General features: G+C 31.2%; 5 protein-coding genes and 1 long non-coding RNA gene across 15 annotated transcripts; 3 read left to right on the top strand and 3 right to left on the bottom strand.

Annotated features, from left to right (window-relative positions):
• The first annotated feature begins 5,544 nt into the window (after window positions 1–5,544).
• LOC103501215 (uncharacterized) lies at window positions 5,545–8,672 on the top strand. The gene is made up of 2 exons (XR_540253.3): window positions 5,545–5,833; window positions 8,203–8,672. It is a non-coding gene; the product is annotated as an uncharacterized LOC103501215 (long non-coding RNA).
• Window positions 8,673–13,808: 5,136 nt separating this feature from the next.
• Window positions 13,809–16,806, top strand: LOC103501211 (uncharacterized protein C1450.15). Its single transcript, XM_051083768.1, has 8 exons — window positions 13,809–14,148; window positions 14,239–14,304; window positions 14,406–14,448; window positions 14,769–14,823; window positions 15,263–15,311; window positions 15,677–15,744; window positions 15,917–16,025; window positions 16,453–16,806. Exons 1-8 carry the CDS (start codon window positions 13,972–13,974, stop codon window positions 16,561–16,563), a joined length of 678 nt encoding a protein of 225 aa, XP_050939725.1. The 5' UTR covers window positions 13,809–13,971; the 3' UTR covers window positions 16,564–16,806.
• Window positions 16,807–17,193: 387 nt separating this feature from the next.
• On the bottom strand, window positions 17,194–20,715 carry LOC103501212 (uncharacterized). Its single transcript, XM_008464729.3, has 6 exons — window positions 19,866–20,715; window positions 19,249–19,506; window positions 18,992–19,165; window positions 18,743–18,849; window positions 18,236–18,537; window positions 17,194–18,054 (listed from the first exon to the last, which is right to left on the bottom strand). The coding sequence occupies exons 1-6, from the start codon at window positions 19,995–19,997 to the stop codon at window positions 17,477–17,479; spliced, it is 1,551 nt and encodes a 516-aa protein (XP_008462951.2). The 5' UTR covers window positions 19,998–20,715; the 3' UTR covers window positions 17,194–17,476.
• Window positions 20,716–28,294: 7,579 nt separating this feature from the next.
• On the bottom strand, window positions 28,295–29,983 carry LOC103501213 (uncharacterized). 3 transcript variants are annotated; one of them, XM_051083770.1, is made up of 2 exons: window positions 29,821–29,983; window positions 28,295–28,828 (listed from the first exon to the last, which is right to left on the bottom strand). In XM_051083770.1, the coding sequence occupies exon 2, from the start codon at window positions 28,771–28,773 to the stop codon at window positions 28,486–28,488; it is 288 nt and encodes a 95-aa protein (XP_050939727.1). In that variant the 5' UTR covers window positions 28,774–28,828; window positions 29,821–29,983; the 3' UTR covers window positions 28,295–28,485. The 3 variants fall into 3 exon arrangements, with proteins under 3 accessions (XP_050939727.1, XP_050939726.1, XP_050939728.1); XM_051083769.1 differs by having other exon boundaries at window positions 28,295–28,831; window positions 29,821–29,982; XM_051083771.1 differs by lacking the exon at window positions 29,821–29,983 and adding an exon at window positions 29,782–29,797 and having other exon boundaries at window positions 28,295–28,831.
• A 1,771-nt stretch (window positions 29,984–31,754) lies between these two features.
• LOC103501214 (ubiquitin receptor RAD23b) lies at window positions 31,755–36,278 on the bottom strand. 3 transcript variants are annotated; one of them, XM_008464732.3, is made up of 13 exons: window positions 36,002–36,222; window positions 35,645–35,837; window positions 34,977–35,138; window positions 34,808–34,846; window positions 34,621–34,730; window positions 34,484–34,528; window positions 34,043–34,220; window positions 33,830–33,964; window positions 33,679–33,753; window positions 33,477–33,524; window positions 33,283–33,392; window positions 32,119–32,197; window positions 31,755–32,020 (listed from the first exon to the last, which is right to left on the bottom strand). In XM_008464732.3, exons 3-13 carry the CDS (start codon window positions 35,133–35,135, stop codon window positions 31,904–31,906), a joined length of 1,095 nt encoding a protein of 364 aa, XP_008462954.2. In that variant the 5' UTR covers window positions 35,136–35,138; window positions 35,645–35,837; window positions 36,002–36,222; the 3' UTR covers window positions 31,755–31,903. The 3 variants fall into 3 exon arrangements, with proteins under 3 accessions (XP_008462954.2, XP_008462953.2, XP_050939729.1); XM_008464731.3 differs by lacking the exon at window positions 35,645–35,837 and having other exon boundaries at window positions 36,002–36,278; XM_051083772.1 differs by lacking the exon at window positions 35,645–35,837 and having other exon boundaries at window positions 32,119–32,181; window positions 36,002–36,227.
• An 8,123-nt stretch (window positions 36,279–44,401) lies between these two features.
• Window positions 44,402–53,267, top strand: LOC103501209 (uncharacterized). 6 transcript variants are annotated; one of them, XM_051083774.1, is made up of 21 exons: window positions 44,402–44,636; window positions 44,763–44,944; window positions 45,384–45,638; window positions 46,166–46,290; window positions 46,516–46,560; window positions 46,683–46,764; window positions 46,849–46,917; window positions 47,000–47,170; window positions 47,264–47,329; window positions 47,491–47,559; window positions 47,657–47,779; window positions 47,858–47,910; window positions 48,095–48,325; window positions 50,059–50,168; window positions 50,266–50,372; window positions 50,443–50,499; window positions 51,344–51,508; window positions 51,584–51,632; window positions 51,787–51,818; window positions 52,741–52,802; window positions 52,890–53,267. In XM_051083774.1, the coding sequence occupies exons 2-21, from the start codon at window positions 44,786–44,788 to the stop codon at window positions 52,942–52,944; spliced, it is 2,085 nt and encodes a 694-aa protein (XP_050939731.1). In that variant the 5' UTR covers window positions 44,402–44,636; window positions 44,763–44,785; the 3' UTR covers window positions 52,945–53,267. The 6 variants fall into 6 exon arrangements, 4 of the variants coding, with proteins under 4 accessions (XP_050939731.1, XP_008462947.2, XP_008462946.2 ...); XM_008464725.3 differs by having other exon boundaries at window positions 44,408–44,636; window positions 44,751–44,944; window positions 51,763–51,818; XM_008464724.3 differs by having other exon boundaries at window positions 44,408–44,636; window positions 51,763–51,818.
• Window positions 53,268–71,317: the final 18,050 nt, after the last annotated feature.

Consider the following 71,317-nt stretch of genomic DNA (forward strand, 5'->3'; position numbering starts at 1 on the left):
TTTTCCTTCATACTATGCAACATTTATTCGACATTTTTTATTACTCAATCAATCCTTATTTGAAGTAACTATTCATTTAGCAATATAAACTAATTAGTTGATTAACGTTGATCGTTTGTCACTTAATTGAGCATATTTCATCTTTTGTATTTTTCATTAATTTGTTGAACTTTACTTTTAACAACGTGATTGGAATCACAATTCTCATGATTTGTGTGAAGTCTCCTTGACATGAAATTCTATTTTAATTTCCAAGGATCAATTAGAAAAACTCAAATTTGGTTGGTTGTATTGCAATGATACTAAGAATTGAAGCGGCTAGACCAAGAGGGTCACTAATGTAGCAACACACATATATAGTACATGTGTTTGTACATATGTAGCTAGGCAGCTAAGACATTGGCTATAGTATGCCTACTAATGTACTCAACTAGAGTCATGTGCATTTTTCAATACCAAAAAGTACCTAAAACATAGTCCAATCATTCCCAACAGTGTCATTAGCACAGTTCTTTTGTCACGAGCATATAATAATTATCCAACCTGTTATTAAAAGTACTATAATAATTACGATTGTGATTCCTTTATAAACTTAGCTACGATACAATCTATCACTAGTAGTACTATTCATTCTTAACCTAAAGATTTAAGAGATATTTGAAACAAGAAGTTGATTGTTATCCTAAGTACAAATTATTATAACTAAATTATAAAAATTTAGGACTATAATAACCAACTTCTAGCTACAGTAAATATTATTTAAAAATCTTTAATTAGCTATAGTAAACAATATTTCAAAACTCTTTATTTGCTACTGTATTTAGTATTTGCTATAGTATTTACTATTTTGTATTCATCATTTTCTTATTCTTCGCTGCAGTGTTTACTATTTCTTTCTGAAACAAAAATAATATACACCATAAGCACAAACTATTATAACTCAAACTAAAATAATCCACACCTCAAACTATTATAGCTCCACTATAATAGTCTAGGACTATAATAACCCACTATTTACCCCAAACACCCCTATGTGTTTGATGGGTAAACTATTTTAACTTGAGAAGAAAATAGTAAACATTGTAGTGAAAAATAAAAATAGATGAACGTAAAATGGTAAAAATTCTAGCAATTAATAAATATTGTAGCAAATTGAGGGTTTTGAAATATGGGTGTGCGCCAGAGTGGAGGAAAATTATGGATCAACCCAAAGTATCAGAATTGGCAAAAAAATGAACCATTCTAGCTAACTTTGATCGACCAACTATCGAGACAGTTGTTTGTCAGAGATCGTCGTGGACTAACTTTTGTCAGAGATTATTGTGGACTAACTTTTGTCAATTATTGTTCGATGACTATTATCGATTAACTTTTATTGATTGTTGTTCGTTAACTTTCATAGACCATTTCTGGATGATTGTTGGCAGTAAAGTTTTGTTAACCATTTTTTTTTGTGATCGTTGTTGGTCAACTTTGATCAACCATTTACCGATGATAATTGCTAGCCAACTATCGACGACCATTTTTCGGTGACTTTTGTCGACCAACTTGGGTCACTTGTTGTTCGATGACTATTATCGACCAACTTTCTTTGACCGTTTTTCGGTGATTGTTACCGGTCAACTTTCGTCAAATAATTAATTGTTTTTCCACAACTATTATCGACCAACTGCCAACAACTATTTGGTGATTGTTTTCAATTGACTTTCAATGAAAGTTGTTGTCAACCTCTGATTATCATTTGACTGCCCTCAACTATACCTCCAACCACCATCGTCAATGATCGTTATTTGAACTTCTGCCAAAATCTCCACAAACAAACTCAAACAATTGCTAAAATGCTTTTAGTATATAACAAATTAAATAAGTTTTTACCTAAAAATACTCTTGAAAAAAAATTATCAAATACATATGTATTTTTCTTCACACAAGTTTTTAGAAAAATGTTTAAATGAAATTCATTTTCTTGAAAAACATTTCTTTCTTAAACAATTCGTTATTGATTTGTAAAATAATTAATAAAAGTTGTAAGTTTAAAATATCAACTATAAGAAGTAAAATAATGTTGGATAGATTTTAATTTTAAACTGGAAGAAACTAAGTACGGTAATTGGTAAATTAATACTAACTTTGTGCAATTTCGTAATACCCAACTCAGGTAGATTCTTAATTCATTATTTTTCTGTTGTTATTTAACGTATGATTTATTATATTATAACTACTTCAAAGACAGGTTTTACTAAAGATATTGAATGTTTGGAGAAACTTTCTAAAAGTTTGATGTCGTAATGTAATTTTTTAACTTTAGGATAGTAAATTAAAAGGTGATTTAACGTAAATTAACGAATAATTTGTTTCACATCAATATTTCCCTACGATCACTTTTTACAAACACATAAACTTGAATATCTCTAGATCATACGAAATTAAGAGAAGAAAAAAAAAATGGAAAAGAAAAGATGAAAGGGTAAACAAACACCAACGTGATTATTTCATATGGATAGCAATTTTCTTGAATCAATCACACTAATCAACAACAACCCGAGGAGCTTTAATTACCAACCAAATCATAACTAAAATAGGGAAATTTTCAGGGTTTTAGATGCGATTGTTGCTTTACCTACAGAAATTCAAGTTTAGGTTCCTTCTAAATCTAGGTATGTGACACTTTATTATTCTTGTATTCCTAAAGTCAAAGCCTAGTCTAATTTAGCCACCATTTTGTCCTCACAATATTTAGATTAATTAATTCACCAGTACCTTTAAGTCATGGCTTTAATTATGAACAAATTAAAAGGAGAGATAGAGGAATTGGAAACTACATAAAATTTTAGATTAATTGAATTTTTTAGGTTTAGCTATATTATTATTAGTATTGAGATCCACACACATACATATAATATTGAGATCCACACATAACCCTATATGTAATTCGTCTCACCTATTTATATCACATAATTATAATATTCTTTCAAGCAAAATTGTCGAAACAACAATAATTTGTTTATCAATTCCAAATATTTTATGGTTGCAAAAAATATCTTTTTAACTTTTCAAATTCATAATTCTAATATGTATTACTTAATATATATATATATATATAAGTTATAGGGTATGTTTACTCTTATATTTAATAAAATAATAAATAAGAGATATACTCATCCTCTTTAGCAATCCTTTTTTTTTAATATAAGTATATATTTTGACAAAGTGGAATATGTATTGTCATTTATTTAACAACGTTAAATTTCTAATTTGTACAAATTAAAGAAGAGATGATCGTGAATTTGATTATACCTAACTTAATTAGAAAACTAAATAATAAAGTAGAGATCATAAGGTTCAAACTACCTCTAAATGAGTCTTAATGGTGTATTTATAGTTGTAGTTAACCAAAAAACTCTTCCATTAGAATTTTCGAGTTGGTTTAGGTTTATCCCTTGACTTATTGGATTTGAGTGTGCGAAGGGTGCACTCTATTTGCCATTTCGCTAAAGTCGGCCTTATCGAGCACCCCACTTTAACTATATTTTGGGCCTACAAACAATCACTTGAATTGTGATATGGTGAGACATATCTTGTTCAATATTTGATGAGACTGAGAGATTAAGCACGCTAGCTTGGGTCAAGGCACAAGCCATCCTTTTCCTCTAGACTATTTTAGTCTCTATTTGGTTCGAATCATGCTATCTTCGACTTTATTGTTTACATTCTGTGAGAATGTTGTTTATGTGATTTGATCCAAAATCTAATAAAAATTGAAATCAAACCCTATTGATGTTAAAATATATTTTAAAATTAGTTTACATTAATTTCTTTTAATATTGTTTATAATTTAATAAAATTTGTGGCTATTTTAATTGTAAAAAAAATTGTGTAGTTAGAAAAGAAGTTTATTATAGAATTGATACAAAATAATTTTAATTATTTAGTGTAATCCGAGTAATAATTCACAGTTAAAAATATGAATAAAATGAAAATATCACGTGCATGTGCCTGAGATTTATTATAGGCAAGTAAAGGTTTGAATTGAAAACCCACCTAAGATTCATAAACTTTTTTTCATATGTATATATATGTATAAGTTTATATTTGACAAATTTTCTTTATATAATTTTTTAATATTTATTCTTGTATTAAAAAAGCAAAATAATATTTTAAAAAAACAACTCTAAAAAAATATTCTTTTAATCCGAATAATACGAAGCATTAATTAGTCAAAAATAAACTTTTTATTTTCCCAATAATTTTGTTTAATTAAGAAATTATTTGAATTGGGCACTTGATGGAGTATAAAGTGAATTAAGTTTTGCTTAACATTTAATGTAAAGTAAAACCTACTTTTATGGCTTATGCTCATGGTAACCGTTTATGCTTTTAATTTCTTTAATATAAAGGAATTTAAACAAAGTTGGAAAAACTTTTCAAATTTTCGATGAACGTCCAAGAGATTAATTAATCCAAACCTTTTCTTTTTCTACTAACTTCAAATTGGGTATTGATGCTCAGTTTCCCAATGTTTTCTATTTTTAACATTAATAGTATAATCAAATCAAAGTATTATCGAACTCGTAAATTGTAGAACACTCAATTGAAACATATTTGATTGGATCTTAAATGGTATATATTTTATGTTTTTTTTTACATGTTTGATTTGTGGTTTGATTTTTTAAGAATCTTTTCAAAATCTCAGTCCTTGAAAATTTATAATTTTAGTTTTGAAGAAGTATTAATTTTTCTTTTTATTTGGGAATAAAGTTCAATTTAATGAGATTAAAACAAGCTTGTTTGATTAAAGCCGAATAACTATTCAAATATTTCATCTAAAATCATATTGGAAAATGATTTTGAAATTTAAAATCACTTTCACCATCCAAATCGTTTCAAAAGGTGATTTTTTAAACCAAAACATGATTTGAATATTAAAAAAGAAAAAGTTAATATGAATTTTACACTAGTAAATGATACAAAAGTGATTTTAACATTTTTTTTTTATTTAGTTGTGTATGATCATTTTTTAATATTTGGGTCTAGCTATCAAATCTATCATTGATAAAAAAAAAAAATTTGATATATTTATAAATAAGTTTGCTTATTTTGCATTCTTCTAACAATATATATAGATGTTTTTTCTATTGAGCAGTGCTTAACCCTTTTGTTTTCCTAATAGTTTTAATTAATGTATGTGTTAAATACCTTTCGGATATATACACAACTAACTAAAACAAATGAAAGTGGATGTGGAATATAAAACTTAGGTCTAACTTGACTTATGTAGATTAGTATTCTAAACAGAAATTATTATAATAAGCTGAGAAATCAATAATGGAAGTCTTGATCATAAAAAGAAAAGTACTGTATTAAAAATAAAATTTTATTCCCCTTCAATTAGTACACATATATTAAGAAATACAAAAATAATAGATTAATTAGATTTAATTAAAAACTTTGAACAAAAATTAAACTAAAATTTTATTTTTTGGTCACGTGTCGGTGGACATCTTTCATACTATATAACAACCTCTAATAATTGTTAACATTTCCATTCCTTTCTTCTCTCTCTCTAAAAAAATCATCTCGTGGTTTTTGTGTGTCTAATACTCACAAATTAATCTTCAATTTCTTTTTTTTTTTTTTTTTTTTTCTTTTTTTTTTGTGGGCGGTGGTCGGCCGGTGAGTCTGGCTGAGTTAGGTGTTGGACTCGGCGGTGGAGGTGGCGGCGGCGAAAGATTGAAATTTAAAGGTTGTATTATGGGTTTTTGGCATCAGATGATTTTTCCGGTACGGCGGGTTTGGCTCGCCGTTTATGGCCGTCTAAAAGCTCGAAGAAATGGTCAGTTTTTTTCGTCCGTACACTATGTTTGTTTTTCTTTTTAATTTTAATTTGTTTGTTAGATTTAAGAACTTTAAAGGTAGTGTCAAATAAGTTGTTGAATTTTATTTTTTATTAAATAGGATTTTGACTTATTTGATATTCATTGAGAAATGAAAAATAAAAAAGTATTAGATATAAAGTCAGAAGTGTAGAGTGTAGGATCTAATTTTCAAATGTGAATACGCTCTACTACTCTAGGCGTAAGGATATTAGATACAAAATGAGCCTAATTAAATCAATTTCGAAATTAGAGATTTAATAATTCTCAACCCTACGTATTGTAAAAATAAAAAAACAAATTAAAATTTTAATGGTTGAGCATTGAAGTCCAGCGTTTGATTCTCATTGGTCGACTCTATGTTACTGTTAAAGTAATAATGAAAAACACTTTAAAAAGTTCATATACTCTAGAATTAGAATTAGAATTAGAATTAGAATTAGGGTATGGTCTACACTCATTTTGCAGTTTTTTTTTTTTTTTTTTTTTTAATTTGAGGTTGGTATTTTTTTCACCATTTTATTAAAAAAAGAATTAAATATGCTTAGAAGGTATAAGAAAACGAACTGCTTAAAAAAAAAAAGTTAAAAACTTTCATTGCTTTCTCTCGTTGATATTTTATACAAAAGAAAAAAACCTCATATGAAATATTACGTCATTAATCTCATTAAATTTTGTTATTTTATTCCAACTTCTATGGAAATTATAAATCTAGGGCGATATATAATTAAATTCTAGATACAACAATTAAAAACGGACATTTTTGAATGAAATCATAAAGCAATTCAATTTCAACAAAAAGAAGTTAATATATATATGTGTTTTTTAATATTGTAAGAAATAACCATTAGTTTAATTTCTTCTTTAAATTTATATATTTTTTTATAAAAAGAATAAATTATCTAAAAAGGTACAAGACACGTCAGCGATTTAATGGGTTTATAGTTGAAATTCCTTTAAGTCGGTAGAAGATTAAGCTCTAATCATAATTTAATTGAGTTTAAGGACATTCTAAAGAAATAATTATATTCATAAATAATAATAATAAAATTCAAGCGTGGGAAAAGATCCACTAAACCAACTTTCACTTTAGAAGGGAAAAAAAGTAGCTACTAAGAAATTCCTATAAAGAGATTTATAAATTCTTTTATTTTTCTTATTTCTATATATTGTTAGTTATTATTTTCATTATTTTAATTTCTTGAACCAATTTTCTATAATCATGCGGATGAAATGCCATTTAAATGAAAATTTTCAATATTTTCTCAAAGCAAAAAAATATAAAAAATTGAAAGAATTAGATTAGATGGATAAAAAAATCCTACCAATTAAATAAGGTTTATTAACTCATCATTTATGTCGACTCACATTTTCCACTTTTTAGAAATATCCAATAATAATTATTAGCTCAACTCTATGCTTGTATCGTCGACCAAACGTAGGTAGAATTATGTAGAACTAAATTTTACGAATTTGATTTTTTATCCTAAATAAAGATTCTTAATATTAGTTAATTTTAAAAAAAAAAATTGACCTAAAAATTTGCACATGGTGAGAATTTAGATTAATGAATGGAAGTAAGTTTATTAGAGGTGGATTGGATAAACATCTCTTTCACACAAAGCAAAAAATTTTATGCCTCCAAGTCACAAAGCATTGTCAATGGCATAGAAAAGAGAGATTTAACGTCAAAAAATCACCCTCTTTGATTTCTTTTTGTGTTTCCAAATCAGGAGATTAGATGCTTCCATCATGGAATCAGGTTCATATGGCTGACCCTTTTGGACCACTTCCCCTTGTTGGCCATCAAATTTAGGTGTTTGTTTATTTATTATTATTAGATAACATATAAATATTTCTGAATTTATATTTTAGAGTTTGATATAAATTAAATTTTAATTTTTAATTAAATTTCCATCTATGTTTGTTTTGTTTGAATTAGATAACACTTGGATAAGATTCTTAAAATAGGACTTTCGCATTAAGTTATAGACTAATGGATGTTGCGAGAAGAAGTGATGATGTCATACATAGAAAGGAAGATAGACTCATAAAATAACATAGATAAATAGAGCTTTTGCATATTTTTTGTTACTCCCTCAACATGGTCTATATAGACACATAGCTAGGTTCATGAATCCGATGCATTTCGATTGGAAAAGAATTAAGGTAGAAAACAAAAGAATTGGACTAAGGACTTGAACGAAAAACTTGCAATGTTACCCTAAAGAAAAACAATTTATATTACTAATTATTGTATATATGCATGCTTGAATTAATATTTCATATATTCTTCTAATATAATTCTTATGAAACTTTGGTTCAACAGATGAAGGATTGCTGAAGCTTCATGATGATGTAGAAACTTGTGGGTATCAAGATGTAAAGGTTATGTGGGAAATACTAAGGAGATCAGAAGCTGAATTAATAAATCATGATCCACAAATGAGGCGCAAACACAAGCCATTTTGGAAGGCTTTGGTGTGGTCTAACCCTAACTCTAACTCATCCACTAATATACCTAAAATGACAAATTTTCCAACTTTTGGCCCTATTTCATAGGGAAGACAAAGTTCAAGTACTACTCTCCCCTTTCATAAAATGCATCAAACAAATAAATGTAAAAATGATCTCGATGTTGTTGTATCTTTAATTTGGCACTTTTAGGTCAAATTGTGTCGAGAGAGTGAATTGTTGTAAATAGAAATAATAATAATTGCTTCTAAAAGGTTTCCAAGATAAAAATTAAAAAAAAAAAAAAAAAAAGCTCAAATTAATGTTTGGGAGTCGCGTGAAAAACAATCCTCTTCTTTCACTTTTGTTAAAAGGTGTGTGCATGAATTGTACCATTTACAATGTCTTTGGGAGCAATCCCATCCCAATTTTTTTTTTCTTTCTATTGGAGTACTCGATATTTATAATCTAAAAAATCATGATCATATCTTTAATGGGCCTTTTTGTTGTTAAGATAGTGAAATATTGAAACTTTAGAGAAGATATAAATTTGGATAGAATAATAGAATCAAGAAGCTTTAACGACTTTAAGATGTATCGTTTTTTTTACGATATATATATAAGATTGAAGGAAAATGAGTGGTTTGACCTAAAAGTAATTGTTAACGCAAATCTAGGTAAGACATACTCACATATCTTCTACATACCTAGGCGTATATTTGTTGATTCAATGAAAAAAGTCATATGCAAAAAAGTAATCTCACTAATTTAGGTTGAAAGTGGTCAATATAAGGGCCTATGTTGCCTTAGCCTTAGTCTTAACCTAAATTCACTCTCAATGCTACCTATTTAGTTTATAATATGCATAAGTTGAACACTCAAATTCAAATTATGTTGTGAGTATATAAATTAAACTCTACCAAGGAAAACTATCCTCAAATTTGCTTCCATCTTCTGCCCATGGGGTGATGGGGGCAATGTTGGATATTGGGCATGGGAAATTCTTCAAATAAATTAAGAATAAAAGGTCAAGAAAATAATAAGGTTTGGACAAAAAATAACACCATAGACTCGATGGAAGAGAATTAGTTCAAATCAAAGTTCAAATGAACCTAATCAGTCTCCACCTTGACCAAGGCCAAGGTCGAAGTCGAACATCAATAACTCCTAGCAAAATAGCTAACTCAAAGCACCACACGCTAAGAACACAATGGGATTGCAAAAAGATGTTTGGTTTTGACCATGGCCTCAACCAAACATGAAATTAAGCAACCCCTTTGACTCGATAGGTTAGATATGATTATCTTAAAGCAGTTATGAAATCTGATTTTCATAACAAGTTAGGTCATTCATATCTATATATATCATAGCTAGCTTCAAATGAGGTGATTCGAATAATACTTTCAAACCATCTAGGTTTTCACGCTCTTTCACTCTCTTACTTAAGTATTGAAGTGGATGTGACAAACACCACATCAATGTACATGTTTTACAAATAACCTCATTTACTACAAGAAATATGACTTTTAGTGACTAATCCGAAAACGTTACAAAGTTAGTAACAATGAAGCATTTTCGCTCTAAAACTTGCGACGACTGAATGTAAATCCTGATGAAATTGGTGGATGCACATAGAATTAATTGCCCTAATAAATAAACATTTGGGAATAATTTTTCCACCACTCCATGGCATCTATGGATCTTTTGATTCATCAGTTTGGCCCTTATGGTTGACTCTATCGGTTAGATTTTATAGTTAGACAAAATAAGCTACTTTTATTAGAATGACTCAGGATAATTCCTTTCTAACTAAATTTGTAGCCACATTTTTACCTGAACCAGCACTCTAGATTCTTCTATCTACTTAAAAGGTCTTACATGCACATGTAAATGATACTAATAACAAACACAAACTATACATCACACCTTATATTGGGCCATGGCATGATTAAAACATATTTGCAGCTAGAGTGTGTTACTTGTTCTAGCAAATGGAAAAAATGGGTAAGGGAAGTGAGCACCAAAAAAGAGGGAGACTTAAGCTCCTAAAGGTCCAAACTACATCCTTAAATTTAAATTTGAATCTTATGGAGGATATAATAGATATTAATAATAATAAAAAAAAAAACATTGTAATTAAGTATGGAGATTAGTGTGTGAACCAAAAAGGGTAAGTGTGATTATTTTTTTTGGTTAGAACCACACATATGTGAATTTTCGTGAAGAATAAAAAAGATCGAGTTAATTAGTGTTGAACTAAACTCACTTTAATAATCTAATTAGTAGAGTTTTGAGGTTTTTACCAAATATTTTAAACATAAAATATACATTTTGATGAATAGGATGTTTCCTTTTCCTACGTGACATGAGAAGTTTTAGAAAATACTCTCCTACTCGATAGTTAAGCTATTCAATGCATATATACTTAAATTCACGTACAAGATATTAAAAAATGAAAAAAATTTGTGAAGTGATTCATATATCTTATTATATTCTCAAATCGCGGGTAGTTCAATTGACATGTATGAACAAGTGTGTCAGTAGTATGAGGTTTGTGGTTTGAATTTCCTACTTCCAATTACAGTGTGTAAAAGCAAAATCACTCGTTCATAATATTAAGTCATAAATGTGAACTTTTTTTTTTGTATGATTGCCCGGCTCAAATCAACTGATAATTGAATTTGAATGTAGCATTAGAATTAGACAACTGTGGATTCAAATAAAAATTATCAAGATTTGTTAATTAGTTTGATAAAGGACTCGAAACAAAAGATTTAATAAGACATTATCATTTCTTCCTTCAATTTCAGTAGGAGGCCGACGACTTTAGATTTTTCAAATTTAATCATCACTTAGGAACTCCATAGACTCTAATGGTTTCAACTTAACTATGTTTAATTTGAAAAATTATTTATTTTATTGAAATTGTAAGGTTATTTCAAAATTAATAAAAAAATAGAAAAATTAACACTTCACACCTGAAAGAAAGCATGAGTGAAAAATTCAAAATTCAGGAGTGTAAGTTTTGAAATATGGACAATCCATCCCTTTCTTTTACCGAAATGACAATACACAATAACATATGTTTTCAAATATGACAAATTGACTCATTTATTTAAAAGTATAACTAAATTTTAATTGGAAAATTATCAAAAATAGGATAAAATTTTGGGCTCAAAGACTTTTGGGATGGTTTTTGAAAATGAAGAGTTTTAAAACAAATATGGTAGTGAAATATCCAAATTGCCCCTAATTAATTTCCCCTTCCCTTCTCTTCAACGTAAATAAAAAAAAAAAAAAAAAAAAACTCATTTTCACGTTCGTTCTCTTCGCACAGTGAAAGAAAAATTGAACTTTCTCGCTTCATTTCTTCTCTTCTACTCTGGTGCCATCTTCTCCTTTGCTCCGGTGAGGCCATAGGGTACGTTGCATTTCTTCTACTCTACTCTTGTGTAGGTTGCCTTTCCGTATTCTTTTCGTTGGGATATTGGAGTATGCTTTCTTGTGGCATTGAACAATGTAAATCTCTCCTCGTGGCTTTTTCTTTGCAACTAGTAAAAATCTCTCTTCCTGTGCACGTAGGTGAGGCAACGGTGAACAACGGAGCATGCATTTCCATAAAGTGTCTAAAGTGTATGGATCTGAAGCTTTCCCGTTTGGGTGCTGCTTTCTGGTTTGTGGTCACAACCAACTACTTCTAGATCAAAATGTTTCTTGGATATTACTTATTATAAGTTAAATCAATCAAGCATGTCAACCTTTTATTCTATGGTTTTTCTTAAAAATATGTTGATAAGCATGTAATATGAATGAAGTTGATTGAAGAAACCATTAGTGGAAGCTTATATGTTTACATCATGTGAGTTTAAGAACTTGTTATTTAGTAGTCTGACATATATCTTGACGTACATTAGAACTTGGACATGTAATTGTATAACAATATTGAAACCTTAAACCTAAATTTTTTAATACGTTAAGTAACCATTTCAATCCCAACCTCTTAAAAAGTGCTACATACCAACTCAAAAAACCACATAGATAAATTCCTAAAAAGTCACATTTTAAATCTCAAAACAACCTAAAAAATTCCTAAGTATCAATTTAACTTTTAAACCAACTTAAAAATATGTACAAAAACAAAATTGACATTGTATCACTTACTTTTTTGAATGATCAGCTTGATATTTTTCCTAGCGTGAACTTGAGATTTTATGACCAATAATTTTCTCTAAATCCTAAAAAAGAGACAAAAAAGACAAAAAGAATCAAGTCATGAAAAGGAACAACGTGTACTAGTTACATTAGGGTGAGACTAAATAATCCTAATGCATGCTACATAAAAAGTTGAAGTAGATGTAGACTGGAAAATCTTTAAACCTCACTGTTGTTAGAATCCTATCGTAGAAAAATGGACATTGTTTACTACAATTTACCAGACTTTAGATTGAAGATTTCATGGTATAATTCTTGAAGTTAATTTCAGCTAATAAAGCAAAACCAATTGTATTTATCATAGTTCACCATTATATGTGGCATGAATCTCACACTTGTCATTTTTTTAAGCCGACTAAATTGCAGATGTTTGATACTAGGAGGTAAGAGATCAATGTTCCCATTAATCTCCAAAAAAGAATAAGTGCAATTAGATATCTACAAAATAAAAAATAAACGCAAGAACAATAGGAAGAAAAATCTCGATATGTTGTGTAATTTAATCAACATATAAATAAATTTTATGCGATATAACATGCGTAATGACCGCACCACTAACACCTAAACGAAATACGAATATGAATATTAGATTTAGAATAATGTTTGTTGCATCTCGCTACTGAAACAAAACAAGGGGGAAATTATGAACATAGGTAGTTCAAAGGTTCCAAAAGAAAAAGCAGTTTAGAAAATTCATTATAGTTTAGAAAACCCATTCACTTTTTGCTTGTTGTTTTATGTCCTCAAATCCCTAGATGCATATAGAATGGAAAAATGTCTCTCAAAGTAAAATAGAAAGAAAAAAACCCACAAGATATGTGAAAATCTTTATAAACCTCGCTATCATCGTCGTCGTCTAAAGCCTTGTTGTCACCATCCAAAGCCTACCATCATCGTTCGTCAAAGTTACCTAAGCGTGAGAGATTTTGAGAATGGAAAACGTGAGGATGGAGAAAGTGGGAGGAAAATGACCTATTTTAGCATTCTTTTTATTGAAGGTAATTTGGATATTGGTATCTTATTTGTCCTAAAACTTTTCATTTTCAAAAACCATCCCAAAAGTTGTTGAGTTCCAAAATTTTATCTTATTTTTAGCAATTTTCCGTTATTATAATAGATTGCATCTATGTATGTCATTAGTGTTAGATGATGAATTTTTGTTTGACAAGGTAAGTAGACTCAAAAAGCATTTTTTTCCCCTTAAAATATATTACCAAAATGAATTTAAACAAGTCTAGAGACGAAATGAAAACTAACTAAAAAGAAATGGTAAAACTAAAAAGAGACTAAAAGATAAAATCACTTCCCAAGAGAAAAATGAATTTTGGTATTTACGAACAATCCTTCAAGCACTCCAATTCCCTCTCTCCGGTCTGCTTCATCGAGATTTTGCATTGGGCGTTTCCCGTTTGAGCTTCAAGAAACTTCAGTAATGGAGATGGAGAAGAAAGAGATGGCTTCTAAATCCTCTACTCCCATATCTATTCCAGAGGCGTTCTTTCTCCACCTAATCTCCACCCTAGGCCTAGCCCTAGCTTTCTGGATTGCTCATTACATCTTCTCCACCGATCTCATCTCCGATCCTTCTCGTACTCTCTTCTTCATTTTGGTACTTCTCTCAATTCCCTTCATTTTCATCCTTCTTTTCCAATCTACTCCCTGCAATTTTTTTTTATCTTTCTTCTTTCTCCCTCTTCAGGTCGTTCAATCTCCCATTGTGATTCTTCTTTACAGCCGGTATCGTACGGACCGACACCAATGCTCGGTATAATTCTTAACTCTCTTACATAATATATCCGTTTATGAGAAAATGAAACCTAATAATTGGTTATGAAAGCTTGGACTGTGTTCTTCGTGAATTTGCAGTACTTGAAAGCTGTGGCACGAGGATTGCTTGGGCTCCCTACTGGTTAGTTGGAGAAAACTCATTCCACTTCCCTGCTTTTGATTTTCATTCGTTTAGTTACTGTTTGATGTTGTTCATGTAATTAAGTATTTTGAGGACTGAAATTCTGAATGCGAGATCATATACATTTAATTTTCTTAAGTACTTCTCACAATGTGTATAGCTCATTTCAAATAGGTGTCGTGAGACTTATTGGACAGGAGGAAATATTCTAATTGTGGCTATAGACTTTTTTGTTTTTGTTTATTCATATTGATGTATGGTGGTTTGGTTTTTCTTACTGAGCTTGTAATAATTGGATCTATCTGCCATTTATTATGCAGGTGCTATTATTAATGCCTTTGGAGCGATAGTTCTAGGCGCTCCTATTGGTGCTCAGTACGTGAATTAGTGTCTCAAAAGCTATATTTTTCATCTCCCATGGATTACAAGTTTTGAATATTATGGTTTGAATGGAAAAATTAATCCAGAATTTGTCCTACAAATAAATCAAGATCTGCTCTCTGTTATAGCTGCTATTTTATCACCAACCATTTTATGGGAACACTACTTTTCCTTTTTATCACCAACTATATTATGGGAACGCTACTTTTCCTTTTTCTTTCAATCAAAATTGTGAAAAATTCATTTGGAATTTTACTTGGGAAGAAGATTAATCGACAGTAGTGTCATTAATCGTGGCTGATTTTTTATAATTTTAAACATTGATTTTGCTCAGATCTAAAATTTCCCGAGGTTGAATCATGATGGTCATTAATAATACATTGGACAAGTTGTGTCTTTGTGTACATGCTCTGAGTACTTCTCCTTGGCACAGATATTTCTTGAAGACCCTTAACTGGTCACTTGTGATGTCATTGTTCAATGTAAGCAAGCAATTAAGACATTTCCTTTGATGGGTATATATCTAATTATATTGTCTTAAGTTTTTCAATCTTTCAGAAACATGTACTCTTGTCATAGGCTATTGCCTTGGATTCTTAAGATGGAAAGTGAGACCTCTAACCACGGGAATTAGTAAAAAATATTTTGTGGTTAATGAAAATGGAGCTTTTCTCTTATTTAGTCATTCTTGTCGGTTTTCTTTTCAAAGTCATTCTCTTTGTATAAAAATTTCAGGGTAGATGTAATGGTGCGTTAGAAAGCAGATTTCTTCATGACTTCAACTTCTCACATTGGTATAGATGTGTTAGTCCTCTAATGGTTGTGTTTCTTGTTGGTGTTCTTGTAGATCGTGCCTTCAGCATGTGTCTTTGGTTCATCGTGGATAGATTGGCAGCGCCTATTTGCTTACACAAAGTATACTTCCAAACATATTATCTCTCTTCCTTCTCAGTCTGTTCATTTAAAATATCTACTTGACCTTGATGTATTCTTTTACTTACAAGATATTTAGTTAACATTTAATAAGGTAAATACAAATTTATAATAGAATGTTTATGTGGAGGTAGTGAACGCTTTACAATTGCAGGCCAATTGGAACTATTGATCACATGATATGCATTCCAGCACATGGTGCCATTATTGGAGCGTGGTTTGGCGCATGGCCCATGCCACTTGATTGGGAAAGGCCATGGCAGGTACTCATACCGCATTGCACGTCAAACCTCAATGACATCCAATAATATGAATTAGCAGTCTCTGGTTTTGACTTAGAAATTTACAATATAGCACGATTTTAAGCATTCAGATAAAAAACGATGAAAGTCAAGTCCGCTTATGAATGTAGTGATAGTAAGCTGTATGATTGTGCCTAGTTTTTCTTGGTTCTATTCGTGATTTCTGGGCATCCAGAGGAAAAAAGAATGAGTTCAGTTTGCTCATCTCAAACTTGTTCCAATAAAATGTTCCCATGGTTTTATATCAAATTCAAATAAGATACCATTATTTGGTGTCAATTTATGTCTGCCGTTCCCAAGACATAAAACTCTAGCGCTCCTAATCTTGAAGGTCTTGGATTTATCGCATCTATGTGAACTATTAAACACGGGTTACTTTAATATGCAGGAATGGCCAATTTGCGTGACTTATGGGGCAATACTCGGCTACTCAATTGCAATGGCAGCATCCTTGGTTCTCTCACACCAGAGGGGTTTGCAGCATGTTAAAAGAGACTAACTACTCAGTATTCTGTTCTAGGTGTAGATTAGAAAATTTCAATCAAATGATGCTCCTTTCTAGAACTTCTCACCATTCATTTTCTTTCTGATATCTACCAACACACATGAGCTGTTTCTTTGCAGCCATGTACAATGCTGCACGAAAACCCCCTCTTTTTCTCTTCCAATGGGGACTTCTACATGTGAATTGTCTCTCAATATAATATGGTGTGCTAAAATGTGTAGATATTTTTTCCTTTTACATTGATCTTCAAGACCTGTGTCGCCCCTTTTTGGCCACCGAAAGGGAAATGGAATAGGTTTCATTCATTTCCTACCCCACAAAAGATGGATAAGGAGGGGGGAAAAGAAAAGGATGAAATCCATTAGATGCTAGAAAGAAAAAGACATTCTTCTAGGACCCCTTATCATTTGTGAAGTGATTCGACATAGCCCATTGCGGCTTGTCTGGATCCCATCCCCCCAGCTCAAAATTGCCAAAATTCTGAACAATATTAGAACTTCCACTTGTTAAATTTCTCAGGCCTACCTAACGCACTTCTCTTGGCTTTGCCATCTTCAGTACAATTCTGAACAAGGCTACTATTTGTTTGCCTCTTATCTAAAGTTCGGTTCATTACAAGAGATATAGTACTTACACTTGCCTTTAAACATCGAATCTTGTTCATACAAAGATCAAAACAAAGCGAAAGATGCTTGGCTGTTAGTTGATACAGCTACTGAACTACATATATTAAGCACCCTGCCTATATATTTACAATAAGTTGACTTGTAAGGAGGGCACTGTTTATTCATCTACACAGTAATGGGTCGACAAGGGTAGATTTTTCTATTTCTTTTTTCTTTTCAGTAGAGATCTGGTTTAGGTGTTTTGCTAGACTTTCTATTAACAAGATGAACCAAAACAAAGGTTATCTAGAACGATCATCAGAATCATCGAACAAGTTGAACAAAAACTGAGGTAGAGAAGCTATTCTTGGAAGATTAAGCAGCAGCTCACCAACGGAATCATTCCTCGACATTGCTATGTGCTTGCTCGATTGAAAGCCATCGTGTGCAGGTAAGCCTTCTCGACTCATAATTTCATTTTCTGATGCAGTAGTGGGGTAGGTATTGACATCGAGGCTATTATTACCAGCTTTGGTTTGCAAGGTCTTAGCCATACAAGAATCCTTTTGCAGAAGACAGCATAGGGAATTCACCCTGGCCATGATGGTCTGCTCGTCGGAGTCGGATGGATTTTGAGAATCTCCAAAAAGATACTGTGTAATTCCCTCTAGGGCCTCTCTGCTTTGTTGGTTTTCTTCAGAAAACATAGAACCGTTGGGTGTCATCTGCTGTGATAGGCAGTGTTCAATATGATTGACAAAATCACTAACAGACATTGATGGCCGAATCCCAGGAACCATGACTTGATCCCATTTATTTATCAGTCTTGAACTTTCACATCCATCGTTTCTCAATTCTTCCGTCGCTTGAGCTTCCAACCCTAAAATATATTAGTTGACAAATCAGAATATTAGCAAAGTTAAGGTTAAAGTCGGCTTGAAGATAAAGAATGTCTAGAGGGATGGAAAGCCTGTAGGTGCATCTTTCGAGTTCCTATACATTCAATAGTTCTATTGATTGGAGATTGTCGTATTTAAGAGTGATATATACATGTCTTTTACCTGAATTAGGTGATGGAGATTGCTCAGAATATTCTTCAGAAGCACCAGCAAGACATTCATGTTCTTTAACTGAGGAAGGTGATTGAGTTCCCGATGGTGACACCATACCTAAACTAAAGAAAGTAGGTCCCTCCTTCAAATCAATTCCTTCTTTGGATTCGTTTGAACCATTGGTTTTAAAATATGGACATTCTGACACGATATCTGGTTGCTGGCTTAGAAAGTTGAGACGAGGATCGCAGCGTACAAGCTTCTCAAAATGCTTGTTTAACAAGCCTTGCGAACACTGCAAGAAATGCCTTCTGCAAAAAAGTATCCATAAACCAAAATTTGTAAGAGCAAAGGAGAAACTAAAAAGAACTTCTACTTCCTATCAAGCTTAGCCGAGAAATAAAAAAGTAGTTAGTATATTCTTGTTCAAGGTTACACGTTATTCAATTAAGTTAAGACCTCTCTTTCTATGGCCTTCGTACCGAAAAAGCAGCATAAATAAATACACCAACACACCTATATCTGCTCGCTTCTCCACCAGTAAAGTCGGCTGTTGCTTGCCATAAAGTGTGTTTCTTAGGCTGTGGATTTATTTCCCTAAAGAAAAGGGGCTGTCTCGCCAGCTACGCAAGAGAATCAAAACACCGAACGCGTAAAACATTTGAAAACAAGGTGAGAACTCCCACATAAACTTGATGAAGGAAAAACAATGAGAAAAAGATATATATATATATATATATATATATATATATATATATGACTCACCACTACATCCAAAGTGCCGAGACCATCCTCGGGATAAGTCGCCTTCAAGGCGACAATATCCGACCATTGAATTTCTATCTTGTTCTTAAGATTCCCATCTAGAAGTTCCCAAACCAACTTATGCTTTGCAAAATAACACTTGGCCACTAAATCTCCCTCGTATCTTGACTTATACTGCAAATCAACACAACATTCTCAACATCAAAACCATCAAATTTAACAGTTTAGCTAAACTAGGGAAAGATATAAGTACGTACCTCCCAAGTACCAATCTTAAGAATCAAGGCAGGGAAATTAGAAGCCTTGAGTTTGTCTGCAGTAGTAAAAGCATTGCCTCCCTTCTGATCCTTTTTGCTCAGAGTACCTAATTTTGCAGTTTCTTGAGATAGTTTTGCTTGAATCAAATCCAATAAGGAAGGACTCTTTTTTAGGCTTAAACCCAATGGGCTTGGCTCGTCTAGAGGATTGTACGGACTGGATAATACAGGAAACGCATTGGCTTCTGATGTCCATCTCTGGATATTCAAATTTCAAAACATAAATTCAGAAAATATGAAACCCTAATTTCAGAAGAAGAAGAAGAAGAAGAAGAAGAAGAATCAACACAACTAGAAATATACTAAATATCATACAGGTACTCCGTTTATTGGTAATCACCATAGAAGAACCAGAAAGAAACACTTCCTCTATGAACAAATATATGATGGATTAAGGAAGAATAAGAAAGGGTAAACTAATGAAATTGTTCCCAATCCCTTTCTATTGGCGAAAATCAATAGGACAATAATTTTCCGACATTTTGGGAACTTGTTTAGGGAATTCAGAGTAAAGGAACAAAATCAATAGAGGAAAGAAGAGAAAATCAGAGGAATACCTCGGAAGAGAAGTCGGATTTGGATCGCTTGTGAAATTGATCGAGAAGGTCTTCCAATGAATCCTCAACCTCTTTCTTCAGCCTCTTCGTCGTAGGAATCTTCTCCGTACCGGAATTCATCAGCTGAACCATTAAGCCGCCGGAAGGAAACAAAAAACAACACCGATTCTTGAAAAACTCAGTCGGAAAGAAATCGTTCTAACTGAGTCAAACTACAACGGGTGAGTAGGAAAGGAAAAGGAAATCGGCGGCGTAGAAAAGGACGGAATCGGCAAATTAGAGAGTGATTTGTGGTTAAATAGGAAGGGTAACGGCTACGTCGGGTTTCAACTCGGTGGAGGAAGAAGAGAAATGTCTCCCGTTCGAACTTATACAGGTTTTCCAGACGGCAAACTCAATTTACCTAATTGCCCCCACCCCTAACCCTCCACGTCAGCTTCCCTTCCAGCCCATTCGGACTCCCCACTGGCATTCGCATACTCTCCCATTTTCCTATTTCTAGTATAACTTTTTTTTCAAAAACAAAATTCTTAAATAGTAGTCTTCAATAATATGGTCTATGAAAGACTTAGATCGATAATTATTCTATTTTTAAGAACTTTGTTCTTAATTTTTAAATCTGTGTTTGGATTTCAAAAAAAATTGAGAAACAAAAAAAAAAGTAAGAAGAGGTTGATAGATGGCTAGCTGTTGAAAATATGACGATAGCTTAGTAATAAATCTAAAATCTTAAGATTTTGTCATATTTAACAAATATTTTGATTCATAAACAAGTCGATAGAAGTACACAAAAATAGTTCTTACAGGATTGCTTAAGAAAATAAAATAGTAAAATGAAGAATAATTTTTTTAAAGAGAAAAGGAGAGAGAGAGAGAGAGAGAGAGAGAGAGAGAGAATTATAATGTAAATGGGTGGTGGTAAAGAAAAAGAAATACTAGAAGTTTCGTTGAAATTTGTCGTTACTGCTTTAGAATGATGGCATTAGAAAAATATTGGATAATTTTGCGATGGGGGGGGGGGGGGGGGGGGATAGGGGAAGATGACGACGACAGTGTTGAAGTTTCGTCGTTTTATGAGAAGGCACGTGGGAGCACGTGAGGGAAAACGTGGGACCCATCTGACAATGTTCTTCATAGTAAGTGATTTCGGCTTTCCGTTTTTAGAGTTCGCTTTGATTGGACAGACGCGAAACGTGTCCAAAATCCTTTGACACGTAGGCCTCGTTCTGTCCACGTGGTGTCATTTTGGATAATAATGAATAGCTGGGCCCCACTTCTGGATAAGGTTTGGAACACCAAGGCAAACGAGCACTCTATTTCTTTTTTCTATTTCTTTTTATTATTTAAATGGATAAATTGTATTATTCTTGTTTTTTAGAAGAAAAAGATAAATGGATTTTTCATTTTTCAAAGAATCCACAAAAATTTGGGAGGAGTATTCCACGCGCACTTAAAAGCTTCTCTTTCTTAAGTTTTAAGATAAGTGTCTAATTTGACTTTTTTTTCTTTTTTTTTTTTTAATTTACTTTATTATTTTCCAAACCTTGTGTTTTTAAATTAGCTTTTTTTTTTTTTTTCTTTCCTATTTTCCCTTGTGATAAACGCAGCTATTATGGAAAACAAATGATGGAATTAAATAGTTTTTACACAAATTTATTTATTCATAGTGGCATCGCATCATGTATTTCTGTAAGTTCATATGGAGAATTTCATCCCATGTTTAATTTTCAAGTATTTTCTAAAAATTGGAGATACTATATGATATATTAATTGCCCTGCCAACAACTCTTTTTTCATTTAAATAATTTTAACAATATTATACTTTAAATTTAAAATATCGATATCCACCTAGATATCATTATTTTACTTTTTCTTTTAAAGAAAATAATGATAAAAATATTCATATTCGATGTATAATTCTAGAAAAAGAAAACATAAAACTAATAACTTTTAGAATAAATTTAAATTAATAATAGGAGTTCTTTAATAGTAATAAAAAACAAAATATTTAAATCTCATGCCAAAAATTCACTAAATAACAAAACAAACCCTGTAAATACTAAATATTTTACCTATTTTGTTATGTCTTAACAATTTTTTGTGTTCATATTATATCTATATTATTAGTGATATTTTGATTCTTATATCGTGTGTTTCATAAATTTCTCAATGAATCCATAAAATTATGAAAATATCAATAATCTGATGATTATATTTAAATCTTTTTATAAATTTTATTGTTAATAATTAAAGAAAAGAATAAAAACTAAAGTATGTATATCTTAAGAAAAACTATATGTATATATATAGAGAGAGAGAGGGGTATTAAAATATAAATTTCTCTGAAATGTACTTTTTTTGGTAAAAAGTTTCAAACTTTGCAACAATATACTCTCTCTCTCTCTCTCTCTCTCTCTCTCTCTCTCTCTCTCTCTCTTTTTCTTTTTTTTGGAGGAGTTTTGTATGTTTAAATATAAGAATCCAGAGAGGAGAATAATAAAAAGGGGAGATTAGATGTATAGATTCACTTTTTAAGTATTGTATTTACTTTGAAGTTATTTTAAATTATGTTTTCTTTGGTTTTAATATTAATTATTCTTATAAAGGATGGAATCTTTGGACTTAACAGAAAGATATGTTGATACTTTGACTTCAAATAAGATAGAGAGATGTTCTTTGAAGGAACCTAAATTGGTTGATTATTAAATGCTGAAAATTTTACTTTAAAGTCTCATGTACTTATGGATTAAAAGAATGAAAATATGAGTATATTAATTATGTTAACATTTTAATAATTATGCTATACATATTGTTGTTGTAATACTAGAATTTTTGGAACCTAATTAAATCGGAAGTCCATTACTTGTTTACCAGAGGCTATTCAAATTAGGTTGAGATATCTATCATTTGTTATGAATAAATATTGAAACTTTTTATAAAAATAGTAAAAAAAAAAAAAAAAAAAGTTAAATAGGTTACATACAGTTTCATAGATTTTGTTATATTTTGTAGAGATAGTTTCAATGTTTTGCTATTTTTGCTTTCTATTTTATTTATCTGATAGTTATGTTTTTTCTTTTTAAATATTTTTAAATGACAAAACTTCTTAAAATATTTAAATAGGTTATTATCTTGGTCTATCCTAGATAAACCGTGATATTATATTATATTTTTAAAATATTTTGGTGCATTTTGCTATATTTGAAATTTAAATATATATATATATATATATATATATATAACAAATCGAAACAATTTCGAAAATGGAAATAGTCCACAAATCCATAATAAAAAATACAAAAGAAATGCTCCAATCAACATGCAATGACTTTTTCAAGATCTTTTATATTTGGTGCATGATATAGTTAGAAACAATCATATACTAATATCCCAACGATTTTTGTTCAATATCTTATTAAGATTTCTTATATTTTGTACGTGATCATAAACCAAATAACTACGTGAAATAATAATACAAAATAAATTTTTGAAAAAATAAAAAAGAAAAAATGCAGAAGAAGAGAAGACATAAGATGGAAAAGAAAAGAAAAATCACAGAAGAAGAGGAGGAAGAACAAACTTAGAATATTTAAAAAAATAGTCGTCTTTGTAACTTTTTTCAATTTTGTTCTACTACTATAGTTATTTTGGTATTTCATTATATTTAAAAAGAACATTTTTCTTTTTTAACCATTTATTTGTCTTTTTGTAATATATATATATAAACTGAACCTCAGGTTTGGCTTTTCACTTTTTACCTTTCAATTTAATCATAATTGGGATAGCAAAATGTACATCAAAAGAATATTAAGAATTGTTTGTGTCGAGTAGTAACCATATGAATTTGTATTGTGACGTAGCTCCTAACTCAAGATTGGTTTGAGTATATTTTAATTTTGATTAGTAATACAAAATTCATTCCATTCTAATAGTTTTGGACGTAACTTTATTTTCTCTCTCTTTTTTACGTTATACGATCTCATACTCACACTTTCTAATTCTTTCTCTCATTTTCAGTAATCTTAACTAAAATCCGAGTTTCCAAACTCCTCTTTAATAAAACAAATAGAACGAAGGTATAAAGTTATTAATTAAAAAAAAAAAAAGTTGTGGAACCCACAGAATAAATAATGAACAAAAGAGACTAAAAAAGGAATGAGATTACTCCATTTATTCCAAAAATTGGCATTGTTATTATGGGATTGATTTCATTCCATACATTTTAGTAAACACACCACCAATGTGAAATCAAATAATTATTATTTCCTAAATGAAACCTAATTTTATTGATAAATCTAAATTAGGAAGAATTTCATATATGACAATATGGTTTAAACTATTTGTAAGTAGTATGTCATAATTTTAAATCCAACAAGAATAAGCCAAGTGAATAGTAAAAAAATTGTACACCAACCCATCTCAATGTTATGTCATAAAATAAAATAATTACGAATACTATGTTAGTTAAATTTTATGAAAACTTTCCTAAATATAACAAAAATACGGGTAACAAAATTCATAAATTTAAGCCATTTTTTAAATATTCCAAATTTGTCCTTCCATCATTTGATTTTTTATCCTCTTTTTTTTGTACTTTTCGTGCCATTTTTTTTATTGTTGTTTCTTTTTTTTATCCTCTCTTTCTTCTTTTCATTTTTTAATCATCTTTTCTTTTTTTAAACAGATGGTATATAAAGAATTTTGAAAAAATTGGTTAGACATTTAAACTAGACTAACCAAAACTAAAAAATTGTGTATAAAGAATTTCGAAAAAAAAATCATCTTCCTTCCTTCCTTTTCTATGCAAAAATTGGTTAGAAATATCGTGTATAAAGAATATTGAAAAAAATCATTTGTACCAAATTTTGAAAAAAAAAATTTAGAATTGTAACCCCAAATCTAAAACAGTAGCATGCCAAATCTAAATGATCATATACCAAATTTTGAATTTTTTTTAGATTTGGAACTCAAATCTAAACAATCGTATACCAAATTCATTTCCAAATATATTAGGCACGTTGTTGACGGTGACGGTGGGCCTATTGGCTTTTTCCATTTTTGAAAAGACCCCTAAATTTTAACTTTCGTTTTAATAAAAAAAAAAAAAAACTCTTTTTACTATTTAGAATTATTTGTATCTTTATTGGTTATTATATTCATCGTTGATATATCATATTAATCGACGTAAGAATATTGTAGGGTAGATTCTTTAAATTGTTTTAATCGGTAATTGTGCATGCTTACGCCAATTTATGTCTATAAGTATATATCATTGATTTATCATATTAATAGATTAAAAAAAATATAAATTTGTAGATCAATCTATCATCGATATGTTACATCAATAAAAACGTAAATCAATAAGTCGACATTCTAAATGAAAAAAATCTTATAATCTTAATAAGGTATCCTTCTTTATCTATTAAGTTAAAAATGATGCATAAAATATGGACAATGTCTCCTTTATTCATGTTTGTTGTTGAAATAAGGTTCTAACTCACTCAGTTGGCATCTAAAGCAGTGGAAGAGCAAACTTTTTCTATTTTTGCTTGTTTGTAACCCAGAGTGGGGTTGAGTCTTTTGTTTCTTTTGATGTAATACTCTAATCTAGGGTTTATCGTTTCGTCTCCAAAAAAATTGACATTCTTTCTCAACAAAATACATATGCACTTGCATACATATTGTCACAAAGGGTTTATCATAGATAACTATATTTTCAATCAAATTTTAAGAGATGGTATATTAATTATAATATTTCACTCATTATATTCAACCACATTCATTACTTATTTGCATATTTATTTGTTATGGGGTCTGCTATGTTTTAACTTCTTTAATTACTTATTTGCTCACGTTAGCATTTTTATTTTTAATTTGTAATAGTTAACATGTTTATTTTTCAATAGTTCTATCGATGCATACCACACACTAATAGAATTAAAAAAGACATGATATTTTTTGTTTTATTTCTTTTATTTCCCTATTTTTGGTGATTTATTTGCTTTTTCATTTGGCCTATCACCAACATACCAAATAAATATATAGGTTAAAAATAGTGAAAATGGCCTATCAATTATGGTAATTAAATTACTTAATAGTCATTTATCACTTTTATATGTATACTATTTTTTATGCTTATCAACAATATATCATATATGTATCATTATTATTGCCTATATTGGTAAATGTAAAAATTCCCATCCACTATGAAAAAAATGGAAGTGTGTTACATTATTGGTGGATTAAAATGACCTTTTCTTTTGAAGATTAGAAAAGAAAACCTTTCAGTTTCAGACATATAAAAATGTTCATTAATAATAATACACTAACTAAAAACAAGCTTTTTAGCTACTTCAGAAGAAGGAAGGAAAAAAAAAAAAAAAAAAAAAAAAAGGTCTTTTTAGCCTTATGAATCCAATATAAAAAATAGTCCTTTATGTTTAAGAAAAACATAATTGAATTTTAGAGTTTGATTTAGATATAGGTTCATTTAGACATGGCCTAATTCAGGTTGAAATTTTTAAGTTGAAATGTAATCCATATCTACCTTTAATTTTCTTTTACTGAAAAGATGAGTTGCTAGATATTAAGTAATGATGAATTTAGAATATTCTCACTAATTCACTAAATAAAGATACGTTACGTTACGTTGTATTAGTAATATAGGAACCAAGAAAAATGCTAAATTTACAGATTTGGCCACCAACTCTTGTAATTTTTCTCTAGAATATATTAGATTAGGATCATTTAAATTTAAAACTAAATCCATAACTCCCTCTAAATTTCATCCTAAAATGTTAACTCAAAACCTTCGTAAAATACTGCAATCCCTTGAATTGATATCACTTGCTACCTTTAACATATAAATTTGAGAAATTATTTAAGAAGACAGTCCTAATGTGACCAAAAATTATGCACTTATTTACTTAATCAATCATTATTCATCATCCACTATTCTCTCCTCTTTATAAGAAAAATGTGTTGCAAACAAAATCAAGAAAATCATATATGTTGTTTATAAAATGTTCTGCTACTATACGTAGAGAGTTGCTAGACTAATTGTTTGTGTTGATGGTATTATCATTATAACAAGGAAAGAGTAAATAAGAAAAAATGTTTGCTGGATGAATTTGAAGTTTTAAGAAAGTTGGAAAAATAAAATATAATTTCTCTTTAAAATCGAAGTCGCCTATTCTAAACCGAACATATTCTCATCACAACAAAAATAATGTGAATGATATACTTTTTATATATACATATATGAAGAAACTTCAAAAGAATATATTCCACACAAGAAATAAGAAGAATTTGTAGGGGACGATGGTGGATATCACTTCATCACACCTCTCTAATGAGGGAGAAGAAAAAAAAAAAAAAGTTGTTGTAAGACAACTCTTTTTCAATGGCCCAAGTGAAAAGTCTAGATCTTCAAATTTTACATTTATTGACCTTTTATTTGTATTATCACATTGTCAGATTATCGTAATAAATTACCCTACAAACTACACATTGTCGATACTATGCTCTCCATCTCTTTCTTTTCTCTTTTTTTACCCAACTTCAAAAATGAGTTAACCCCCAAACAGGGCAGAAAAATTAGTTTAGAGTAACCAAATGCTGCAAGTGAAATTGTAAAAAGAAAAATAGTTTTTAAAAATATCTTCTTTTTTTTTTTTTTTTTTTTTTTTTTGAAATTTGGCTAACAATCCAAGAAATGAAATAATCACAATTTTCAAAAACTAAATGATTACAAAAACATCTTTTAAACCTAATTTTAATCATACATTTTTAAATTTTGCTTTATTTAGATCCCTAAACTTTATTTGTTTCATTTTGGTCCATGAATGTTTGAAAATATCCACTTCCATCCATAACATAAATCTAAACCACTATAGTTTCTTTTATTTCTGAGGACATTCATCAAACAAACTAAAAATTTGTGAACTAAAAATCATCCTTTCCAAAGTTCAAGAATCAAAATAAAAGGATCTGAAAAATTCAAAGACCATGGTGGAATTCAAACATAAACTTTTAAGCAAAACTCACCTAACATTAAAAGAGTGCTTGTGTTAAATTTCTTTTTTTAAAAAAATGTCCATTTTTCCAAAAAAAGAAAAAAAGGCTAATTCCTAACAGAGCAACAATTTTTTATTGATTCTGCATTTTAAAGCAATGGCCTAATTTTAAATGATACCGGACAAACAAATTATGTTAAAATGAGGGTCAAATAAGGCAAAGATATTTTAATGACAATACGCAAGACTTAAATTTTTAATTCAATTCAAAGGTCAAAGAGAGTAAGGTAGGGTATGACCGGTAGCTCCGATCAATAATTGTACCCACAACTATAATGAACATTGTGATTGAAGGTTTAATATAAATTCATTATCACAAAAAAAAAAAAAAAAAAAAAAAAAAAGAACAACAAATTAATGCAAGAAAGCAATGTTAATAACATTCTGCTACATCTTATAAGTTATATGTATGAATCAAAATGGATGAATGAACTTTTTATCTATAGTAATCATCGATTTTTTTTTTTTTTTATAAATACAAATCCCACCAAAGAGAAGAACCAATACATGAGAAGGTTTTGTACCTTGAAGTCCCTACGTGTGTATCATAGAAATTTTAATTTGCCGTTAGCCAAAGAAGCTTTAGCATGCTCCAGACGGCACAACTCTCTTTGAGTTCCAGTCAAACCCGAACAAGACGATGCCGTAGCCCCCAAAGTGATAGCAAAGTAAAGATAGATTGTGCAAAGGAAAGTTAAGAGTGCTAGAGCGGTTAAGAGGAAGCGATGCCGCTTGAAGAGAGTAGACCAACTGCCCAATTCATTTGCAGGAAACTGCTTTCTGAATGATGGGGATCTCCTATGGGGAGAAGCTAGAATGCTGTCAAGAACCATATTCAAGAGCACTAATCTTCCTATGAGCTCTGAAATTTAGCACCAAACACAAAATCTTCTACAAAAACAAGAGGGACCCAAGATTAGACAGATAACAACAAGCAGGCCCCTTTTCTTCAGCAAGTGTGTTTCAGTAAATTCAGATTTCATTCAAACATATAAGAATCTAAAGTGGTATTATTACAATGTAATCTGCTGCAGGTAAGCAAAGCATTTTGAAATGGATGAAACAATAAGATCATAAAAAACTACACCATAGAATAAGTTCTAGAGGATTAAAACTTGTAGATTTGTTGAATTCAAGGAAAGATAAAATACAAAACTTGAATCACATATTAAAACTACTAGATATATGAAGCGGGAGGCTCGACAGAGAATAAATCCTCGTGATTTTATAGATGGCATGAATATATGTCGCAATAGTCAGAGGCAATAAAGAACTTTTAACTTGATATTCGAAAGTTCGCCTTATATTTTTCAAGTCAACATTGAAGTTATAACAGCAAAATCATCAAAGATCGGTAATCCATGAGCAAAAAGCAGGAACTAATCAATATAAATGAACCTAAACTCAGAATGGCACCATTAAACCATAGAGATCCAACTATACCTAATATAATTCATGTAACCTCAAAACAAACAATCAAAAAGGGAATTATCAGGCATCAGCTCAACGTAACTCCAAATCCATAAACATCGCTCTATAGCCAACATTCAATAAGAAAATTAAACACAGAACACATCCACAACATCAAAAACAAATTGATAAAACGCAAGCCAAATAGCAACAGGAGAAATAAACAATAGGCATCAAAACGAGGCTAAAAACAGAAGGAAAAACAAAAAGAAAGTCCGATCTAATGGATATGAACATTGATTATTGCAACAATGAGGTAGAAGTAATAAGAAAATCAACATCCATGAGAAGAGAAGAGGAAAAACGGCAGGAAAAAAAGAAAGAAAAGAGGGAAAAAGAAGTGCAGATCTGAAAGAGAAGAAGAAAATTACATGCAAAGAGAAATGAACGAAAGAGAGAGTAAATCTTACAGGTGATGGAAAGGGTAGGGTAATGGAGATTGGGAATTGTGTTTGCCCTGTTTTTGCTCTTGTTTCGAAAATGGAAGAGCGCACCACTAATACTAATAATAATGGGGGAATTTTCAATTCCGCGAGTCACGGTTTTAGAAAGGATATGAAAAACCACGGGATTGGCTGCTCTCTCCACGCTCTTTCGCGTTTTCTCACTCCTAATCTTTCTTCTCTCTTTTCTTTTCTTTTTTCTTTTTTCTTTTTTCTTTTTTCTTTTTTCTTTTTTCTTTTTTCTTTTTTCTTTTTTCTTTTTTTTTCCCATTTAAATATTATTTCATTTTCATTTACTTTTTTATTTATTCATTTTCAGTTTGAGTTTTTGAAAATATATTTTGTTTGCTTCCCGAGTTTTTTAACTCAACATTTTGATTTGAGATACACAATATTTAATAGGTCAGAGAGTGTTTGCACTTTTTTTTTTCATTCCTAAGTGTTTAAGTCACCTTACACACATATCGACTGAGTTTTTAACTCTTAATCAAGGTCATACTCTCATATTTACCTAAAGGTAAGTGGACACTATGAAATGGAATGTGCATGCTTCACGAAGGATTGATATAAACAAACAAAACACACTACATAGTGTTATTGTTTACGTCTTTATTTTATCTTTTATTTGTAATGTTTCCAAACAATATTAAGCAAAATTCATAAGTGGAGTGTGTTAATAAAGAACCAAGGAGGATGTTGGAGATCTAAACAAGCCTTTTCAATTTAAGAAAGCATACATCTTTAATCATCTCAAAGTAGCTTACGTCTTTACAAAAAAAAAGAACTCAACAAAAAGCATGAACCTTAACTAAAAAACCGACAAGTGTGGAAAAGATTAATACCGATTTCTTATATTTTCTTTTAAACAGACAACTAATATTCAAACATCCAACTTACAACTAAACCATGTTTTAATTTAAACCATAAATTTAGTTTCAAAACATTCCAGCTTGTGTCAAGTTTGAATGGAATACAAAAAAGTTTTCAATAGTAAGTTTAAATTTATAAAGGTCTTGTAATTTAAGATAGTAGTAGATCAACTTTTAGTTATTTAATTTTAACAAATTCATCTTTGAGCTCTACCAAATTAATACTTGCACCATTATATATAAGGTTATATCTGAAATCATATCACATATTCTTGTTCTTACAATAGAAGTCTTGAATATTTTTTCAAAAGGTTGAAGAGATTTTCTTAGGACAACAAATGTGAGTGAAGAGGTTTAAAACCTTGACTTCAAGGAAAGAAACACAAAGTCAATTATCAAGGACTATGTTCGATTTGGTCACTTGACCAATAAGTCATTAATGAAATTAACAACAAATATGGTATACAAACCAAATATACACAAGGTTGGTATATAATATCATTTTTTAATACATGGAGAAAGGAAGCATGGCAGTTATAAAACCAAACTTATAAGACCAACCTCTCCACGCACTCCTTGTTTGACCAAAAAGAAGAAAATAAATCTAGTTTGCTATTGTTTAAAACAAGTCGTTACTGTTTAGACAAATAGTTAATCTGTTTGGGGTTGGTTTCTTTCAAAATCTATTAGCTAGCAGTTAAGAGTTTTTTGAAGCATACTGCTCTAATAACAAAAGCTATGAACAAAAGAATTTAGGAAATTTTGATTCACCAGTCTTTCCATTCAAGTCTAAATTTACACAACAGAGTGAAAAGTTGAAATCTTCACCCACCAGATATAACATGTAATATTCCAATAACCATGAAAAATAGATGTCAAAATCTGTTGATATTTTTTAATAATTATATTTACAGAATAAAAAGAAACGTTTCCAAATCTCAAGATCTATCTGCAATGCTCTAACCAGTTAGCAACAAATGAGGCTTTAAATAAAACATCAAATTTAAATTCTCTAAATCGGGAAGACCATACTTGAAGAATTAATTTTCCTATTTATTAGTAGCGTACGTAAAATGCAATGCAAAGAGGACTCAGAAAGTGAAGAATGCTCAAAAGGGTACCAATTCACCTCAGCACCAAAAATAATGAATCCAGAGTGGTTAACATTAATTGTTCGTTCGTTAATCATCAAAATCTCCAGAATTCTCCAGTAAGTAGTTAGCTGCTAGTTCCTCATTGCGATCACATGCCAAAAATGCCTCGATAACCAATGCTCTATCAAATCCCATTGCCTCGAGCTAGATAAGTAAACGAGCAGTAAAGGAAGTTAACCACATAGGTCCAGTTTGAAGATGGAAAACAAAAAGGCACTCAAGGAATATAAAGGAGTTCGTACCCGTTCAATAGCTGCCTGTTCGGCTGGAGTGACATTAATGGCATGAGGCATATCCGGCTCTGCCTGTTCAAACATTTCTCTGAAAAATAAACATAGTTTATAGTTCTATAGATAGATGCTGTTATGTCAGAAGTTCATCCAATAAAAATAATAATCAATGTGAGAGTCCTCTCCGGTAAATCAGACCCACAAATAGTTCTTGTTCTATAGATGAAACATTGTTTTGCTTTTTCTAATTCAAGAGGTAGTGCTAGGAGATTCAAACCTTTGGCCACGACCAACTTTTGGTCAAGATTATATAACCTTAATATGCTTAGGTTGACTTGATCTACAAATGACCATTATCAACTAGATAAAAAGGTGGTTCAATCTGTAGTCTTTTAAGCAAAAGAATAAATAAATCACATAAATCATCCAGATAGGCACATTCCGTGCAACAATATTGAATTTTGTGCTTTTGGTGTTGACTAATTCCGTGCTGGTGCAATGCCAAGTTGGCGGAAATGGAAGTTGTAGTTTGACTACAAGATTAAACATTAATAAGAGCAATAAGAAAGAACTATGTTTCCATTATTACACATGACCTGATTACCTATTATAATCCCACGCAGTAACCTACAACAGAATCACTGAGCATTTGATGATGGGAAAACTAGAAGGGTTATCTATGCAGCAGTCATCTTATATGTGTGTGATCAGTGTTTTAAAAAGCCCTCTCAGGCGTGCACTTAGGTGCAACCAGGCAAAAGGTGTAGGTCTAGCACCTCACCTTGGAAAGGCAAGGCTCACAAAGTAAGGTACGGTGAGCCTTTTGTGAAACCCCATGGCTGGGCCTTGGGGCTTATTCATTCCTTAAAAAAATAGCAATAATTAAGGATTTTCCTTCTTAAGAATCAAGTTTACTAACCAAGCCTAAATGCAAAATAGTTTGGGGTCATTTTTTTTTCCATATTTCCACATCAACTATATTTTCTCTTTTTAATGTAATATTTTTCATATGAAGCATGCGCCTTGCACCTAGGCTCCAGAGGGCCATTGTGCTTTAGGCACTCAAAAACACTGTGCATGATCAATCACAACTAACGAACCGAAGAACTAGGAGGTTTCAAATTAACAAGAGAACAAGATTTAAGATTGACCAGATGACAGTAGTGTAAGACTCACCCCTCGAAATTGTCAACAGGTTCATTAATTAGCTGAAGGAACTCTGCGTGATGATCCTGAATGAGTCTCAAAAGCTGGGGATTCTGCTTTCCAAGTTCTTGAAGCATGGGCTGCCATCAGAAGCAAAATATTAAACTCTTGGCTAGACCATAAGTATATCAACTAAGTATTGTAAAGCAGAAGGATGTGTGAACCCGTAAGATTTGAGGGTTTGTATGCACCATCGTCCGCAGGGCTTGGAACTAGAATGTGAACAATGATACAACCATTAGGTGAGAAAGGACTTCAGAGTGCAAAAGGATTTTTAAACTCAATGCGCTAAGAACGTTTTAGTACAGAAAGCTAAAAAGCTTATCAATCAGAAAGCCCCATAAATGATGATGCTGTACTAGTTACCTGTGGATTGTTTCTAAGGAATTCAAGAGATCCAAGGTTGCTACCGCCACCGCCGCCGCCAGCAGAAAGTGCCTCCTACATGATCGCAACCCAATAAAAAATAACTGAATGTGGGCAAACAAACAAACGATTTTTTCACATCAAAACTTACCTGAGGAAACATATTCAAGGGGGCTGTGTTGGGTGCTCCAGAAACAGGTGCAGGAACAGATGCATCAGTTTCAGTGGCTTGACCAGAACCAAAACGACCCACTGGCACTGCAACTTCTGCAGATTCCGGAATACCCTGAACCAAAAAAAAAAACACCATTAGTGACTGGAAACATCCAGACAAGACAACTCACACAGTAGAACTGAGGCATACAGAGTACAAGTAATCCACTGCTCGCTCTGGATTGTTATAAGCAGCTCTCAATGCACGAACAACTGTTTCTCTGTCCCAGGTGCCACCACCCATATCCATTAGTTGTTGAACGGTCTGTTCCAGGTTATTACCAGCAACCAAATTTGAAGCAGCTTGACCATAGGTATCGGTTTGTACACTGCAAATGATTCCCCCAAAAAAATGACTAACTTTCTCTAAAGGAAAACAGGAGGAAACATATTGCTCAAAGCTTTCTGATATCAGCTGTTCGTCCCTTAATAATCAAAAACTCCTACGAAGTGCATCCGGTCTGTAGCTTATATCAGATTTGACATATGTTATATTGTAGCATTGATTTAGTATTAGGAGATAGAATGTGATTCACTAACCAATTCAAGCCTCTTGAAGTTAAAAAATATGCATATGAAATAGAAGCCATACTTATCTGTCACCCTGTCTGAAGTAGACGTAGTGTTCTTCAGGGCACTGAAAAACAAGAACAAAAGATGCATATGAATTCTAATTACTCAACTGATCAAAGAAAAATGCATACTGAAGATCATTTTTGAAGAACTAACGATGATGGTGCTTGAGTGGGAGCTTGAGGTGCAGACGTCGGCGATGGTGTAACCTGGGCAGCAGGAGTTGAACTTAAAACTGGTTGAGCTACAGGGGGGTTTTGAGCAGGCTGCAATGAACGGGAACCAGAGCCGGTTAACATTAATTAATCATAAACAATTTGCAACAAGAAAAGGTGAACATTACCTGAGTTGACGACTGCCCTGCTGAGGCTGATGTTTTGCTCTGCAGAAGAAGCAAATGTATAAAATTGAGCATAACCATATTTGATATTGCAGCCATTCATTAAAATCCAAAAAAAAAAAACATGTCTTTAGTGCTTTTTCGGTTAAGTAAATTATAAGACCAAGGACACCTTGCTGAGCATGACAACAAGAAAACCTTCTTCAGATACTTTGTTTTCTGCCAGTGTACTCTCATCTTTCAGAACTTTGCCATTATGTATCAATAATTGTTGACCACAAGGATAATTATCCTTTCCTTGTACATCTTCGATATTTTTCTTGACAGCCATCACCTACACCATAAATTTTAAAATTAGAAATTTCAAAAAAAAAATGAAAAAAAGAAATAACAGAACTATGATTTGGTTGGTTGCTCAAAATTTCGAAGGATTTCAAATCATAACATATTCTAAAGGAATTATGATGTTTTTCATCGTATAAAAGAGAATGATTTATCTTGCTTTTACGTTAAAAAATTCTAACAGAAATGGAATGGATTTTGAATAATTCATAGAATTTGGAGGTAAATTACTTATTTAACCTTGACATATTTTAATTTTCTTTTAATAAATCAAGACAAAGCCCATAATGGTACAATTTTCATTCAATTAATCTTTTTTTCCCAGCTACTATCCAATCAAAGTTTTAATTACAATCATTTCAAAACTTCCTCGTTCCAAACAAAATAAAGAGCTTAAAATCATCCCTCGGGTTTCAAATAAAAGGATTAAAATCATTTTTGAACTTTCTAGGTCTACAAAAACTGGGTTAACGCCACAACAAGAAATGTGCACTACACGATATCTTAAACTCCTCCAGCCTGTGTTCAAACAATGCGAATCCACCAGATCACGAACAATTCAAATAATCTATATTTAAAAAAGAATCGTGATCGTCGTTCAGAAATGAAAGCAGCTTCCAGATTAAGTAACAAGAGAACCCCTAATTTCAAAATCTTTCCAATTCCACAAAATTCCTCCAGTACTTTCACACTGTTCCAATGATATAAAAGAAAAACAATTAAACTAAGCTCAATATTGCCAGCTGGGTCAATGCTTGCATACTCGGTTACATTAATAAATTGAAAAAGGAAAAAAAAGATATCATCAAGAAGAAGGTTGGGGAAAAAACGATAAATAGAAATGTGAAAACTTACGGTGTCGGTGAGCTGAACCCTAATTTCGAAGTGGCTTCCTTTGAGAGTCTTCACAGTGAGCTTCATTTCGACGAATAACTAGAGAAGGAGAAGGACAAAAACGACAGCGTTTCAGGAGGAAAGAACCTGAAACGCAGTGGAAAGAGATCGAAGAGAACCCTAGATTTGGTAGGAAGAAGACCGCGACCGGTGAGTTGGGCACTTGGCTTTTGCTATTTCACACTAAGAATCTCAAATTTTGGTACTCACGAGCACTGCACGTGACTTAAATGTATTGGGGTAGTTTTCACTTTCAGTTTTTCTTTTTTAATATTCTTTTACATAAATTTGAAATGTTTTTCTTTTTCCTACCATCAGTTCTTTTTCTCTAAATCGAAGGACATAAATTGTTACAATAACACACCATTTGTATAGATATATCACCATATTAAACGACATACAGACCCCACAACCAAAGACGAAGACATCGAGCAAAATATACAAAAGGGCACAGCAGAAGAACGAGGGAACAACTCCAAACTTAAACAAATGCAAAGAAAATAACCTACAACTGAGCAAGAAAGAAGAAGACATGCAGCACATTCCAAGCACCAAACGCCTCCCACTCCATGGACATTATGATATTGTTTTTGTTATCATCAATATTCTAAATTAAAGTTAAATATTATATGATGTCTATACCCTTCTTAATTAGATTACAAATTCATCTATTACTTTTTTTTGTCTCTTATTTATGTTTAGTTTTGTAACTATTATTCTCACGACCCTAATAAAGGTTGTAGATATCATTTTTATACACATCACAGTTGAGTTCAATTGTCTACTTCCTCTCTTCTATATTCTTGTTGTTCCGTTGTTCTTTATTTTATAACACGTTATCATCACGAGTCTCTACTACTTTGAAGACTTTATAGAAATTGATTTTCATTCTTGTTAAAGACTTGTTAGAATTTTCTCAATAATTTTTTAGGTATTTAGAATTTCGTTCAAATATGGTGAGTATTTTGATTGTATGTGTATGTATTTGGTGTATTCATCACTGATATTCTCATCACCATCATTCATCTTTCTTAAATTTAAACATAAAGTTGAAAGAAGTTGAATTTAAGCATTTGATAACCAAGTATGCAATATATGTGAATTAATTGTGAAATTGTTTAATAAGGTACCTTTGTTATTAGTTTTACAATTTAATTTGATCAAATCGGAAAACTTTACTCATATTTTTATATGTTCGACAAAAGTTGCATGCATTTTATCCTCTTACTTTGGTAGAATTACTAAATAGAAAAATTTGTAATTTTATAGAGTTAATGAAAACCAATCTTTTATTTGGTTTCAAGTTATGTATGACATTTCATGGTAAAACTTTTTTATGTTAAATTTTGGGTTTAGGAGATATGTATATCATGACATATGTGTTGGATATTTTGAGTGCATGAAATATGTATATCATGACATATGTGTTGGATAAGTATATATTCAAACTTAAATTCTATTTGAAGTATATTTGTGTGGTTACTATTTTAGGCCATAAACAATTTTTGTATTTGTTAAGAATACTCTTTTTTAAGGTTGCTATGTAAGTTTGAGTAAATAATAATTAAAAAAAATTAAGAAATTTAATTTCTAAAGAATGTAATTCAAAGTATTCTCTTAGAACCATTAATTTATGTATATGGTATATGTTTAAAATTGTTGCATACAAAATGTCATGCATTTAGATTAAGAACTATCATAAATAAACTAGTGCGTTGCATTTTTAAATTTAATCTTATATTTGAAATATTTAATTGAAATGTTTTTCTAATTAATTTATATAAAAGTTTAAATTTCCAAATATGATAATAGATTATTAATATTGTCTTTAATTTTGTTTGTTTGTCATGTTTGTTGAAACTTATTTGATTGTTAAATATTTAAATTATTTTCATGTGAATTTTGTAAGTCTTAAAATTTTATATATAGTAATTATATATATTTAATTAAATTCTCTTATAACAAAGTTTATGAAAGTTATGTATATAGTTAATTATTTGTTAAACCCAATTTTGATTTAATGCACCTGAAGTTGCATAAATCAATTAGTCTTCATTGTTTTTGTTGTGCATTCGTAGTTGCACACGTCAAAGCATCTTTGCTCTTGCAATAACAATTTGAGAGAGAAAGTTTGAAAAATATTAACGATATGTTTCTATAAAAAAAAAAAATGGTAAATTTTGGTCAAATAATTTAATAGCATTCCCTAAAGTGAATATTACAACATTTAGTAAGGTCGAAATTATGTTAATAGAGAAAAATGATTTATTTGATTAAAACCATATGAGAATTTTATTTTCCAAATATGTTTGGAAAAGACACAATAATCTTGTACTTGTTGTACATTAAAAGTTAAAATCCTTTGAAAAGTTAAAATCCTTGACGCTGAAAGAAGAGCGATATATGCAAACTTTTATAAATTATTTGTATTTCGAAGAACTCATAGTTTTTATTTTAACCTTATAGATATGATATAATTATTTGGATATCACATATTACTTACAATCTCTTAAAGAGATGATTATTCTTTTTGCTCATTTATATATGAATGAAATATTTGGACTTCCTTTTAATCTCTTGGAGAGAATAAGAATAATCGATATTTATGTATTGTTGCATATAGTACATCTATGCATATTATACTTAAAACTAAACAATATATCTTCAAGATTTGATAGTCTTGATTGATAGTCTTGAAAATTTTGATATATTTTTCTATATTTGTAAATCTATCAAAGAGAAGTTTAGTAAATTGAAAAGGTATAGGTTGTAATCGAGATCATATCTAGAGAGATTATAAAAATAATATATGATATGCATATTGTTGGGTTTTATGTCATAAAACTCGTAGATAATAAATATAATCAATTGATCGTTATTAATAAAGTGTTTTATTATTATAATTTCAATAAGTGTTATTGATTAAATTATTAGTTTTGTCTTAATAAACTAAATCCAATAAACTAACATCCTAAGTTTTTTGATGAGTCTTGAACAGTATGTAGAGATATACGAGGATCAATGTTTAAGACCAGCTTAAATGGTCTATGGTATATGGTTAAGGTTGGGTACCTTATCCTGTTAACCCTGTGGACACCGCTCACTTTGTATTTGATATAAACACATTGATCCAATGCGTTCATGTATGTGACATGCGAGTGAGGGTATCCAATGCAATGAGTTTGCATCAGACCGAACCACGAAATAGTAATCACTAGAAGTAACTCCGTTAACTAGTTGGGTTTCTATTTCATTAGGATGACCTAGGTAACTTAGTCTTAATCCTGAGTGTATTATGAACTCCTGTTTATAAGGGATTATCCTTTGATTTGTACGGGTAAGAGTGATCAGATTGTCGACTTAATATGCTTATCATTTTGGAAACAAGACCGAGTGTTAGGGTAAGTAGATAAGTGTTCCCTTAAATGGTGTCTCCGGAACTTAAACAAAGGACCATACTCTCTCTATGATACGATAGGGGTTTTTGTGTTATATAAATTTAATTTTGGATGTGATTTAAAATTATATTATGAGAGAATAAAATATTTGAATGAGTTCAAATATTAATTTAATATGAATTATATTCATATTAAAACTATAGGTTAAAATTTAATTTGTATGTGATACATATTAAAACTATAGGTTATGAGAGAAATTTATATTTGAATATGATTCGAATTTTGGATTAAATTAAATAAAATATATTTAATTTAGAAATTAATTAATTGGATAATTAATTAATAGTTTAGTTTAATTTGATTTAATTAAATTAATTAAATTAAAACTATAGGTTATGCGAGAGATATTTATTTAAATATGATTTAAATAAAAATATTAATTAAATATAATTTAATTAATTAATTAGTTAGTTTAATATATATTAATTTAATAATTATTAAGTTAATAGGGAACGTGGGTGGTTTTTCCCATTTATTCTCTCTAACTTCCCACTTCTTTGTGTAACAAAAAAGAAGGGAGTTCTGTAGTTTTTGAAACATCATCGCATTCTCTCTATAGATTTTTTTTTCTCTAGAAAAATTCTCTCAATCTAATTTTGGTTCCCACAAACCATCTCAATCAGAGAATAGAAAAGTTTTCCAAGTGGTGGTGCCCAAATTGGTGATTGGTAAATTCAGAGTCGTCAACGAGCGTAAGTTCTTCTTCTCCGTTTTTTCTTAAAAGCATGCTTAGCGTTAGAGTTTTGTAATTTAATTTTTCAATGTATTGGTATTTTTTAGGTTCCAATTAAATTGAGTTATGGTTTCTTTTATTTCTTCTATTGTAAAGGGTTTTTTATCCTTTCACATATATTATATATAATCTTTTGTGGGTAGATATATAGAAAATTTGTCTACTTTTACTTCTCAATTATATTACACATACATTCGTGTGTTTGATATATATGCAACAATGAACCTGAAGTTCATTGATCCAAATATAATTTTATTTGACATGAGAGTCATTTTGGGTGAATAATGAAATTAATGTATGATTGGAAATATATATTAACATCCATTGAAGAACTAGAGGATTCTTTCAAGTAATAAATTGTCAAGGGGTCTCTTGTTCTCAAGAAGTTAATTAGCTAACTCTCACTTACGAAAATTAAAATTGAAACTCTCATGCCTTTGGAAGAGACTCGTGGTTTATTAAATTCTTGTTGGCATCCTATTGATGCCCATAAATATACTTATTACTTTATTTTAAGAATGCTAGTGAGTTTGCGTTCCAAACATTTGATGATTGATTGAGATAAGTGAACAAACATCTTGTAGCTTATGTTTGAATAGAAGAACTTCTAAATCTGTACGAGATCATGTTTAAAATAATGAAACAATTAAACTCTGGATGGATGATATACTGCAATTTGCTAGTTCTCGTTAATGAGACAATTTTTCCAACATTAGAGGGAGAAATTAAGAAAATATTTGAAAAAATAAATTGAATGAAATGTATAAGTATTGTCTCATTTTGATCACTATACAGATTACTTTGAATTAGAAGTTCAAAAGATATATCATTTGTAATAAAATGATATCAAACCAAATGTAGATGCATCTACAAAACATTTATAATTGTAAGAAAGTGATCGGGTTATAGTGGTTATAAAGATACCATCTAAAAATGATATCTAAGTACAACAAATTGTCAATACTACACGTTTGAAGCGTGATAGGCAAATGTGAGTTCCAAAGAGAAAAATCCTTGAAGAAGAAATAGTCAATTAACAATATGAATATTCTATAAGAAATCTTGAATATGAGTTCTCATAATAATCTTAAAGTAAAAAAAAAAAAGATATGAAACCATACTTAAATAACTTAACAACATTTTTGCATATAATGTTGCTCACGACATTATTTATGAAAATAAGTAATATGTACTTAGACATATTGAATAATGTCGCGATTAACAACACATAAATGATTGACTTATGTGAAAAGAAACAATCAAATCAAAATAAACTTATGTTTCAAATCGTGAGAACTAGTTAGACATTTAGAGAATATTGAACATGCAAAATACAAGTAAAGTATTTGTAAGAAAAACAAATAGAAAGTGGGATAAGTTTCATAATAATTGTCGCAAATAATTGATATTGGTTATATGAGAGAGATATATTCTCTTATGATGGATACAATACCATGAGATATCCAACATATCTTATTGTGTATGAAAAGGTTAACATACACCTTATTGATGTAGTCATTATACATTTATATGAATCTATTAATAATTTTATCCTGGAATGATTGAAGGTCTAAAACCATATGATTCAATAATAATGCGAGTTATAAAATATTCCAAATGTATATTATCATCTGATTACATTTTTTATGATATAAGGGTATAAAAATAAGCCCTATCTGTCCATGTGTTTTTAAGAGAAATCACAATTTGATGATTTGAGTAGAAACTCCTAAAGAGATTTCTCAAAGACAATAACATTTTTTTAGAAAGAATTTGAAATTATACGTTTTGTCTTGACTTGCAAATAAAACACAAAGCAAATGAAATTGGACTAGTTATATCATTGAACTTTCCTAGGGTGGTTTATTCACTTGACCATGTGAGAAAAAAAATTATATCTTTTGGTATCAGAAAGATATGAAGAACTTGAGGTCTTGAATAACCATAATTTTGAGAAATAACCGCACTTATATATTTACTATTTACTTCCCGTTGTAATATATTTAGTAATTTTGTTACATAAAAAATAATATTTCTCCACAAATATTGAAGTAGAATTAAATTGTGTTATGTTTAATTTAAGAATTATTAGCTCACATGAATTTATTTTATTCTAATAAATCTAATTGTGATCTAGTTGATTATGAAGATGCAAGTTATTTATCTAACCCATGCGAGCTAGGTCTTACACGAGTTACTTAGTACACATAGAATATTTTTTATATTATGGCAGCTTATGAAGTAGATCGGAACAACTACTTTAATAATGTTGCGATATTGATGATTATACAAAACTAGCCAATAGTGTTCTTATGTGAAGACAAAACATCAAATGATGACATCAATATTCTAAAGCTAACTTGGTAGACTTATTTACAAAGGCATTACCAACTCCGACATTTGAAAAACTTAAGCACAACATTGAAATGTGACAACTCGAATAATTCAAATGATGTATTCATGAGGGGAGTAAAAATAATGCATTTTCTCCCTTGACTATGATTTTTCTCGTTGGATCTTCATAGCAATGGTTTTAATGAATCAATTATTAAAGTATATAAAATGATGTACTCTTATTTCTTCACTAGAATTTTTTTCCATTGGGTTCTTTCCTAGTAAAGTTTTAACGGGACATTTATTTTATATAATATGGACATTTAAAGTAGGATTATTATGAATATTCTAAATTAAAGTTAAATATTATTAGATGTCCATAACCTCTTTATGTTACAAATTAATCCTAATCATCTTTATAACTTTATTGTCCCAATTATTCTCACAACCTTACAAATAGAGGATGTAGAGACCATTTATAGACATCACAATTGAGTTCAATTGTCTACTTCCTCTATTCTTTACTATTGTCTTTAGTTATTACTTTTATCTTTATTTTTGAGCACTTATCATTTATATCAACTTAAAAATATATTAAGTTAGGCAGAATATTATTTACAAAAATATATAATTTATTACACATTAATTATCATGTTCATTTACCTAATGACGTCGTAAATCGTGTTGGGGTTGAATTTTATAAATAAGATGATATCAAACTTCTTTTCATTATTTTACAAATAAATTTAATGATATATAATATTTCATTTTTCGAGTGAAAGGAAGTATTGTCTTTGTCTACTCCTATGTAGGTTGTAATTTAACTTTTTTTTTTTGTCTCAAATAGGTGAAATAATTTTAGTTAGATTTGATAACATATTAACTTTTCTAAATATTATAGTTGAGTGTTTGTTTTTTCAATAATAAAACGTTTTATAAGAAAAATGGAAAACAAATAGAAATTATAATAAAGTTTACCTACGGATTGAAGTTGAGGATATAGGTGGTTGAAGACAAGTATGAAGGTGTGATTACCACCGGGGAGGCACTAAAACTAGAAATCTTGTGAAATTCAACCATTTAATTCTAATCGATGGCAGATCTTGATTTATTGTTTTTAATTTCTTAAACAAGGACTGAGGACCTGTAGTGGTTTCTCTTTCTTAATCCTATATGACCCTCTCTTTCTCTTCTAATATATAATATTTTGAAGATATTGTTAAGGATCCTATTTGCATCTCAAACCCATTAATGACCTACCCCAATTTAGTCAACTTCTTCTTCTTCAAAAGAAAAAAAAAAGGCTTAATAAACAAGGAAATTTGAATAGATAAACATGTGTAGGTCCAAGAAGTAAATTGTCTCGGGATCTTCTACGGAAGATTCAAACTCAAATATAACAAAATTTAAGGATCTATCAACAATAGAGAGTAATTTGCAAAAAAGTGTATTGGTTCTACATTTAAAAATACTACTTAATTTTTTTAGTTTTTAATTTTATTTGAAAACATATCACACATTTTATTTTTATTGTATAAAATTATTATTATGGTTGAATTAATTTTATTTGAGTACAAAATTTAAACGGGAAAAAAAATCAACAAAAATATATAACAAACGATATAAGGACAAAAATGGTATTTTAGTATGGTTAAGAAAAAGAAAAAGAAAAAGAAAAAGAGGGGGGGGGGGGGGGGGGGGAGGTGTATATTTGACCAAAAGAGTTGCAAATGGCGGGAGAGTTGCATGGAATTTGATACAAACCTTTAATTGTCCAGATTTTTAAGGAGACGATCCGATTTCTTCGCACAAATATTATTTTTCTCAAAACAAAATTTAATAAAATTTATGATTTTTTCCCCCAAAATTCACGAGAAAGAAAATCCCACAAACTCCAAAAATCCCTTTTCTCTCATCATCGTCATCATCATCAATGCTCATTGCCTTTTCAATCCAAATCCCTTCTTTTCGTTTTTTCTCTCCCTTTATTTCTACTCTTCTTCTTCTTCTTCTTCTTCTTCTTCTTCTTCTTCTTCATCCTTTCCGTTCCCTTGATCTTCTCTTTTCCTCTGTATGTTCCTCTTCTCCTATATCTTTTCTCCATTCATTCATACATATTCTCTAATTCTCTTTTTAATGTTGTTTTTGCCGGTTGTTTTCTTCATTCTTTCATTCATTCATTCAGCTCATCTTGTAGAGAATTAGAAAGTGGGCTTTCGCATGGAGAAGAAGACTTATCCCATAGGTGAAGAATTTTATATTCTATATGAAGAGGTTGGGCAGGGTGTGAGCGCTGCAGTTCACCGTGCTCTTTGTAAACCTCTTAATGAAATCGTCGCCATCAAGATTCTCGATTTTGAGCGTGAGAATTGTGATCTGGTATGTGAGTGGTTGCTTCCATTAGCTGAACTATTTGTTGATTGAGCTAATGGATTCTTTCGTAATAATTTTTTTTTTTGATTCGAGTGAATTAAGACAAACCCTGTTCTAATTTCTGATTAGAAGGGGCATCTTTTATTTTATTTTTAATCTATTTTTGTTATAAAGATAGATTGATTAGAAGGCAACATAAAACGGCGTAGATTGATTAGTTTTTCCTCATTTGCGACCTATCGAAGTTCTGGTTTATGGTTGTTAATGAGTTGTGGTCATTTTTTCCAATTTCTTCTTGATTTTATGTTGCCTTCTCACAATAATGTTAACATGGCCTGAAAACTTCAAACTTCTTGCATTGATATTTTGCCTAATTCTTATAATCTTATCTATATTGTCACATTTGCTCTATGTTTGCTTTACCTATTGATTTTTATTATCACAGGCTAGCATTTATCGTGAAGTACAGACAATGATCTTGGTTGACCATCCGAATGTCCTTAAATCACACTGCTCCTTTGTCAATGGCCATAATTTGTGGATTGTTATGCCCTACATGTCTGGAGGTTCATGTCTTCACATATTGAAGGCTGCATATCCTGATGGCTTCGAGGAGGTCGTGATAGCAACAGTATTGCGAGAAGTATTGAAGGGAGTTGAATATCTTCATAATCATGGACATATACATCGGGATATAAAAGTGAGAACCTATGATCTTATATATCAGTTGTATCATGTTGTTGTGTCACTGTCAGCCAATATAAATATGAGTCAACCACCCCCCACCTCAAGCAGGGTCCGCAAGAGTTATGTAATTATAGTTGATCTCCATTTTCTTCAGGTTCTTGCTAGTGTGTCTCAATAGTAACTTATTTATGCTGTCATGTCTAGAAACTGCATAGCATATGGTGCAACAATTGGAAGGACGATGAACATAAGGAAAAAAGAAGAAAGAAAAAAAGAAAAGAAAAGGAGAAGAGAATGTGTGTCACGTATGTATGCTAACTTGTTCTAAAAACGGGGGTTTTTAGTCTCACCCATTTAGATGCGAGTAGAAGGAGCTGAATCAGATTGGTTCATTATTTGATCCCCATCTGAAACATAACTTCCTTGAATTCAATGAAATAAGTAATTAGTTATTTCACACACAAGACATTAAAAAATCTGCTAATGAATAAAATTTTGCCCCTATCCATCTTTGTTTATTTTAGGTTTTATCTTTTATAGGCAGGGAATGTTCTTATTGATTCACGTGGTGCAATCAAGCTAGGAGATTTTGGTGTTTCTGCTTGCCTTTTTGATTCAGGTGATCGACAACGTGTGAGGAATACATTCGTGGGGACACCTTGCTGGTATATTTGTACTGTTACATGCATAATGCATATATACCTATTGAGTCTCTAGTTCTGTCGTGTTTGAACCATTTGAGAGCCTTTAAACTCTCTTTACTGGAAAAATTAAAACTTCAAAATTGTTCATTTCTACTGAAACAAATAGTTTGATTAAAAGAATGGACTATGGACTCTCACCAAAGCAGTTTTATCAATTTGTTTCCTGATAAAAGGTCTCTATTTCAGGATGGCACCTGAGGTTATGGAGCAATTAAATGGTTATGACTTCAAGTTAGTAAATTCTTCTTCATGCATTTCTGTCATGATTTTCCCATAGTCTTTTACTTTTCCATTTCCCTCTTAGACAGCAAAGTTGCTTTCTAACATTGGTAAGCAACTTTTCTTTTTGGCAGGGCTGACATCTGGTCTTTTGCCATAACTGGGTTAGAGCTTGCCCATGGCCATGCTCCTTTCTCAAAATATCCTCCAATGAAGGTGCATCATTGTTCATCATATACTATTACTTTGATATGTTGAAGTGTCATAAAGTCAAAGATATTGAGAAAATGGTTACTATAGGTACTGATGATGACCTTGCAAAATGCACCTCCAGGCCTTGATTATGAGAGGGATAAAAAATTTTCAAAGGTACAGTGTTATTGTTTGGATTTACAATGCATTTCAAACTGGTGTATATATGTATAATATTTATTCCTGTATTTCTCCCCAGTCTTTCAAGCAGATGATTGCTAGTTGCTTGGTAAAGGATCCTTCAAAACGACCTTCTGCGAGTAAGCTGCTAAAGCATTCATTTTTTAAGCAAGCCCGGTCAAATGATTACATTGCACGCACCCTTTTGGAAGGGCTACCTGTTCTTGGTGATCGTATAAAGGCACTTAAGGTTGGAATTTTATTTTGGTAATAGGAACGAGCACAATTTTATCTTACCGTACTTGGTACAAGTTCCTTAATAAGGGCAATCCTTTAATCTCAGAGAAAGGAAGAAGATATGCTTGCACAAAAGAAAATGCCAGATGGAAAAAAGGAAGAATTATCACAGGTTTTATTTTATTTTTTATTTAATGAAAATAAGAATGTTTATATTGAGTCATGGTCCCATGATTTTGCGACCACTGACAATTCTTGGCTGAGTTCTACCCTTAATTGAGTTGATATCCTTTTCCTGCCCTTCACATATATTTTTAATAATTTCTGAAACAGAATGAATATAAACGAGGCATCAGTGGATGGAACTTCAATCTTGATGATCTAAAGGCTCAGGCATCTCTGGTACTCGTAAACTCTTCATCACCAATTATTGTGTTTTCTACATTAATGATTTTGGCAAATGACATGTTTTGTTATATTTGCTACTTTTTACTTTCAGATTCAGGAATTTGAAGAGTCAATTAGTGAAATCAATGAAGTAGGGAGCTCAAATTCATTGAATGCACTTGATGTGCAAGAAAAGAAATTACAAGGCCAAAATTCTTCAGAAATTTCAGATATTGTATGTTAATATGCTCTCGTCTTTTTTCAGTATTTTTGTATTTTAATTTCATTCACAACAACATCAACCTGTTTTCAGGAAGAGAATGCCTTGCTCCGGAGACAACCCTCCATGAAAGCAAACGACACAGTGTATATAATTTACCGTTACTTTCTGTAGTAATAATTTCTTAGCCTAACAATAATATATTATATTCATATGTTTGGAATGGATATGGAGATCCTTGTTTTTCATCCAAGTTGTAAGGCTCTTTCTTGGTATAAGTCAACTAGCCTGATAGAGTGTATTAAAAGCTGCCTTTTTGCTTTTTCCCAGAAATGGTAAAAAGTCTATCAATGAATCAACAATTATTGGTTCTTGCTCCCAACATCATTCTTCACCCCGCCATGATAATCAAACTGAGAATGGCTCCAGTGAAGAGGTTAATTTGGAGAGCAGCAGAAGAATTATGGGGAATACTCCTAATACTATCCAACATAAAAGAAGTATTTCTTCTAATACCTGTATTCAACAAGAAGTCGGTGTGCCTCTGAACAGAAGAGAGAGGTTTGTCTTTGTAGATTCACTTCTAATTTTAAGTTAGAGTTATCTGCTAGTTTATTCATGTGAGTTCTTCAGAGAAATATTTTTCCGACCTACAACAGTTTACTGAGTGTTTCATGGATCTCCAAAATATTGCTTGTTTTCATTCATGTGGCCTATGGTGTTGTCTATATTCTTGTCAGTTTTTAGAAAAATTGCTGGCATGGCCTTTTGTGTATGCATGAATATGTTTGTACTTCATTGAAAAGGTAACTGTAAGCTGCGTGTCCATGAATTTTCTTCTGTGCATCAAATATTGAAATGAGAAACAAAGAACCACCAATGGAAATTGAATTTTCGGAATCCATAATATAGAGTGTTCTAGAACATGTTTCTTTGTCAGATTTGAAGGAAACAAAGATTATTTTTGCAGATTGTCTCAAGTAGGAGTGATGCAAAAAACTGAAAAACTGGAAAACCGAAAAACCAAACCAAACCAAATCATTCCAAACCGATCCAATGGTTTGGTTTGGTTTTTTAGTATCAAATTGGACCTTTTGGTTTGTATTTGGAGAAAACTAAAAAAAATATTGATTCGGATCGGATTTTTGTTGGAAAAATCAAAGAAAACCAAACCGAACCAAATGGTATATATATGCTCCTAAAGTTACATTTTTCATTAGGTATCTATTTGTATTATAACTATTATGGTGCATGTATAGTTTTCTAGAAAAAAGACCAATTATCATGTTTCGTGCATGTTTTTTTTAGAAAAGTATCAAAAATTAAAAATAATAATAAAAATGTCAAATTGCAATTTATAAAGAAAGAAATGGACCAAAGTTTAATTTAAAGTGAGCAAAAAGGACCCATTCAAATCAAAGTGGAAAGTAAGAATAAAAATCAATAATAAATCGATCTAGATAAAACCAATCCATTGGTTTTGTTCTTTATTGGACACAGGATCCCTTATGTGTAAAATTGATTGGTTTGGTTTGGTTCTTGGTTGGCTCCAAAACCGACTATCTCCCCTGGTCTCAAAATTTCAGTTCAAGTCAGTTTTTTCTTAAGCAGGCTATAGTTCTAAAAAATCTTTATACCTTTTCTTAACCACGTCTTTAAACAAGCCTTATTCAGCTCCAAAAACCTTCAAACCTGTATAATGGCTTCCTTCACTACCAAGCCCTAGCTTCAACTTCCCAATCTTATTCTTCTTCATCCTTAAACAAGCCACAAATTCTTGATCTTTCTAATGTATTAGCAAAAGCTAACTAAGGTCATTATCAGCACTGAAAGATTATGCTCTAACTCTTAAGCATCTAGAATAAGGACTCTATTGAATACATAACTACTTGATCTTTCTAACAAATTAACAAAATGTAAATCTCTTCCTCTTCCTCTCCCTCTCTTAAAAGGTATAGCGTAGGTTTAGAAGATTGGTAAGACTTGAGAGTTAGTCCCTTTCTTTCATCCAATTACTGCCATTATAAAGTAGCTCCATAGAGCCTGAAAGCCAAATATTATTATACTTGCATCTTTGCTTTTTTGCAGCTGCTCATTTGCTGAACGGATACTGCTATCAAATTGGTTTTTTATTACGTTTCTTAAAGCTTAACTAACATAAGGGTTATCATACCTATGCTTTCAATGAAAATTCCCTTCCGCATGTGTTCATTGTGCTGCAAATTACACTGTTTGATATTTATGATTGGAATTGGAAGTTGTCAATGAATCACTTTGAATAGTTGACTTTTCAGTTACGAGACAGAAAAGAATGGTGCAAATGGAAGTCCTGCAACGGGAATGACTTCCCAGGCGGTAGATGATGTACTTTCTGATTCTCATTCTAAAGATCCCAAGTCATCATGTAATGTGTTTAGCTAAATGATGAAACTTTTGTTTTCCTTGATTGCATTTGTGAGTTGTAAATTCTTAGTTTTATGTTGATTGATGTGCTTCAATAGCAAGTCCAGCAATAATTGAAGAGGATCAGGATGAGAAAGCGAAGGCACCAGTTATTCAGCAGAAAGGGCGTTTCAAAGTTACTTCAGAGAGTGTCGATTTAGAAAAGGTGGGTTCAATAAGCTGTAGGATATTCCTTCTTTTCCTATAGGCTGACTCAATTTGTTATCTCTTTTCAGGCAGCAGCATCCCCTATTCTGCAAAAAAGTCACAGTATGCAGGTTGGTAATTTTGAGGTTAGCATAAGAGTGACCTGTCTTTATTTGATATTTGTTGGTGATATATAATTAAATTTGCCTTTAACCACAAGCTTAAGCTTTTGGATGAATTTGTAGTTTAATATGGTATCAGAGCAAATGGTCCAGGGAGGTCCTATGTTCAAGCCCTTGCATTGTTGTTTCCTCCCCAATTAAAAATTAATTTCCACTAGTGAGGTAAAATTGATTTCCACTTGTTGGGCCTTTCAAATATTTCAAGTCCACAAGTGAAGGGAGCGTTGGTGATATATAATTAAATTTGCCTTCGACCACAAGCTTAAGCTTTTGGATGAATTGGTAGTTTAATAATATTTCTTCTTCTTCCTTGCATTGTCTTCGTCGTCGAGTGCTTCTCATAATGTAACATTGTGAGATGTACATGCTCAACTAGAAGATTCAAGAGGTGTAAAAACATGTGGAAGACATTTGAATGTATTCCATGCTCAACCTGTTAAAAATATGCATGCAAATTTATTATGGATCTAAGGGAAAAAAGGTAACTAAGACTTCCATGTTGCTATATTTTATAACCATTAGACCTTCACCATGTTTGCAGTTGTTTCCCTCCTCGAAACTATTTTCTTTTCTTTGGTTGAAATAAAAATAAAGCCTTGAAAAAAAAGTTCTAGTACAGTTTTTAAGAGATGCTGAAGAATCCAAAAATGTGGACTGGTATAGATTGATTTGGACACCGTACATATTCGTATCACTATGTGTGCTTATGTGTTGTGACATGACAGACAGAAAATGTTATTATTTGATATGTTGTATTTATACTTTAATAAGTTCATTGCTCCTAAGTCCCAGGATGCCCCTTATGCAGGTGATTACCTCAAATTGTGCTACTCCTCTACCTTCTAATCTACCAACTCCTCTACTGACACCTCTGCTGACACCTCTACCTTCATCTGATGCTACACCAATTAATACTAGATCTTCTATGTTTCCAGTGTTGCACTCTGTTTTGCAGACAAATATCGTTCAAAGGGTATGGTTAATGAATTAGTATAGCATCCTCACTTGTCAATTGCTGAATTTAGTATGTCGTTCCTTGTTGGAACAGGATGATATTTTGACTCTAATGAGGCAAATCTCAACTGGAGAATTTTCAGGTCTGAGTTTCTCTTTTTTCCTCTTTTTTACTCCTTAGGGGTTCCACATTCATTTTAGTGACTAAATCTAAATTCCTTTTGCATTTCTTTTCCTTTTATTCTTTTCCTTTTATTCTTTTCCTATGCTCAGCTGATGGCGTAGTTGATGTCTCAGCGGCACATATAACAGCAACGGAGAAATCTTTGGTATGTAAGAAAGGAGGAGGATAGTTGAGTTAAATGAAAGATTTTATGACTAAAGCTTACCATTTGACGAATGAACTTGTTTATTTAGACCTATGGCGATTCACATACATGATACCACCTATTTCTGTTGGCCTACATAGTTGATATAAACAAGTTAGAGAAATCTTTGTTAGATGATCAGTAGAGCATCTTGAAATTTGATTGGTATTTACTTGTTCGCTGAGCATTTTGAAAATGGAATGCTTGAAGTAGTGGGTTTCATCTGAATTGCATTACTCATCTGCAATCAGCATTTGTAGACTAGGCTAAGCTAACATCTTTTAATTAAATTAAATTTTAAGTTTGGGCTGGATCTAATTGGCTGTATGTATTTTAGGAAGGATTTGGAGAACTGTTTACTGAAGATTCTTATTTGCTTTAATAATGAGTTTGAAATGATTAAAAGTGTTCATTCGAGAAGCACTTTTGGAAGAAGCACAGAGCATGCTCGGGAGTTTTTTAGGTGGAAAAAGAAGTTTGGGAGTGGTTTCAAAATGGTTATGATCATTTTTGTTGGGTTCAAAATCACTCCATAACAAACATTTAATCATTCAAAATCAATTTTAATGGTATAGAAATAAAGTTTCAAAGTGTAAAACTGAACATTCAAATGATTTTGAATGATCATAGATGGGTTTTGAGAATGATAAAAATGATTTCATGCATTTCAAAATAACTCAAACATATCGTTCTTTTTCAAAAATGTTTGACTCACGATTAATTCAAGCACTATGTGAATGTAAAGTACTTTTATTAAGGTAAAATCATTTTTTGCTTCACCAAAAGCCAGTCCTATTTGATTATGATCATATTAGAGATCCTATGAGATAAACATTCTCTCTCTTATGCTGTTGAATGATTGGAGGATCATTATTATTTGCAGCTTGAAGCAGCTCATGAAAGGGAGAAGGATTTACTTAACGAAGTAACTGAGTTACAGTGGAGGTATGTTCATATTTGATATTATTGAGCTTAATTTTTCTAGTAGGTTTTCCCTACGGCATGGTTTATTATTTATTCTTTTATTTGTAGGATATTACGGGCGAGAGATGAAATCCAAAGATTAAAATCAAACAATGCAGGTTAATGGTAGAGATCTAAACATCCCAGGGTTTGTGGATTGAATATGAACATGTGGAATGGACATAGAAAAGGCCTTGAAATAATCACTCTTAGGTGTACAATAGAAGTAGAGAAGGAAAGGGGAAAAAAAAAGAAGGAAAAAACAAACAAGCAAATGTCATATTGGGTGTACTTTTGATATCTACTCAACAATTTGAACAAATTTTCCTTTTGTAGATTTATTTATTTTCATTAATTTCTGCAAAATAATGTGCAGATTTAGTGAAATTATTGTTAGTGTACATTATTTTAGTGGTAGTTTATGAAACTTTATTTAAGTTTTTAAAATGTTTGTTGGATGTTTTAATGCCCTCTTTTCCCCTTTTAGTTTTATTGTATTGTAATATTTCTGGGTTTTGATAGAGGGTTTTCAAGTTTCATGAAATTAGAGTTAAACATGAGAATTTCATATAAATATGTTTTTTTAGGGAAATTTGAATAAATAGTGTAGTTTTGGAAAATAATTATTGATATATTGTAGTTTTGAAAATATTTAGAACGCGGTAGTTTTAGTTTCTTTCCAATGTCTTGGGTTCAACCTCTCTTCAATCTCTTGGATTTAATCGAAGACATTGCTAATATTTTTTTTAATTTAAATTTCTTGTTTACTCTCTTTGTATTCATTTTAATAGTTTTGTAAACAAATTTAAATTTTGTTATTGTTTTTCAATATTAAAATTTATATGAATATTTTTAAATAATTAAATAATTAGATGAACCGTTTTTAATAATAACGCGTAGTTAAAATATTAAATGTAAATTAAAATAATTTTTAATAACCAAATTACATTTGTTCAGCTTCTTCCACTCGAACACGTCCCCTATGAACTAGTGGAGGTACAATAGGTAGATCGTACATATTATGTATCTCCTCCATGTACCTCTCATTATTATTACATATATCAAGGACTTGTTGTGGATCATTTGTTACATCACGAAAGTCTTGTGTTGTTCGATCTCTGTAAATTGTTAAAAAAATTAGAAATATTTAATTGAATAAATAATTTAAGTAATTATACATTATTAAAATATGTACTAGATGACCCACGACTGCTCCTGGTCGAGTGATGTAGAGCCTCGTAATATTATTATACCAATGGATGTATTCTTGAGTCACATCCATATTAAATTGCTGAATCGAAACTCCTATTGCCATAAATCTTCTACGAGATCGCCATCGCACTACTAAATGTGCAACCCTGTCGGACCAATCTGTAACTCTCAAGTCAATGTTTTGTAGAAGTGACTCAGTATTGCATATTGATGAGATATTTTGTTTAAGGCCAAACTGTCTAAGCACCCTATCGCGATGATGCCACTCATCAATATGGAAACATATGAGAGGACTAATGGTCCGACATATATCTTGACCGTTCTTACAAAAATTTGGCAAATTATCAATCACATCTTTATAAGGCTCCCAAATAATTTGAAACATCACACGTTACATTAAAAATAAATAAATATATGTTTACTAATGAATAAAGAAATTAAAATTTCAATATCGACATACCTGATCACGCTGAAGAAGGTCGAACATGTACCTATACTGACTAACTACATGAGTAGCCGATCTAGTTACACAAAATTGGTCTTTCCAACTATATCAATAAAGTAAATTTTAGATTTTGATTTAGAGGTCTTTTCAAAAATATAAAAAGCGGTAAAATATTTACACTGTATAGAACAATTCGGATCGTTTAGATTTGACTACACGATTGTTACGATTGTTTAGATTTGGCTACCCCAAATCTAAACCATTTTTTTTTCAAAATTTGGTATACGATCGTTTAGATTTGGCTACACGATCGTTTAGATTTGGAACTCGGTTCCAAATCTAAACAATTTTTTTTTTCAAAATTTGGTATACGATCATTTAGATTTGGCTAGAAGATCATTTAGATTTGGGGTTCCAAATCTAAACGGTTTTTTTTTTAAAAATTTGGTATACGATCGTTTAGATTTGGACCCCAAATCTAAACGATTTTTTTTCAAAATTTGGTATACGATCGTTTAGATTTGACTACACATTTAGATTTGGCTACACGATCGTTTACATTTGGTACACGATCGTTTAGATTTGGTGTTTTGTTACATTTGTGTAAGTTTCCCTTTGATTTAATTATATCACTCATTTAGTATTAAACTATCGTTTGATATAAATTAAAATAAAATAGCATACCGTGAACCAAGTGCTCGTCCAGGTAGTAGATGATCATTTGCATGTGTAAGCTGTGGAGCTATTGGGAGAAATCGTTCCCAGCCCATATTTGAAGAAGTATCAACAGATCAACAATGTCACGAACATCTCACTTCGATGCTTTGCATAGTTGTCTATACAACCATGCCAAGCACGCTCCACCCCACGAGTATCAACCCGCCTCATGTAAATCACCTAATAGTGGCAGGAACATCAGATGCACAAAACTACCTGATTTATCAGAAAATAAACTTCCACCCATTAATTATAAAATGTATGCTCTTGCATATCTGATCACGATTTCCTCTTCTGCATCGTCATCAAGTCTTGGAAATTGTGACGCCAACCACGTGAGATTTAATCTTGATCCCTTTATTTTATTAGCTGGTGGGACCACACTAAGTAACATATGACATAAACTTGTCAAGTCTTCATGCATTTGACTGATAACAGGTTCTCCATCGACATGTATCCCTAACAATACTTCTACGTTCTGTAAGGTGATAGTGCACTCTCCAGTGGGTATATGAAACGTATGCGTCTCCAGTCTCCATCTCTCAACGAATGCAGTAATAAGGTGCCAATCTAACTGGATGAAACCCAATCTAGCCACCCCATAAAATCTAGATACTTGGAGCAAAGGCAATATATTACAGTGAAGTGGGATATTGCGTTGGACTTCTGCCTCTCTACGTATACAACCCAACTCACCTACCGTTCTATCGTCCCACATAATTGAAGATCGATGAAAAGATTGATCATATAGAACATTAAAGTCAATCGTCCTGGATTTAAAGTCATAACGTACATAAAAAATATTAATTAGAAAGTAAACAAATAGGTACAACAAAAAAATGCTACGTAATGGATTATATAAAATAAGTTTATTGAACTAGTTGGTACACAAAAAAAAAAAGTACACAATTTCTTAATTATCAGGTGCTCGTCTATGTAGCAAAAGACATTTCCTTCGATTGTGACCTCGTTGACCACTAAATCCACATTGTACTTGAGAACTCGGTTCCCTCCAATCCATCTCATTATAATATCGTGAACTCTTCGGTCGACCGGGTTTTCTCAACAATGATGGGTCAGGATGTAAGACGGGCATAACAGGTGTGATCCAGTAATCTTCATGTGGTACTGGCTGAAACTGAGGAAAGTAACATGAAACATACGTTGAAAGTTTGTAGTAGTCCTCAATGAATCTTCGTCGTTCATGTTAAATCACGAACAAACCGTCATAAAATGCGAACATGGTATGCCAAAAGCTTGCCATTTGTTACATGAACAGTATCGTTCTGAAGCATTAAACCTTAATATTTGAATATTTCCTCCTTTCGCATTAAGGCTATGGCGTCCGGTTTTCACATGAAACATGCATTCATGTCAATCATATGATTGCACCTCATGTTTACTGGATCTTGCAGCCCATTTCAAGATTTTATCAAGTGCGTATCTGCAAAGTGACTTCACTTAGTACCATAGACTTATTCAAAACTAATTGCATGTTATAAATTATTACCGGGTGTATTTATCTCGACGTTCCAATGAAACTCTGATTTCTTCTCTTCTTTTCTCAAAATAATTGACACATTTATAGAATGTTGCTTGAGCAAGAACATTTATCAGCAACCTTCGAGCTCCTTTTAGGACTCCATTCATGCACTCTGATAGATTTGTCATCATCCATCCATACCTAAATTCACCGTCATGTGCTTGAGTCCATTGCTCAATATTAATGTCGTCAAAAAAGCTCAAACAGTTGCTGTTAATTTGTTTGATGTCTTCAATTGCTTTATTAAATTTTCGAATTTGGAATTGACATCCGGCTTGATATACATAATTTTTTAATGTATTAAACTTAAACTTTTTATTGAAGTTGTTGACAATATGACACAAATAGAACCTATGGTGACATTGAGGTTCTGTCCATCCGTTTGTTGGATTGTTTACAGCCGATATAATGCCAGCATGTCGATTTGAAACTAAACATACTTCATCATGGAATACAACTTTTTTGAGGTGCTACAAAAACCACCCCCAGGAATCTGCAGACTCCTCATCTACAATAGCAAACGCAAGTGGGAGAAGATGTCCGTTTGAGTTGACGGATGTGGCTATTAGCAACTTGCCTCGATATTTACCATATAAGTGAGTGTCATCTATCTGAATAACTGGCCGACATTGACTGAAGGCTTCTATACAAGGACCAAATGCCCAAAATACAGAAGTGAGAACAACATGCCCTTCAATGTTTGTGTCACGCACTCTCCATTCCACGCATGTTCCAGGATTAGTGTGTTTAACCATATACAACCACTTGGGCAAAATTTTATATGATTCGTCCTAGTCACCGAACACTTTTGCCATCACTTTTCTTTTACCATCCCATGCTTTGTGATAAGGAACATGATATCCAAATTTTGTTTTCATGTCGGCCTGTAGATATGCGATGCTGATTGATGGTTTTTCTTTTACAACATCACAAAAATCTCGGGCCATCATTGAAGAATCCAATTGCACATGACTCTGACTGAGTTCGAAATAAAAACACGTGTGTTGCTCAGGTAATTTAGTAATCTCGAACATACCATGTGTTTTTTTCTTCAATGCACGAAGCTTCCACGTGCACCCTTCTGCCCACTTCTTACATCGAATTGCCCAGATAGTCGGTATTGATTCCACTACCTCATATGATGCATGATTCTTAATGGCAAAATATTTTACCATATGTTGAAGTGTTTCTTTATCTTAACATATCATTCCCTTATACAGTTTTGAATTGTCAACAACCACAGGGGCTACAATCGGATCGTGTTCACGAATACTATCTATTACATCCATATCTATCTGAGTGAGTGTATTTGATGGTAATTCATGTTCACAACCATCAAAGTCAAACTCTTCAAACTCATCATCTGTTTTTGTTCGAAAGTCCACATATTCATTATTAACCACCATTTCTTCATCGTCATATACCGACGATGCAACTAGTTCAGAGTCAAGGACAATAACCTGAGTTCGATCTTCGAGCTGACCAAATGGTTCTGAATTTAGGTTTATATCCAAACCCACTCTACTCACATTGGCATATAGATGCACCATGTTCGGGATGACATTGCAATTTAAAACATAGTTTTCTTTGCTTGGTCATTTGGTATAGGGAATGACATAAACCTTATTAGTCCCGAGGGAGTTAGATTTGGATGTCTATATATAATTTCTATATCACTTATGCGTATATCTATACCAACTGATGATCCTACGATTTCAATAAATTGTTCAAAGACAATTCCATTGTTTACACTTATGGTAAAACCTCCACAAGCTGGTTGGTCATAATCGATTCCATCAATATCATCAATCATATTACCATTCATAAAAAACATAAATCCCAAAATTTTGTCCGTCATTTTCTAAGAAAAGAAAAAAATGAACAATATATTATAAAAATATAAAACAACAAAATTATCTTTGATTATTTAACAAAATCTAATAAAATTATGCTTAATAATTAAACATAAATCTAAATCCCTTAAATTTAACAAAATCTAACAAAAATTAAAACAATTATAACAAAATTATATTTAATTATTTAACCACAAAACTAACCTAATTTAATGTTTAACATAACTAATAAAATTTAACAAAGCTTAATTAATTAAATATAAATCTAAACCTTTTTAATGTAACAAAATCTAACAACAATTAAAATAATAATAACAAAATTATCTTTAATTATTTAACAACAAAATCTAACAAAATTATGTTTAATAAAACTAATAAAATTTAACAAAATTATCTTTAATTATTTAACAACAAAACTAATCAAAATTAATCAAACATAAATCTATAACCATTTCCTTTAACAAAATCTAAGAATAATTAAATTAATAACAATAATAAAATTAAAGAAAAACATACTCTGTCACCGATGAGGAAGATCTCGTTCTTCGTTGGAAAGAAAAAGAAGATCGTGTAGCAAATTCTAAATGATCGTATACCAAATTTTGAAGAAAAAAAATCGTTTAGATTTGGGGTAGCCAAATCTAAACGATCGTGTAGCAAAATCTAAATGATCGTATACCAATTTTTTTTTTTAAAAAATGTAGATTTGTAACCCCAAATCTAAACGATCGTGTAGCCAAATGAGAATGATCGTGTAGCCAAATATAAATGATCGTATACCAATTTTTTTTAAAAAAAGTTTAGATTTGGGATAGCCAAATTTAAATGATCGTGTAGACAAATCTAAACGATTGTGTACCCAAGTAATTAAACGATCATGTACCAAATCGCGTTACCAAATATATTACGTATTGGATGAAAAATTATAAGGAATTATGAAACGTTACAAAATTAATTTTTTAACCATTAAACGTTACAAAATTAATTTTTTGACCGTTAAACGTTACAAAATTAATTTATTTTGACCGTTACTAATCCTCCACCACTATAAATAGATCCCTCACTCTTATTGTCACAACACACAACAAAACAATCTTCTCTCAATTTCTTATTCTCTTAAAAGTTTTTCGAGCTGTTCTTTTTTGAGTGTTTCAGTTCCAATTAGTTTCTGTGCAAAATTAATTAACGAAAAAGGGCTGTTTTATCCTAGGGACGACGAGACATAATTCTATTTGCACGATTCAGAGCAGAGCTGCGAAACGTCTTAAAGAGAGCGTGTTCCGCGACTCAGCCTTTCACTAATCAAGTTTCTGTTTTGCAGTATTTTTTCCTTTAACAATCCGTTCAGTTGCTGCCTCATTTCTTTCACCATTATTTGTCGGACTTGGACGATTTTTTACATTGAAGACCGAAGTGCAACAACAATTTTAAGATGTTCTTTTCTGCTGTGATGGCCGGACAAATCCAATCCGACTTGATGTCTTCTGATCTCAACCGTCCATTCTATTTTGAAGTAGCACATTTCGAAAGGTGGAAACAAAAAATGTTATTTTTCCTCACGCTGAAGAAGGTGGCCACTGCTTGTACTACTGAAAAGCCAAAGGTTTCAGAAAAAGATCCTACAAAAGAACAACTAAAGAACCTCGCCACCTGGACAGAAACTGACTTCATCTGTAAGAACCTAATTCTTAATGGTCTTACTGATGAACTATATGATTATTACAGTACCATGACTACTGCAAAAAGAAGTGTGGGACGCGCTACAAAAGAAGTACGATACTGAGGAAGTGGGGTCGAGGAAGTACGCTGTTAGCCGATACCTGAGATATCAAATGACTGATGACAAATCCGTGGAGGCACAGTCACATGAAATCCAAAAAATAGCCCACAAGATTATCAATGAAGGTATGCCACTCGATCAATTTCAAGTTGCTGTTATTATTGATAAATTACCTCTACTGTGGAAGGATTTCAAGAACACCCTAAAGCACAAAACGAAGGAGTTCTCACTGGAAAGTCTAATCACGAGGCTAAGGATAGAGGAAGAAGGAAGGAAGCATGATAAAAAAGAAGAGGTGAACGCTATCCCCAGAAAGAAGCCCACTGCAATTCTGAAACCAAACCTGAAGTCAAAAGGAAACAAGATGAAACGAGGATCCAACAAACAAAACAACCCATAGTCTAGAAGTACGGTACAAATTTTTTGTTATAATTGTAATAAGCCTGGTCATTTAGCTAAAAATTGTAGAAACAAGAGTCGTCTTGCTGCGCAGGCGAATCTGATAGAAGATGAATTAGTAGCTATGATATCTAAAGTTAATGTGATTGGGGGGTCTGAAGGTTGGTGGCTAGACACCGGTGCATCCAGCCATGTCTGCCACGAACTTAGTCTTTTTAGAAAATATAATGAAGTTAAGGATAAAAATATCCTTCTAGGAGATCATCACACAACCAAGGTGGCCGGTATTGGAGAAGTAGAACTGAAATTCACATCCGGCAAGACGCTTGTGCTGAAGGAAGGTCTGCATACTCCAGAAATTCGAAAGAATTTGGTCTTCGGATATCTCCTCAACAAAGCTGGATTCACACAAACCATAGGATCAAACTTGTTTACTTTAACTAAAAACAATGTATTTGTAGGGAAGGGTTACGCTACTGATGGCATGTTCAAATTGAATCTGGAAATTAATAAGATTGCATCTTCTGCTTACATGTTGACTTCTTTTAATGTTTGGCATGCTAGACTTTGTCATGTTAATAAAAGATTAATTAGTAACATGAGTAGGTTAAATCTTATACCTAAGTTATCTCTGCATGATTTTGAGAAATGTGCATGTTGTAGTCAAGCTAAGATAACTAAAACCTCACATAAGTTTGTAACTAGAGTAACAGAGCCTTTAGAATTAATTCATTCTGACTTATGTGAATTTGATGGCACTTTAACTAGAAACAGTAAAAGGTATGTAGTTATCTTTATAGATGACTGTTCTGACTACACTTTTATTTATCTGCTTAAAAATAAAAGTGATGCTTATGAAATGTTCAAAGTCTTTGTAACTGAAATAGAGAACCAGTTTAACAAAAGAATTAAGAGACTTTGTAGTGATAGAGGAACTGAATATGATTCAGTTGCTTTCAATGAATTTTATAACTCAAAAGGAATAATACATGAAAATACTGCGCCTTATTCTCCTGAAATGAATGGGAAAGAAGAAAGAAAGAATAGAACTCTAACTGAGTTAGTAGTTGTTATCTTACTTGAGTCAGAAGCAGCACCATCTTGGTGAGGTGAAATAATTAAGACTGTTAATTATGTTCTTAATAGGATTCCTAAATCTAACAGTAAAACTTCACCATACGAAGTCCTTAAACATAAAATACCAAACCTGTCTTATCTTCGAACTTGGGGTTGTCTAGCTTATGTTAGAATACCTAATCCAGAAAGAAGGAAATTAGCAAGTAAAGCCTATGAATGTGTCTTCATAGAATACGCTGAAAATAGTAAAGCCTATAGATTCTATGACTTAGAAAACAAAGTAATTATAGAATTGAATGACGTAGATTTTTTCGAGGACAGATTTCCTTTTAAATCTAGAAATAGTGAGGGCCTATATAGTCAAACTAGTGGGGGCTCAAGTTTCAGTAGTCTACCTTCAATTAGGATCCAAACCCAAGACAAGGAAGTAGATCCTGAACCTAGAAGAAGCAAGAGAGCTAGAACAGTAAAAGACTTTAGAGAAGACTTCGAAATGTACAACGTAGAAGATCCAAAAGATCTAACAAAAGCATTATCATCAGTAGATGCCAATTTATGGCAAGAAGCTATCAATGATGGAATAGACTCTCTTGAATCCAATAGAACTTGGCACCTAGTTGACTTACCCCCTAGATGTAAAACTATAGGCTGCAAATGAGTTTTAACTCAAACCTGATGGATAAGTAGATAAGTATAAGGCTAGATTAGTAGCAAAAGGATTTAGGCAGAGGGAAAACATAGACTTCTTCGATACTTTTTCCCCGGTCACTAGAATCACCTCTATTAGAGTGCTGATATCTATAGCTACCCTAAACAATCTCTTAATCCATCAGATGGATGTTAAAACAGCTTTCCTAAATGGTGATTTAGAAGAAGAGATTTACATGGAATAACCTGAAGGTTTCATAGTTCATGGCCAAGAATCCAAAGTTTGCAAACTAGATAAATCCCTCTATGGCCTAAAACAAGCTCCCAAGCAATGACACGAAAAGTTTGACAACTTACTCATGTTAAAAGGATTCAAAGTAAATAAAAGTGACAAATGTATCTACTATAAGACTGAAGGTAGGCTATGTATTATCATATGCCTATACGTAGATGACATGTTAATCTTTGGATCAAACTTGCACATCATAAATGATGTAAAATCTATGTTGAGTGCAAATTTTGACATGTAAAACCTAGGTGAAGCTAATGTAATCTTAGGCATCAAATTTACAAGAACTGAAAATGGAATTTATTTAGATCAATCTCATTACATAGAAAAGATTCTAAAGAAGTACAACTACTTCGAGAGTAAACCAACTTGTACACCTTATGACTCTAGTGTGAAATTATTCAAGAACATTGGTGACAATGTTAACCAATCCAAGTACACTAGTATCATAGGTAGTTTGAGGTATGCTGCTGATTGCACTAGACCAGACATAGCTTATGCCTCCTATGTAGGCTTACCAGCAGACCCAATCTAGAACATTGGAATGCGATAGAGAGAGTAATGAGATACCTTAAGAAAACCCAAAACCTAGGATTACACTATAACAAGTTTCCTGCTGTACTTGAAGGTTACAACGATGCTGATTGGAACTCTCTCTCAGATGACTCAAAGACTACAAGTGGCTATATTTTTAATATAGCAGGAGGAGTTGTGGCTTGTAAGTCCAAGAAACAGACAACCTTAGCACAATCAACGATGGAGTCAGAGATGATAGCACTAGCTGCTGCTAGTGAAGAAGCAAGCTGGCTTCAAAGCTTGTTATTAGAGACCACATGGGAAAGACCGATACCGGCCATACTATCCATTGTGATAGTACTGCAGCTATCACAAAAGTTCAAAACCGTTACTATAATGGTAAGAGATGACAAATACGTCGTAAGCACAGTAACATTAGAGAATTGCTCACTACTGGTGCAGTGAAAGTGGATTATGTACGGTCTGACGATAACTTGGCTGATCCTTTGACGAAAAGACTTGCTAGAGAAAAGGTTTTTAAAACCTCAGAAAGAATGAGACTCAAGCCTATTGAAACTTGAATTACTGTGAGGTAAACCCAACTTGAAAGACTAAAGATCCTAAGAAACAAGTTCAATGGGTAATAACTGATCACAAGTAATATGATAAGAATCATGCTAAATATTCACTACTACAAAACTGGGTTTACTTGACACTTTTATAATTGATATACTTGACAGTTTTAATAAAAACTGTCAAGAAACATAAAAAAGTGTCAAGAATGAGAAAGAGTGAAAAAACCATATTTTTGTTTTTTTTTTGTTTTAAATACTTGACAGGTTAAAAGCGTCAAAATTGATTTTAATTACTTGACATTTAGAAAATGTCAAGTAATATATATTTTTCAATAATTTTTAATTCCCTCTTTTAATTTAACTTTCCCAAATTTCTCCTTTTTCCCCAAATTAAATATAAAAACCCTAACTTTTAATTTAACTTTTTTCTCCCAAATTTCTCCTTCTCCCCCAATCTTCCATCTGCCGCGTGGTAATCTGAAAAGCCCTAAGTCGTTCGACATCGTCTCTTCTGTTTGCATGGTGTTCATCGTCGCTCGCAAGCCGCCGCCGCGCGTTCTTTTCGTTGCGCGTTCTGTTCGTGGTCGCTCGCAAGCCGTCGCCGCGCGTTCTGTTCCGTTTGCACAGGTTCGTCGTCGCTTGCAAGTAGCTGCCGCCTCTTCCGTCTGCGCAGGTTCATCCGCCACCACCGTTCAGAAGCCGTTGCCGCTGTTTCTACCCTTTTTCAGTCCAATCTGCCGCCATCAATAGGTTATTTCCCCTTAATTTTTTTTCTTCAATTGCTAATTTATTTCCCCCCTAATTCTCTCGTTGCAGTTCAGTTGACTGTGGACCTCAAGCCAAATCATCCTAGTATGTCTTTACTCTCTTCACTCTCCTAGTAACTATCAGTTTTTCTTTCCCTATATCTTCTCACTTCTGTGTATATATGATGTTGCATTCCTTACCTAAATATAATTAGTCTTTGTTTGTACATTTCAAGATACATAAGTTTTTCTCCAGACATTTCTTCTGATGCTTCATGTTAGCTACTTGTTAGCATCTTTTAGGAAATCACTTCTTTTTTTTAGTTAATATATGATACTCGTCGACTTGAATGGAATAAATTTTCAATCATTCCCATCTCTAATTCTTGAGTGATTAAATAAAAGTGCAATAAGGGTTTATGGCGGAAGATCATTTACCATCATTTTTTTTTTCTGATGAGTTGAATGGTCAGTAAGGTGTTCTAGATAGTATGTTCGATTTGTTGCCTAATAATTGATATGAATTTGAACATTTCCTTTTCATGAAAAGATGGAATCCTCCCGCCACAAAAAAACCTTTTAGATGTTCTTTCCTCTGTGATATATGTCTGTATTCATTGCTCACTTCTTTCCTTCTTCTGCATTGAGATGTTCTGAGCCTTCCTGTTTGCAAAATGTTGACCATCATAAAGCAGATGCATGATTTACTAACTAACTTTTGCCCTGTAGATTTCTTTCCTTTTCTTTATTATGATGTTATTGTTTCTATTATTATTATTATTTTTTTATTATTTTTTTTATTGATCTGTGAAGCACTCTCCTCCTTTCGACCATGGGGATCAGTTGGAAAGGCACTCTCCTCCTTTCGACCTGATTTTCCTTTTCAGCTTTGCAAAAATAATGTTTTGATTCAATTTTATGTATTGTCTTTCTCAAATGTCTTTCATAGGGGTTCAAGTTTATGTTCACAACTTCAAGGAAGGAGAAATAATGATGAGAATCTTCAACTACAAAACCCGAAAGCATAAATCTGTAATGTTTTTTCTTCTCCACTTTTAGGTTTTTCATTTGCTTTAGCCTATGTTCTCTTAAAGAAGTTATTGATTTTGTTTAAAACAAAGTCTTTTTTTTTAAAAGGCATCTAAGTACTATGACATCCCATGTGTTCTCTGTTATTCTTTTGATAGCTATGTGAGCAACGATCCACTAATTCTTAAAGTATGTTGTAAGCGTTCAATACTTCATAGAGATCCTACATTTTGTGTCTAGTTCAAGGACATAATTCTAGTGTTAAAGGTCTTAGACTTAAAAGTTAGAGTTCTTAGTTTTAATGTTGTTCTCATTTTGTTTGTAGATTTCAAGGAGTTGATGATAACAATCGTGAGACTTTGAGTTTGGAGTTATCTAAGAGTGTGGGGCTTGGAGGAGGGTGATGTCTTTGTTTCTTATTATTACATATACTTTGTGTTTTATGATTAAGAATGATGATCATAACTTGTTTTGTAATATGAATAAGAACGATGTTCCTAAGTTGTAAGTATGTAATGACCAACTATATGTATATTCAAGGATATATATGCAATTTATTAGTTCTTTGATTGAAAGTTTGGGTTGATTCAAATTTTCAATTGATGTGTATTTTAGTATTGTTGGACTTCAAAACAAGTGAATATAAGATATATGGATATTTTAAAATATATAATTTTTTATTTGAACAAACTGTACATATTTGATACCTATAAACTATCAAGTATAATTTTACTTGACGTGTAAAACCTGTCAAAAATAAAACCCCCTTGTTCAAGAATAAGTAATGACCAACAATATGTATATTCAAGAATAAGGGAGTTTTATTTTTGACATTGGATTAGTTGACGCATAAAAACTGTCAAGTGTAATTATATACTTGACGTTTTTTCAATGTCAAGTATAACTATACTTGACACTTAGAAACTGTCAAGTAAACCTCTCTTATTCTTGACACTGGATTAGTTGACACATTGAAAAGCGTCAAGTAAACCAATACTTGACAGTTAAAAAGCGTCAAGTAAACACAGTTTTGTAGTAGTGATTTAAAAGTCTCATTCTTATGGTTTAGTGATTAGCATGACATCCTGAAGCGTATGATGAGGCTGAACTTTGTTCTTAATGAAATCTATACTTGATATCAATTAGGGTACCTAGCTACAGGAGTACTCTGGATAGATTCACCTTTATGAATGTGGAAGCGAGGGCCGCTTCCTATGGAATTTTGGGCAGATTCCTAGAGCATTCACTAAACTAGGATATATGTGCAAGGCCATAAAGCACGGTCTATTTTAGAACTTCACTCAAATAATGTTGTGTGTGCAATAGCTTTAGAAGTAAAGTTCAAAACTACGAGTTACTTTACAATACTTTAAACTATTGTCATTACGTAAAGGTTCAAGTCAACCAGACACCTTTACTTAAGCATAGCATTATAGAGACAGACACTGCTCGATGAAAATGTTTTTAAAAAATTTTCAAGCGGGGGACTGATAGTAAAAATTTTTCAAGTGGGGGATTATTGGATGAAAAATTATAAGGAATTATGACACGTTACAAAATTAATTTTTTAACCGTTAAACGTTACAAAATTAATTTTTTGACCATTAAACGTTAAAAAATTAATTTATTTTGACCGTTACTAATCCTCCACCACTATAAATAGATCCCTCATTCTCATTCTCACAACACACAACAAAACAATCTTCTCTCAATTTCTCATTCTCTTAAAAGTTTGACGAGCTGTTCTTTTTTGAGTGTTTCAGTTCCAATTAGTTTTTGTGCAAAACTAATTGATGAAAAAGGGCTGTTTTATCCTAGGGACGACGAGACATAATTCTGTTTGCACGATTCATAGCAGCGCCGCAAAACGTCTTAAAAAGAGCGTGTTCCGCGACTCAGCCTTTCACTAATTCAGTTTCTGTTTTGCAGTCTTTGTTCCTTTAACAATCCTCAGCTACTGCTTCGTTTCTTTCACCATTATTTTTCGGACTTGGACGATTTTTTACATTGAAGACTGAAGTGCAACAACATTACGCGTATTGTTAACGAGACATTTTTAGTATTTTATACGGTGTCCTTTCCAAGAACAGACCTGTTCTTTTTTCTTTTTTAAATAAAAGTAGGTATGGTCTTCAAGATCAAATATTTGTTTGTTTTTTTTTTATAAATATAGGTCGGGTGTTCAACACTCAACCTATTAAAAACTACAATATTATAATAAATATTTTCAAAACAACTATATATCTAAATATCTTTTTAATTTACTGTATTTAAATAAAATGTCTTTTTTTTTTATTATTCTGAAAAAACCTCTCAAAAAACTAAATGCATTACATTTAAATATTTTATTAAAAGTTGAAAAACGTTTTAGGAGGAGGATTGATTAGTTCACCTCTAAACAATTTCGAAGTGAATAAAATGAACAATAGTCGTCCACACGATGGTAATGAGCTGACAATTATTTGACTTGAAAATAATATTTGTATTGAAATCGACATAGTAATTATTGGCAAATTTTTCATATCTCGAAATCTACTATCCCTTTTTAAAAAAATATAATAAATATCATCTTTTAGCAAATTGAGCGATGATGATTGATTTCTAATATTTCTTTTTCTAATGATTATGATGCTCTATTTTCCATTAAATTTATGTTAAATTTCGAATTCAATTTTTTTTTTTTAATTGAGAGAGATCACAATTTGTGTTTTTGTAATGATTATGATATGCTGAGTTTGTTTGTGTACATAATTTTTATGTTTTTCACATTTACACAACTTATTACTAAAAAATATTAACATAAGAAAAATGAATTAAAAAGAAGAGGTACGAAAAGTTTGGATTTTGATTGTACCAATCCTATAATTTGATTTGTTTGATCATAACAATATTTAATAGTTTAATGGCAACATTTCCTAATATGACAGCAAATTGATCTAATTCAATTCAAAGGTGTGATGTAACAATTCCAAGTATGATTTTTGTAATTTTCTTTAATAAATATGATAAGTTTTAAAACAAAATTTTTCTTTTCCACACATTTTTGTGGAGTGAAATATAATATTGGAGTTCAATTTTATAAAGTTGAATTGTAATATTATATAGTTTGGAGAAAATATATATAGTAATGAACGTAATTATAGTTTCCACATATTATTCATTAGCAAATGAAAAGAAAAAGCTTCTTCTCGTCTTGTCGTTGTCTCTATCTTTTTTTCAACGCCTTCACTTATCTTTCAATCCTTTTATGGATTTGAAAAGCAAATTTTGGAGGAAAGTGTTTGATTCTTAATAGAATTCTATTTAATGTTTTAAATTTATTAACACATATGCGTTTTGTCAAACAATTTGAATTTAGTTTTTAAAAATTATTTTTAAATTTTATAATTCAAAACAACAATTTTGTTTCTCTTCTACTGTGAAAATTTGAATTTTAGAATTTAAAATGTAGAATCATATTAAATAAAATTAAAAATATTTAGAAATATGACAGGTGATGTCATAAAATCAATTTGATTTTTAAAATTTAAAATATATATTGTAAATTAAGTTGAGTAAAATTTTTATGTTTAGGTAAAGTTGGAAATTACTTCCATATGATTTTATAGCTTATGGTTTGGTAAAATTTTATATGTAATCAATTTGGTTTTTTAAATCTTCCTAACAAGTTTCTACCGTAGGGGATAAAATATAATTATAAATAATTAAGACCTAAATTTGAACTTATTCCAAATTAACAGAACCTAAATTTTAGACTCCCAGTTTTGAGTATTATGAGAACACTATCTTGAGTTTTTAAAATAGATAATTTGAGCCAAAAATGGGTTCGCATTGTCCTTAGAAACTAACCATCCCTATAAAAATTAGTGGTCTGCATGATTGCCAATTGAGCTTTAAAAATGGTCCAGGGTTAACACCATTACCGAACCACAATAAATTTTTGTATTGGTTATGTGATGTTTACCTTTTGACTTCTCTTTGATTTTAAAAAAATAAAATAAAATGATCAACCATTCTTTTTGAATATGAGTTGGAGGGATGCTTCTGTTTTTCTTTTCCTTAAATATGTATCAGGTAAAGTTTGGTAAGATTACATTAAAAATTATTCCTTTTTTTTTTTCTTTTCTTGTCAAAACTGAATAATTGACACGATATTCTATTCTAAAGTTAGGAGGTTCGATACCATCTTACGAAAGACTAATTTGCAAACATCTATTTTAAACTTAATTCTCAATTTGTTTTTGAAAGGATTGTTTCCCAATAATTAACATGCTTTTTGCTTAATTTATCCTTTGATATGCATTATTAATAGGATTATAAAGGTTATATTAACAATATAAGGTTATATCACAATATTCGACCTTTTGTTTCCTTTGTTTAATGGTTGTTGTTGCATGCTTTTTGATCTATTTTTAGGACTATTGAAATTCTATATTAAGAGATAAAAAATAGTAAATCAATGATAACTTAATATTAATAATAAAACAACTAGTAACAAAAAAATATATATCAAAAACATGGTATCACATTAACATCAAAATTCTCTTTTATCAATGTGTACGTGTATGTATATATATGCAATTATAAACATTAACATTTTATTTATCGATGAAAGATATAAAAAGATATAAAAATAGTATACCAAATAAGTAGACATCATAGCTTATAAACATAAAAATAGTTCACTAATTCTAAAAACTCGTCACAAATGAACATATCAGAAGTCTATTGCCAATATACATAAAAAAATCAATGTATCAATATTAGAAATAAAAATGGTTGATGGGTGATGGTAAACATAAAATGGTCTATTAATTAAAGATAATATATATATATATATATATATATATATATATATATATATATATATATGAACGATAGAATGTTAAAGTGACCTATAAAGGCTATCATTAATAGATTATATAAATGATGTATCAACTATCGACCCAAAACGACATAGATATTCCTTCTATTCTTTTTTGCAAGTAAGAATAACAACAACGATAATAGGGACAAAAAAGAATTGAGGTTGAAAACTAGGACGTTGTCTCCATTTAGTCGACAACAAGAAATTTCTTGGTGCTCCCCCTCTCATTCCCCGCCCCTTTAGATTGGTTCCAACAAGTTAAATGAGCATCGTTGTGCATTTTTTTTAAACAACATTACGAACTAATTGGGCCAAGACACTCAAAGTATAAGTTTGTCGAATAAATCGAACTAATTGGGCCAAGACACTCAAAGTATAAGTTTGTCGAATAAATCGAACTATTAAACACAAAATTGAAAGTTAGGTACATAAATATCTATTAGATTTTCATCAGCATGTCAATATTTTGCCATTTCCAATGTTTCAAAGTTGAAAATCCATATTTTCATTATATTGTAAAAGAATCTACCAACTCATAAGAAATAAACAACAAAATGCTACCAATGGAAATATGATATGAACAATACATTTGTTTAAAAATTACATAACGTTTATTTACTAATTTAGATTTATATATATATTTTTAATTTTTTGTTTGAAAAAAATTACACAAACTAAACTTGAACTATGAGGTTTATTGTAACTACACTTCTAAACTTTTCATTAAATCGATTGCCCCATAAACTTTGTTATTTGTTGCGATTACATCCATGGATTTTAACTTGATCATTTAACCTTATA

This window comes from Cucumis melo, chromosome 4 (genome assembly GCF_025177605.1).
Source record: "Cucumis melo cultivar AY chromosome 4, USDA_Cmelo_AY_1.0, whole genome shotgun sequence".
Lineage (NCBI taxonomy): Eukaryota > Viridiplantae > Streptophyta > Magnoliopsida > Cucurbitales > Cucurbitaceae > Cucumis > Cucumis melo.

What these genes read in the sequence shown, in the direction of transcription:
- LOC103501211 (XM_051083768.1), top strand. Translation starts at nt 13,972, where the DNA reads ATGGAGATGGAGAAGAAAGAGATGGCTTCTAAATCCTCTACTCCCATA. An exon ending in ATTGCTTGGGCTCCCTACTG is followed by an intron (nt 14,449 to 14,768) that starts GTTAGTTGGAGA and finishes TTTATTATGCAG; the next exon opens with GTGCTATTATTAATGCCTTT. An exon ending in ATTGGGAAAGGCCATGGCAG is followed by an intron (nt 16,026 to 16,452) that starts GTACTCATACCG and finishes TTTAATATGCAG; the next exon opens with GAATGGCCAATTTGCGTGAC.
- LOC103501212 (XM_008464729.3), bottom strand. Translation starts at nt 19,997, where the DNA reads ATGGTTCAGCTGATGAATTCCGGTACGGAGAAGATTCCTACGACGAAG. An exon ending in TTAAGATTGGTACTTGGGAG is followed by an intron (nt 19,166 to 19,248) that starts GTACGTACTTAT and finishes GTTGATTTGCAG; the next exon opens with TATAAGTCAAGATACGAGGG. An exon ending in ATCTCCATCACCTAATTCAG is followed by an intron (nt 18,055 to 18,235) that starts GTAAAAGACATG and finishes AATATATTTTAG; the next exon opens with GGTTGGAAGCTCAAGCGACG.
- LOC103501213 (XM_051083770.1), bottom strand. Translation starts at nt 28,773, where the DNA reads ATGGTTCTTGACAGCATTCTAGCTTCTCCCCATAGGAGATCCCCATCA.
- LOC103501214 (XM_008464731.3), bottom strand. Translation starts at nt 36,067, where the DNA reads ATGAAGCTCACTGTGAAGACTCTCAAAGGAAGCCACTTCGAAATTAGG. An exon ending in CCCACTCAAGCACCATCATC is followed by an intron (nt 34,529 to 34,620) that starts GTTAGTTCTTCA and finishes CTTGTTTTTCAG; the next exon opens with TGCCCTGAAGAACACTACGT. An exon ending in CAGTGGATTACTTGTACTCT is followed by an intron (nt 33,965 to 34,042) that starts GTATGCCTCAGT and finishes TTTTTGGTTCAG; the next exon opens with GGTATTCCGGAATCTGCAGA.
- LOC103501209 (XM_008464725.3), top strand. Translation starts at nt 44,786, where the DNA reads ATGGAGAAGAAGACTTATCCCATAGGTGAAGAATTTTATATTCTATAT. An exon ending in GGGATAAAAAATTTTCAAAG is followed by an intron (nt 46,918 to 46,999) that starts GTACAGTGTTAT and finishes ATTTCTCCCCAG; the next exon opens with TCTTTCAAGCAGATGATTGC. An exon ending in ATCGTATAAAGGCACTTAAG is followed by an intron (nt 47,171 to 47,263) that starts GTTGGAATTTTA and finishes CTTTAATCTCAG; the next exon opens with AGAAAGGAAGAAGATATGCT.